Source organism: Centroberyx gerrardi, chromosome 9 (genome assembly GCF_048128805.1).
Source record: "Centroberyx gerrardi isolate f3 chromosome 9, fCenGer3.hap1.cur.20231027, whole genome shotgun sequence".
Taxonomy (NCBI): domain Eukaryota; kingdom Metazoa; phylum Chordata; class Actinopteri; order Beryciformes; family Berycidae; genus Centroberyx; species Centroberyx gerrardi.
The window spans coordinates 1221032-1277462 of record NC_136005.1 but is presented as its reverse complement, the minus strand read 5'-3'; the positions used below and the strand labels follow the sequence as shown (position 1 = coordinate 1277462).

Below are 56431 nucleotides of genomic sequence, written 5' to 3'. Positions count from 1 at the left end.
ATTACATCCGTTCTCACCAATCAAGATGGCTGAACGTGTTGCTGAGCCACGACAACAAAAAGTGAAAACTGATTCTCGTTATGATGATGTCTTGTAAAAAGATATCATCACAAAAAAATTATTTGATTTGAATAATAAAAACATTTTGAATATATGAAAAGTACATTGTAAGTGAAAGAAGAATCCAAAATTGATCTTTTTTGTCCACTTAAAACATTTTTCAACATTTTTTTTTTTTTTTTTGCTTCCAACCTTATTTAAATTTTTTTTGTTCACTTTCAAACTACAGATACAGAAGTAACTCCACACTCTGCACTGGAGAGGAAACCAGATGAAACACATTAGCAGCCATGTGTTTGTGAGCTGATTGATCGGTGAGCGGTTCACATTCGGAGGCAGATTGATTTTTTCCGGCCGCTGCCTGCTGGTCTGTTGCATAATAACCTGTCTGACTGCTGAACGGGACGAAGAACTGTTTGTTATTCTGTTTGCTGCAGAGAAGATAAGAATAAAATACCGATGCAGCATCATGGAGGTTAAAAAGAATAAACAGAACAGACCTGAAGTGAACAGATCATAGTGGAGATGATGGTTCTGCAGTGGGAGCTAGCTAACAGCCTGGTTAGCTCGCTGCTTCTTACTGAAGCTCCGGTCAGATTTGCTTTGTTTTGCTCAGCAGATGAATCTCACCAGGCGGCAAAAACCTTAAAACATCCGTTCAGTTTCACAACTAAGGGAATGTTTCTGTGAGTTGGATTGATTGTTCTGACCCGGTGCAACAAACTGTCTGACCTGCAGAGACTGAACCAACGTTTTGGTTTTTGTCTCCCGTGATGAATCAGTGGAGGCACAATATCTCAAACACCACTGATCAGATTTTAACAAAGACTATCGGGGAATGAACATGTCGTTGTCCCATTCCCACATTTTCAAATGACATTGATTTGCCTGAGGGGGGCGCTACAACGTTTGGGCTGGGGGGGGGGGGGGACTGCGTTATCTGTCCATCACACAAAATCTCACATCCCACTGATCTGAGTTTGACTAAACTTGGGGAAATGATGCATCTCACTGCTGCTTATGACTCTGATTGGTTCAAGAAGAAACTACAGCTCAAAACAAGGAGACGTGTTTGTTACTGATTGTCGAGACAGGATGGATTGACATTTTACCCACTGCCTTTGTTAATCCAGTGGACGAGAGGATGAGAGTGAAATACTGGAAGCTTCATCGATGCCTGATAAATCAAAAGGACTTGAGCACAGATGCTGAAAATGGATTTCAGGATTCTGGTTGGCTGTGGAGAGAAGATGAGAGAGAAACACTGGAACCAAAGTCAAGAGTACAAAGACTGCGTTTAGAGTTTTAAGACGTCTCCGATTGGTGGGAGCTCGCTAAGGCTTGTGGGTAGTGTAGTATTTAACATGGAAGTCAGGAATAAAACAGCAGCACAGCATGTCGATCTGACACAAGTTTAAACTTTGTAGTGAATAATCAGATATGGAATCATGAATGGGAAATTTCCTCGTGTGTTTGGTCCAGACTGCCGATGTGGTCTGAGTGAATCGAGGACCTTCACCTGTTTTTCACGACGCAGCGTTTCTGCACAAAGAGCCAGAACATCGTCCTTTACCAGCTCTGTTTGGCCTTACCCATAATTCCCCAGGAGTCGCCGCCTGGTAATGAATGACAGCAGTGACATTTGCCGCACTGACATTGCCCCCCCTCCGCCACCCCCACCCACACCCCTCCCCCACCCACCCCATCTCCTCTGCCTTTACTCTCTCTCCCTCTGATCTCGCTGTCGTAGCGCAGAAACCCTTCAGATGTCTGGAGGAGAGAACCTACTCCCCCCCCCCCCCCCCCCCCCCCCCCCACACACACACACACACACACCCACACACACGACACACACCACACACCATTACAGCTGCTCCTGGAGGAGGAGGGGAGAGTGTAGGGGAGTGGGGGGATTTCTTATTGACAAAAAGAAATCACATTGTGGAGCTTTTTTTTTTTTTTTTTTTTTTACAGAATATTGCAATGTTGACATGGATCTGCACACAAATTCCTTTTCAGTGTGTTTGTGTGTGTGTGTGTGTTTGTGTGTGTGTGTTTAATTTCCTCTGACATGCTTTGTTGATTTAAAGAAGCTTCCTCTCAGCCTCTTCTTCATATCTGCAAAATGCTGCAGTCAAGGTCACAGTTTGGATTTTAGTTTCCATTAAACTGCAGTCTGTCCAACAAAGAGTTTACAGTTCAGGAGAGACGGTCTGCTGAGAAAAAAGAAACAGGAACCTGCCTGACCGGCCTGATTTTTAAATCACAGGCCCTAAATATGTTTTATGTCACTGATGAATTGTGCAAAATGACACTAATGTAGAGAAGGGAACAGAGGAAGTGTAGGATCTATGTGTAGGATCTATGTTCATCAGGATGTGTTCATGTTCATTCTGTTGAAACACAAAACCTTTCCTTCAGAAGTGAAGTGACTCTCTCTCTCTCTCTCTCTCTCCTCCTGACACACTTCCCTCCCTCCCGCCTGAGGAAACAAAGCTCGTACATTTTTACACGCCGCGTCCCGAAAAAGAAAGAACCGACAGATATAAACACGTTAGACTTTTCTAATCGCTGTTTGTTTTCCCGCTGAAGCGCAGCAGGCGTCTCGGCTCTGAAACAGAAAAGCTCATTTGCCTCCGAGAGCAGAAACAGGAAAACACGATCAGATATTTACATTTCCACAGCGTTTCACATCAGAGAGACGCGGCAGACAGCAGCAGCCGAACACCGAGCCGCTGATGTGGATCTGTCTCCGTCTCTCTGCTGCTCCTCATCACGCTCAAGTCAGATTCATTTCCTGCTTCAGCCGGCGCCCCCTACAGGCTGACACATGCCTCACGCATCCTTTCACTTATTTTTTATACTTTCGAAAAAAGACATTTTCCATCCTCTATTTACATGTCTGAGCTTTTAGAAGGGCTGACTGCATGTAGCAGGTTCAGTTTTACTTTGAGGCTGGAAAAATGTGTTTATGTTGGTAATGTTTATAATAATTTAATTAAAACTGACCTGTATAAGCTACACAAAGAGTGTTTCTGGGTGTATGGCCAAACAGATTCTGCACTGGAGCTTTAATGTGCAGCGAACAGAGTTATAGCTACACAAGAGACAGAAACAATTCTGCAGACGTCATAAAAAAGGGAAAACAAGTGGAAAATGTAATCCACTATGAAGCCAGTTCCAGTGTTGAGAGCAGACAGGCTGAACAGCCAGAGGCCGAACTAGAGAACATGTTACCTAACAGACTGAGCAGGGAGCATTCAGACCCGACCGAGCGAAAACATCCATCAAAAACCGAGCTGAAGTGGATTTGACAGATGATTAGACGCCCTGTGTGCCATCTGCTGCCAAGGCCGAGCGGCGGCCATCTTGTTTCCTCCTGAGCGTCCGGGTCCGGCCGGGCAGAGAGGACGGAAACTTCACTGCAGCTTCTCTGTGTTCAGTTTCTCTCACCTGTTCAAACCCAGTGACAGAAGATTTATTTTCTTTATTCCTGACATAAACAAAGATAGTCTGCACTCTGTTTCTTCTTATTTCATTTTTCAATTCAGTTTTTTGCACTAAGGGTTTTTGTCTTTATTCCTGAAAAACAGACTGTTTGCAGCAGCGTGGTTTCTCTCTGACATGATGAGAGGCGACACTGTTCCAGTTTGACATTATTATTTGCTGTAGCCAACATGACGACATGAACCGCCATCGACCGGCCAGCAACACGCTTCTGCTTCGTTGGTGTCGGCGCGGCTCGGCACGACAGACCGCTCCGTAGCTTCTGTAACCCTGTTGACTCGTGTTGTCCTGTTCCTCCTGCAGGGGGCGCTGCAGCGTCTGAAGATGGCGAACGCCGTGGCTTCCTACGACCAGCTGGCCCACCAGGTGGAGGCGCTCCGCAAGGAGAACTCCCACCTGAGGAGGGAGCTGGAGGACAACTCCAACCACCTGTCCAAACTGGAGACCGAGACCTCCGACATGAAGGTCAGCGTCCTGATCCTTAATGTGATGTGTTTCCTGTTGAGGTGTGGGGGCGGGGCTTAACGCAGGGAGGGGTCATTCAGAAGTATGAACCAATGGGAGATCAGTTAGGGAGAGAAAGGCAGTTTGATTTGACGGGAGGGGGGGAGGGGCGGGACTGTTCAAATATCTGTGATGTTTTATTGAGTTTATTATTTGGTGCAGCATGATGTCACTGTTAAAGATACTCTGTTTTCAGCAAAGTAATGGGATTTTGATATAATATTTGGGTTTTGAGGGCATTTAATATTAAACAGGTGTATGTTATGACATGGAAAATTAGAAAGATATTTAATCTAAGGGCAAAATGAAATTCACAGACTCTTTTACTGGAACAGTTTTCTCCCAGTTTGGTTCCCAGTTCCCACTTGGAACCAAGGAGGTTCTATATGGACCCTGTTGTTGTTGTTGTTGTTGTTGTGGAATAAGGGGAAAAACTCTCTAGGTTGTTTGTATCTCATTAAAACACTCGTTGGGGGCGGGGCTTAAGCCAAAACACCGGAACAGAACCTATAAATATAAATGAAAATGTGCAAAACAAAGTCTGGATGGCAGCTTGAACAGGAAGAGGAGAACAGAGCTGAAGGATGAAGAACATTTTCATCAGGAGCGTCCGGGCGGTCGGTTCTCTGCCTTCGGCTTCCTCCTGACCCAGATAGAGGAGCGCGGCTCCGTCGATCCTGCCTCAATCCATCACTTCCCTCGCTGTCTCTTCTAATGAGGAAGAGGAAGAGGAGGAAGAGGAGGAAGAGGAGGTCAGCCAGCCAGTCAGTCAGTACCAAACTCGTCTCTTCAGTGAAATCCCACCACAGCAGGCTTGTTATCGTATTTTTCTTCATATAGTTTTCAACTTTTATTTCAGTATCAGTTTAGTTGTAGTTAGTTTTCAAGGTCGCTGTCTATTCACTTCAAATTCAAAATGTAAAATGATCCTTTCTCTGCAGAGTGGATATCAGTTTTCTCTGACAGAACATTTCCAGTATTTGAATTTCAAAGTAAGCCAGTTTTCTGAACTGACTGTACTGAGAGTGAATCAGACTCCTGTAACAAGTTATCTGGACAGATTTACATACATGATCCATACAGAAATTAATGAAATACATTTTCCTTGTTGAGTTTCATCCCATCCCTTCAATCACACAATAATGATTAACACAGTGAAAGTCTGATTACATCTCCACAAGTCACCAGTCACAGCCCCAACTTCCAGTTTATTAATCTGCTCAGTCTTTTAGTTTCCTCAGAATAAATCATCTTGGTGAGTCTTAATCACAGAAACTGTGGGTTTGCCTGCAGGAACAGGATCCTCTGCAGCAGCTTCAGTCCGCTGCAGGTCTGGACTCAGTTTCCTTAAAGTCTTCACTCACTTCCTCACCGATCAAACTGATTTCTGAAGAGATACAGAGAAAAATGTTGCTGTTGTTGCTGAGCGTGTGGTCGGTTCAGCCTTCAGAACAGCAGAGAGACTCAGTTTGATTCTGATGTTCAGTTTGAATTGAGGCGTTCTCATCGTCTCCGGGCTAACGCTGCTCAGTTTCAGGCGGATGATGTCAGATTTACTTGTTGTCATGGCAACGCTGACAAATTCTGATCGGAGCATTCAAATACAAGTCGCATGTAGGTCGCATGGCTCAGGATCTGATCTGGTAGCTCAGATCCATGTGATCCAGATGGGAAATGAAAACATGCGACTCCATGCAGCTTCTTGCTGTTAGAGGCTGTCTTGTGTCTTTTGTTTCCTTGTGTTTTATTTTGTTGCAGACTGTATTCCATCTTTTTGTTTGCGATTGATTATTGATCAGTTAGGTCTAGGTAGGCTCGCTCTCTGTGAAGTTCTTTGAGACAGACCGTGATGAAGAGCCGCAGGAAGGAACCGGACCTGAACACATCCGATCTGAGTCACATGGAGGAAAAATAAGAGCTGGAACCTTTCAGCTGCAGAGCGGAGCCTCGGTGTGACAGCTCTCTGTGGCTTTAACTCCTCCTCACATTATACAGACACTGTGTTGCAGTGGTGTGTGTGTAGATGTTTGACTGATCTCAGGTCAGGAGGCAGTGTGGACGGGTTTTGACCCGACGGCCTGCGTCAGTCTGCTGACAGGCTGCAGGTCGGGACGGGGTGTGAAGACGCTGCAGCTGCCTGAGATAAAAACATTCACCTCTGCTTCACCTTGGGCTCATTTCACTGTGCTGCAAAATGACTTTTTGGTCTAAAATCTACATAAAGTTCTATTTTCAATGAAAACAGAGTGGAAGTTGAAGAAATTTATGTGAAAGAATGAAATTCCCATAATAGAAAAAAGTAAAGTATTCACCCCCTTTGTCTCACTGGGGAAACATTTCAAACAAATGTTATTTATTTTTTATATTTACGTAAAAAGGAGACAATTTTAATTCAATTATCTGAATTTCCACTCTGATTCTGTAGATTTTAGAGCAAAAATCTCAAATTAATCTAGTTGGAACTAATTTTATACAAAAAAAAGTACAAAAAGAGATAGATAGATAGATAGATAGATAGATAGATAGATACTCATTTCTGACAGTGTAGTAAAAATGGAAAACTAAAACCTCCACCTTATATGACAAAAAACATATAAGCTGCATAAAACACATTCATGCACACACACAGATGCATAATCACATGCACACAGACACATGCATATAGACACACACACACACACACACACTATCACACACGTGTCCAGATGCTGTGTGCAGCTGGATTATCCGCCGGCTTCATCCTGAGCTCAGCGGCTCTCAGCAGAAGAGACGAAGAGACGGACAGCAGGAAATAAAACAGAAACACGTAGAGGAACAGCGACACGATGAGTTCAAGGACTGTAGGAAAGGAGTTCAAACTGTAGGAAATCGTATTCTCCAGGTGAGTGTGGACAGTTTGGTGGATTCATGTTAGTGTTCAGACTGACAGGAGGAAAGGATTCAGCTTCAGTCAGACGAACATGACGGGGAACAGGGAGCAGAACAGGGAATCCATTTAATCCTGCAGCAGAGCTTCAGTGTGACATGAACACATCCAGGGTTAAAATGACGTGGAACTAAGTGAGGAGGAAGCTTGTTTCCATCCAGCCTGGGAAAATAAAATCTGAAACAGGACAGAAAACACACAGCGTTGGAAACAGCTGGAGATCTCAGATGTTCATTCATGTTCATTTCTGTTGACAATGCAACACAAAACCTGAGGAGAACTGGACTGCAGGAGACTGATGTCCATCTAACCTGTTTTACATTGAAGAAAGTTTTTTTCTGTGGCCATGACAAAGCAATCTCATTACTGTCCATTAAGTTCATAACACATCACAATCTGCTCTGGCTCTGTTATGGGTTTGGTGCAGTATCTCAGATCTAATGTTTGTTATTATTTATTATCATTTTATAGGATACAGCAAAGAGAATATAAATCAGAATATAGCAAAATGTTCTGTTTTGGGGTAATCCTCAAGTTCCTTTTTTTTTTTTTTTATCCAGTCTCCATCTTTGTCCCTCAGCCTCACTGTGGTGTTTCTGCACTGCTCTTCCCACAGATCACCTGTCAATCAAACAGTGTGGGCGGAGCTTGGATTTCCTGTTGATGCAGTTTGAGTTTCTCTTCTCTTTGTCTGTTCAGACATGTTGGCTATCAAACAACAAACCAGAAACATAGGAGGTCTGGTGGAGGAGGAGTGGAGGAGGAGGAGCAGGAGGTTTCTCTCTCTCTCTCTCTCTCTCTCTCTCTCTCTGTGTAATTCTCCATGGTTGTTCCTCCTCTTCTTCCTGCAGGAGGTCCTGAAGCAGCTGCAGAGCAAACTGGAGCAGGAGGCCGGAACGCTGGCCTCGTCCGGCCGGAGCGACGTCCTGGACCAGCTCAAAGGTCTGAGCATGTGTGTGTGTATATACTGTATATGTGTGTGTGTGTGTGTGTGTGTGTGTGTGTGTGTGTATCTGGATGGAGACATCAGTGCAGGGTGACTGGCTCTGTCAGACCCTTTGGGACCGATCAGCATTACAACATGAATAGACTCAATCCAGCTAACGTGATTGGCCGGGCTGGGTCTGCCTCGTTATGCCTCAATCCAATTAAGAAGCCAATTAATGTCTCCAGTTGTCTAGATTGGAATTCAGCTGACTCCGACTCAATTAACAGTAGTCTGTTAGCAGTCCAGTCCTCCTGTCTGCAGCACAGCCTCCTCACTGATGATTACACTTCAGATTCTCCAGCAGTCTGCTTCCAGACTCCTGAATCGCGCCCCGCCCACTTTTAGATTTTGTCGCGCGTCAATGGCTTGTTCTCGCTCAGAGAAACATTTGAGCCAATCAGCTCCTTTGTGGGTGGTTTGAACCATTCATGCAACGGTTTTTCATTGGTGTTTCAGCAGAATAGATTTGTTGAAATCACCTCCTCAACCAACAGATTGTCTTTGCTAAAACAATATTTTAGTCCAAATGGACGACATTCTTCAGTTGGTAAATGTCTGCTAACCATGTAGAGGCTGACTGGCTGCAGCATCATGTGACTGAAGTGACGTCAGAGCGGCCGATACGTCGGTCACTAGTGATCGGTTCAGATACGTCGGTCACTAGTGATCGGTTCAGATACGTCGGTCACTAGTGATCGGTTCAGATACGTCGGTCACTAGTGATCGGTTCAGATACGTCGGTCACTAGTGATCGGTTCAGATACGTCCGTCACTAGTGATCGGTTCAGATACGTCGGTCACTAGTGATCGGTTCAGATACGTCGGTCACTAGTGATCGGTTCAGATACATCCGTCACTAGTGATCGGTTCAGATACGTCGGTCACCAGTGATCGGTTCAGATACGTCGGTCACTAGTGAACGGTTCAGATACGTCGGTCACTTTTCTCTCTACCCCACTATGTCCTGTCTGTCTGTCTCTCCTTTCAACTGTCAAATAAAAGCAGAAAAACGTCCAAAAAACGTTCTAAAGAAAAGTCAAACTTCTTCTTCGCCCCTGCAGAGTTGCACATGGATCTCACCAACTACTATGAGCTGAAGTACCAGCCTCACAACCTGCGGCTGCTGCCGGACAGCCTGTCCCACGGCGGGGGGGAGGGGGAGGAGCGCCTGGCCCTGCCCCCCCCCTCCTCCTCCTCCTCCTGCTGCTCGGTGGCGGGCCGGGCCCGGAGCCCGCTGCGCGCCTCGTCCCGTCAGAGCGCGGCGTCCGGAGAGGCCGCCGCCCTGCTGCCGCACCACTTCCTGGACGGAGCCCCGCCCAAAGCCGCCATGATCGGAGGAGACGGACGAATCAGCGAGCAGCATCTGGACGAGCTTTACAAGGAGAGGTGAGCTGCTTCAGATGATGCTTTCGGTTTTTCTTTTGTTTGAAGTGAGATCTTTTCCTTATGACACATTATTTTATCTCACCTGCAGAATACTACTGCTACTACTACTAATAATAATAATAATAGTCTTTTTTTATTCTTTTTCTTATTTATTATTGATATTATTATTATTATTATTGATAATAACAATACTACTACTACTACTACTAATAATAATAATAGTGATATCTAATGCCCTGTGTGTGTGTGTGTGTGTGTGTGTGCGTGTGTGTGTGTGTGTGTGTGTGTGTGTGTGTGTGTGTGTGTGTCCGGACGCAGGAGCCTCCTGCTGGGGGAGATCGACCGGGAGGAGAGGGAGCGCTGCTGGTATTACACCCAGCTGGAGGCGCTGTCCCAGAGACTGGCCCAGCTGCCCCGCATCGACACGGTGAGCACACACACACACACACACACACGCACACACACATCACAGAAATATGGTCCCACATTCATATTCAAAATGAACAGTTATATTGTCACCTTTGATGAGTAAAGGCATTGCTTTATTGAATTGTGTTGGAGTCAAGCTTAGATTCTGGCATCATTTGAATTTTTGAACATTCAGCAGATTGGTCAGTATTGTCTTGGTCTAAATTAATCCAAATCTGATGTTATAGTTTGTAGCATTATATAAAAAAAATCACCAGAAATGTATTTGGAAACAAATCGGAAAAGAAAACCCACCAGGGAGCATCAGGACCAGTGACTAATAATCTATCATACATACATCAGCCATTGATCCACTTTGTCCCCAGAAATGCGGTTGATGATGTCACCGCCCTACGCAACTATAAAGCCTGTATGAGCAGGTTTGGAGGTTTTGGTGGTAGATGACATCAGATGCAGGAGCTACGCTGTACCTTAGTGTCCAGTGGAGTGACGCCTCTGTCCTGAACTCCATCTTTGTCTGACCTTGGTGTTTTGTTGTAGTTCTCTCTGCAGATGGATCTGATCCGTCAGCAGCTGGAGTTCGAGGCCCAGCAGGTCCGATCCGTCATGGAGGAGCGCTTCGGTACCAGCGACGAGATGGTTCAGAGGACCCAGGTGAGACCACCGGAGACCGGCTCCTGGTTGGCTAGTCACAGACTCTGTTAGCCACGCCCACTTCTAAGAATGTTGACGGGAAGCAAAGATAGTCTCTGTTTATAGGATGAAAACTGAAGGAGGGTTTGACATGAGGAGAAGACAGTTTGGCCAAATACAACACTGATTAGACATTACCTGAAATATTAGATTAGATTAGATTAGACATCTTTATTAATCCCCAGTGGGGAAACTCAACTTAAAGGGGCAGTTCAGGTTTTTCAGAAGCCAATCCAAAGTCATATTATTCTAAATTAATCGAAAATCACATGCAGCACATTACAAACTGTTTCCTAGCTGTTTGGTAAAAGTTTACCATAGTTAAGGACTTAAATATAATATTTTAAAGATGTGGTCAGCCTCATTGCCTTGCACTAGTAATGATAATTTATTGTTAATAAATGCTAATTACTATTATTATGTCCTTGTGCCAGTGGTGTTGGATGGATGGGAAGGAGCCTCAGTTCATGATAAATCAGATCAGCTTTGTTAAAATCTGAACTATCTCTTTAAAATGTAAAATATGTTAACAATTTTTAAAAACATTTGTAAAAAATGTATAACTATTTGATTCTTTTAAATAAAACAGTTCTAAGTACAACTGCATAACCTACAAAACAAAGACAACTGCTGGTAGAATTAGAGCACATCTGGAGCCTTTGTCTGAGTAGTGTGTGTGTGTGTGTGTGTGTGTGTGTGTGTGTGTGCGTGCTGCAGATGCGTGTTGCTCGTCTGGAACAGCTGGAGAAGGAGCTGCAGGAGGTGCAGGAGGCCCGGGGCAGCCAGGACAACAGCCTGTGTCAGCTACAGGTCAGACACACACACACACACACACACACACACACACACACTGCACACATAAGCAGATGCATCAAATGGGTACAAATATATACACATGTGCATGCCAACAGGCACATACACACTCATGCAAACACACATCATAAATGCCTCCACACACATACTCACCTAATGTATGTAGACATAAACACACATATACACACACGTCACATATGCACACACACACACACACACACACACACACTCTCTCTGTGTATCAACACAAGACAGAGATAACATCAGACTGTAAATATGACTACAGACTACGCTGAGTGTTTATTAAAGTAGCTTTTTAAATATTTCATGCTGTGGATCAGTAAATCTGCCAAAGAGAAAAATATAAATCTAAAAACTTTATTAGGCAGTAAACCAGAAGAGAGTTGGGTGTGTAACTGCAATGTCCTGAGTTTGAATCCAGCATCGGACATTTTTGTTGATTTTATCCAATTAAGGCAAAAGTGTCAAAAAATAACCTTAATAAAAGAATACAAAAATTCGACGAACAAGATGATCAGGTACAAATTAAGGGCAAAGCTGAAAAGAGCCGATGTCTGAGGTGATCGAGTCCCAAGTTCAAGTTTTCAGTGAGTAAGTCGAGTCATCAATATTCAAGTCTGAGTCACAAGTCATCAAAATTGGGACTCAAGTCCTACAATTGGGATTCACTGCAGCAGGCGCTCCCAGTCCAGCTGCACCTGGCTCAGCGACACCGAGGCGTCCGAACCCCAGACCCAGAAACCGGGGTACAGCGGCTCGGTGAAGGCAGCGCTGAAGGTGTGGAGGAGCGTCATGGAGTCCGGACGGACGCTGTAGAAGGACAGAGACCCGGCCGCCCAGTCCAGATAAACGCCGACTCTGCGGGCCGAGGGACGCGGCGAGGAAGAGCCGAACCTCTTGTTGTCGTGGCAGGGAGTGTAGCTTCCCTCGCAGCACTCCAGAGTCCAGGACTTGCCGTTGTGTCCCAGCAGGCAGCCGCTGGCGTCTCCGTCCCTGGAGATGCTGTTGTAGGTGACGCCGACGTCCGCCCCCCCGCTCCACTCCACCTCCCAGTAAAACCTCTCCATCAGGCCTTCCCTGCACAGGACCTGAGGGCAGCCGTCGAACCGCTCCGGGTGTTCGGGGTACCGATGGTCCGACCAGACGCGGGTCGCCTTCCTGTTGTCGTCGGACAGAAGGAGCTCGGGGTTGGCGGTGTTCGGGTCCAGAGTTAAATAACAGGCGACTGAGGAGAGGAAGAAGAGACCGGGATAGACACAGACACGGGCCTCAAATTTAACTTAACCTAATCTCACACAAATACATGAAATGAACACGACTTGTTAACACCAAATTACATGCTGGATGGACGATGAGCTTGACTTCAATGCCAGAGACTGGAGTTCAATTCCCAGTTTGTATGAAGGAATTTTCTATCGGGAGTCAAATTTAAATTTTTCGTTAAAGTTTTTCTTATTTAACCGACCAAAGCCTTTCCCAAACCTTAACCGAGTTGTTTTAGTTGTCTAAAAGTCAATCTTTATCTGAAAATGTCGTGTCCAATTCATGTTTTTGTCACAGAATCCAGTTCATGGTGGAGGAATGTCATTTTCACATAATTCGTGTCCACAGCACATACATCTGTGTTTCAGAGTTTGTGCTCATTTCACCACTTTTTATGAAATCAGGTTGGTTTAACATGAGGCTCCTGGCATATCCAAACCTGAGTTTGTGTTTAAATGAATGAATGTAATGAAGCATTGTCTGTTTTCAGCCTTTCAAATACGCAAAAAGAATAAATTAATTTATTCTTTTCTCTGCTAAAGGTTTAGCCCCAAACCCCTCAAATATTTCAATACTTACTAAAATGTAGGCTTAAAATCTAAAGAAGTGGTGGAACAGACATAAGCATCATTCAGAATAGTTTTGATTAAAGATTGAATCAAATCCATGTCAACTTACAGTTTTTCAAGGCCCACAGTTCTCCTCCTGGCTGATCCCTGGAAGACCAGAACATGATCCGGTTAGACTGAAAACATGACATTTAACATTTCACATTTAAAGCTGCACTAGGCAGGATTTTAATATGAATATCAACACGTCTTCTCAGTCTAAACCAGGAAGCGTGTCTGCAGCAGCAATCAGCGATCGCTGTCCAGCAACCCCATCGCCCCAACCGTCACTCCTGCTCTCTGTTTTAGTTTTGCATACATCAGGGTTTGGTTTTTACGGTACTTAACGGTACGAGCCGTTAGACTCAACTTGGAGACAGTACAGTGTGTGTGAGCCAATCAAAACATTGTGTTGTTGTAATTCCCTGCTCGGCCACAAGAGACCTGCTCTCAACACTGATCACAGATTGGGGCTTTAATGAAAGTCAATAAAAATAGCCCAGAGCGCTTCTTGTGGCAACGTACAAAAGACTCACCTCATGATGTCTCCAATAGAGTCATTTTCCACGAAGAGACCGATTCCAGAGGCCAGACTCATTAAAGGGTTTTCATCTTCCTCCTCCTCCTCCTCTTCGTCTTCCTCCTCCGTCCTCAGCTCTCCTAACACTACGGAGGAATCATCACTCACGCTGCAGTCTTCACTTTCAGACGTCGAGGCAGCAGCCTTCTCTTCGTCTGTGGAGAAAAACTTAATGTGAATGCACTTAAGATTTATTACCGTAATAAACTATAAATGTATGGTACAAAGTGCTTCACATCAGCGTAAAAAGCAAGTATATTAAAAACAATGGATAAAACAGGGAATAAAACAAGTGAATCCCAATGAATATGAAATAATAGCAGAGAAGAAAGACCTGTTTCCAAGGCAAGGATCCTCTCCTCACTTTGCTGTGTTTCAGAGAAAGTTCTGGTCTCGGTTTTCTCCCCGGAGGACTTTATATCCAATTCACTGGCCGTTGGATTCACCGCAGACTCCATATCGTCGGTCATTTTCCCGGCGTTGACCGTCTCTCCATTCTCGTTTGAGCGGTCATCTGTCATCTTTTCCTTCCTCTTTTCTGAAAGACTCTTTTTAGATTCCTGCATCTTCTCTCCTCTGGTCTTTGAAAGTCTAGTCTGGTCTCTTCCAAACAGATCGTTCAGTTCGATCTCTGAACAGTCTCTTCTAGAGCGGCCTGTTCTCTCAGCTTTCTCCTCAGACAAGACTTTTATTTTGAAGTTGCCGGGGAAGTCTTCCTTTGAAGCAACGGCCTTGTTGTCTTTCTCTTTTGAAAGACCCATTCTGAAGACGCTGGTCAGGTCTTCCTTAAATTGACTCAAGTCCTCTTTGAGAAGGCTCAGCGTGTTTGTCGTCTTGAGTTCTCTCGCCGCTGCCTGACTCGTCTTGAGATCTGCGCTCTTCGTGTCTTTTTCCTTGGAGAAACCGACACTGAAGACACTGGTTAGGTCTTCCCTAAACTGACTTAAGTCCTCCTTGAAAAGACTTAGTGGGTTGGTTGTCTTATATTCTCTCTCCGTTGACTGACTGGATGAGTGGTCTGCGGTCTTCATGTCTTTATCCTTGAATACATTCATCAAGTCTTCCTTAAACTGACTCAAGTCCTCTTTGAGAAGACTCAGTGGGTTGGTCGTCTTGTTTTCTCTCTCCGTCGACTGACTTGTCTTAAGGTCTTTCATCCTGAGGTCTTCCTCTGTTTGCAGGTCTGTGATGAATCCGCCGGTCAAGTCATCCTGCTGCAGACGCATTGCAGAGTCGAGCTCTGTCTGACCTCCGCCGGTCACGTCATCCTGAGAAAGACTCATGTCCGTCTTTGTCTTTCTTCCTGCAGAGACTTGTTTCAGCAGCAGTGAATGTTTGGTCTTTATCTTTGGAAAGTCTTGTTTTAAAGGTCGTTACATCCGGCTCACTGTTGGAGAGACTTCAGACCCTACCTGGATTTTAAGATAAATTTGGAACTAATTAGAATCAATTACGCGTGATGAACGTACATTGACAGATAAATCATTGGTATAAAACTAATACTTCTTTGTCTTGGCTTTTATTTCCTTCCCTATCACCCATAAACATTCAAGGGTCACAGGAATATTTGTTGTATCTCTTGTCAGGGTGTTGTGACCTCTGACCCTTTTGCCTGTAATAATGGTGATCTACGACTCGAAGCTTATTCGTCCATGTAGTACCTGACTCTGACTGAGACAGTGACCGAGCTGCAGCTGAGTAAAAATCTTCCTCGGCTACATTCCAGTTCTTTATCTCTGATCAGGTACTTCTTGAAGTACTTCAACGGTTAAAGACAACTCAGTATCTTTACAGGTATTTTACATAGTGTCAGCTATGAAGAACTATATCAGTCTGTTTAAAGTTTTGATTGGAGTTACGTTTTCAAATTTCATTATCTAGAATTTAACCTTTAAGAAGGGTTTCATTCCAAAACTTTATATCCATTTTGGGAAAAAAATGCTACCTGAAATTCATCAAGCAATACTTAATCTAATTAGACAATACAATCAAATGATTCTGTTCTAATAAAATTAATTATTTTATAACTAAATGTCTTCAGATGATTCCTAATGTGCTTAACTTTCATGCTAGCAGTCAATATGAGAGAGTGGCTGTGATTTCTTTTAAATATCATTTTAGAACGATTTAATTTGTAGTTTAAGAGACTAGAGGCTGTGAACATCCAGGCGATGAAGAACAATTATTCAAACTACAGTTGACTTGTATTGTCTGTACAACTGAAATTACACTGGCTGTCCAAAACATTTCAAAACAGACCTTATGATTCATCTGAAGCCTTCATAGTCATAGAATGATTGAATGAGCAGAATAATTTGAAACCAGGTTATGTCCTGTGAAGCCGCTCAAATCCCTCTAAATCCCTCCAGCCTGCACCCAGAACAACCAGAATATCTCAGTCAGTGACGGAGCAGAGTGTACTCACAGCTGACAGCCTCACTCTCCATTTGATTCTCTGATTCTTGCTTTTTAAATGGGAAATGAAGACGACCGAGACGGCGTCCGGCACGCTGTCAGGCAGCTGTGTGTCTGCTCTCAGTCTAATCTCTCCGTCAGAGGACAGATGACATTCTTTCATTCAGCTGCACACGTTTCACTTTCCTGGTTCGACCAGTTTGTCACCATTTCATCCTGACTGCACAGTAAAGACTAGTCTGGCATTTATACGACCGACCTGCAGTGTGGTTTGTAAAGTGTTTAGGTGGGTTCTTCTATTTATACATGCACTCATGATGTCCTCAAGGATGAGATGAGGAGGAAAATCCAAAGTGAGCACATTTTGCTGCTCCTTACTTCCTTAAGGGGCAGGTTTAGGATTTGGATTCAGGTTTAGGTTTAAAATTAGGATTAGAATTAGGTTTATGTTAGGATTAGGGAATTATTCACTCAAGGTCCTCACAAGTACAGTAATATCAGTAGTTTTATTACTAATATGGCTCAGTGCCGATGTTATAATGCAACCGTAAAACCACAATCACAATCCTTCCACTCTGGTTGCAGACTGGCACTTGCATACATTGTTGTTTAACCATTGAGTGTGTGTGTATATGAGTGTATTTGAGTAAATGAATGGTTTATCGAACACACACACACACACACACACTGCGGCTCAGGTGACACCTGGGGTCTGTTGTGTCGACCTACTGACCCAGAGTCAGCAGACTGTCTGACTGGCAGTCTGTTACAGTAAACTGTGAACACACATGATGCTTAGAAACAGAGAAAAATGAGGACAGTCTGATGCTCACCTTCCACAATAAATTACTGAACACAATAAAACGAGAAAAACAAGTCATCAGAATCAAAATCATTTTAATCACCAAGTACAATAAAAGTATAGGAATAATATCTGGTGACATATGTATCGCTCTACATAATATGTAACCCCGCCTCTGGCGGCCATCTTGGAGGTCTTCAGCTCTGTGAACAGCTGACTGTGTTTCTGTCTCAACAGAATTGAACAGACGGTTAATTTCTGTCTGTTTCTGACTGAACTGATCATTTCATCACTGATCACTTGTATCTGGTCAGCTAACATCACTGTCTTGTTGTTAACACATCTGATTAGCACACTAGCTAACGTATCTAGTAGCAGCTAGCGTTAGCGTGTTCACATTAACATCAGCGTGTTTGCCGACTAGTTAGCTAGCTAACAGTTTGTTCAGGTTAACTGAGCTGACTCTTCTCAAGCTACAACTCAGAGTGTTTTGGAGTAGAGACTAGGGCTAAAGACAAGACAGTTTACTGTGTCACAGGAACCAAATCCACCTTATCACACTATTCACTTTTACTGAGAACGTTACTGAATGGATCTACAGCCACACCACAACAAGCTGACTCAGCTGCTCTCTGCTTCTAGCTGCTTCTACAGATTTACACTTTATTAACTAACACACAGTTCTACAGATTTACACTTTATTAACTAACACACAGTTCTACAGATTTACACTTTATTAACTAACACAGTTCTACATGTTCCTCATCATGGAGAGAGACTGGTGACTATAAAGCCTCTATAGACAGCAGACTTTGCATATCAGTCTACATATAGACAGTCAACATGCAGTATTGTTTTGCTTGACTGGTTGCAGCTACAGAGTGAAGTCTAGTGAGTCTCCTGTATTGACGAGTATTAACCGAAATTTAGGCTATATGATTTATTTCGGCTGTAGCATTTTTTCCATTTTACTTCCACTGCAGTGTGATTCACTCTGATCTGTCAGTAGTTTTCCTGTCAGTCCTGTTCTTAGTCTCAGCTCAGTGTTTTTCAGCGCAGCACTGAATGTTTTATGGCTGCTTTGAAATAGTGAGGCTTTGCTAGCAAGGGGGGGGGGTAGAAGAGAAGATGACGGGGGGGGGGGGGGGGGGGGGGGTAGAAGAGAAGATGACGGGGGGGGATGCTGAAGAGAAGATGACTGACAGCAGCTGTGATGCTGTCAGTCTCTGAACAGCTTCACTACTGATCACTGAGAAACAGCAGAACTGAAAATACATATTCAGTGTTTTGCCTGTTAAATCGAAAGCTGCTGCCTCATTTAATATTCATAACAAACCCACCGATGAGAGGAGCGGAGCATTCGTGAATTTGGAACAGCTGAACTCTCTGTGCCATTCAACTTGTTCCAGAACTCAGTTTGAATTGTAATCAGTGTTTTTATATTGATGCAGCTCAAATCAGTCATTTGTGATTTCCTTGTGGGGGGGGGGGGCTTCCTACTTAATAGCCATAAATTATGAACCAGTTCGAATAAATCATTGTTAACATCTCCATTTTGCTCATTGATAATTTACCAGGTTGACCTCAGTTTGACCTTTGACCTGTAAAACCAATATCAAACAAAAACATCAACAATATCTCCCGGTTTTTGCAGATTTTGAAACACAAATCACATTTATTTAGGGTTAGGGTTAGGGTTAGGGTTTATTATTTTAAATTATTGATGTATTACATTGATTTTCATAAAATGTTGAATTTGTATTTGAATATTAATATATAGAACCAGCAGGTTTTCCAAAATGAAGCTCCGGCAAAACAAAAACGGCTTCCTAACTCAGTTTGACCCACATTTCCACCGCAGGTTAACCAAAGAACAGACAGACAGACAGGCAGAGAGACAGACAGACAGACAGAGAGACAGACAGACAGACAGACAGGCAGAGAGACAGACAGACAGACAGACAGACAGACAGACAGACAGGCAGAGAGACAGACAGACAGACAGACAGACAGACAGGCAGACAGACAGACAGGCAGAGAGACAGACAGACAGACAGACAGACAGACAGACAGACAGACAGGCAGAGAGACAGACAGACAGACAGACAGACAGGCAGAGAGACAGACAGACAGACAGACAGACAGACAGACAGACAGACAGACAGGCAGAGAGACAGACAGACAGACAGACAGACAGACAGGCAGACAGACAGACAGACAGACAGGCAGAGAGACAGACAGACAGACAGACAGACAGACAGACAGACAGACAGACAGACAGACAGGCAGAGAGACAGACAGACAGACAGACAGACAGACAGGCAGACAGACAGACAGACAGACAGACAGACAGACAGACAGACAGACAGGCAGAGAGACAGACAGACAGACAGACAGACAGACAGACAGGCAGAGAGACAGACAGACAGACAGACAGACAGACAGGCAGACAGACAGACAGACAGACAGGCAGAGAGACAGACAGACAGACAGACAGACAGACAGACAGACAGACAGACACAGATACTTTTACATTTATCCCTGGTGGAAAGTTAGGGCATATAAACATAGCAAAGTAAATTAAATTAAATTAAATTAAATTAAATTAAATTAAATTAAATTAAACGTTAACGCTTTATTTTCCCGGTCTGCAATTTCCTAATAATTTCCTAGAAAGGAACTGTTAACTTCTTAGGAAGTTTCCTGGAAAGAACAAGAAGTTCTGTTCTGATTACAGGGAAAGTTTCCAAGACAGAACCATGACATGATGTAGTAGTTATATACAAAATTAGAAATGACCTAAAAATGTATTAAGAATTCAACAAATAACAATATTAGAATTATATGAATAATGACTTTTGATAATTGACCTCTGCCTATTATTTTTCCAGTAAATAGTTTATAGCTGCAGTTCTTTCCAGGAAATGTTCAGAATCTGATGGACTCTCCAGACTGAGACAGTTTCTACAGAGCTGCTGCTTCTCTTCATGGTTCTTTCCAGGAAAATTCCCAAGAAATGAACAGTTCCTTTCTAGGAAATTATTAGGAAATTGTGGACCCAGAAAATAAAGTGTTATCACAGACAAATCAAAAAAAAGAACCAAGTGTGATTTTTAAAAAGGTCTTTAAATGCTGCTCGTTTGGAGCATTTCATTTATTCTCAAAGGGTTCTTTACAGTGCCATACAGGTTCTATGCAGAACCATTTGTGCACGGTGCTATAGAGAACCTTTCTAAAAGTGTTCTACTATGGTACAACCCTAAAGAACCATTCCCTGGTGCTATACAGAACCCTTTCTGTTCAGTCTATATTCTACACTCCTCCTCCGTCTCTCTCTCCATCCCAGCTCCGGCTTGTTACTATGCAGAGAAACCAGGGCTTCACCCCACACTAAGCTCTGCTCTGATTGGCTGTTGCCAGGCTGCAGGCTTGGCACAGTGTGAGTGTATCTGAGATAAAGAGAGCAGAGCGGCGTTCTCCGTTCTCCGTTCTCCGCTCCGCTTCCCTCTGAGAATAACAATGAGCTGCTGATCCAGACGCTGTGCTGAAGAGAGACATCGTCTCTGGATTAACACATCAGAGGCGGAGGTGTGGTGGGACAGACAGGAAACTATGAGCTCAGCGGGTGGGCAACCAACAATATTAACAAAAATCTGTTATATTTTCAGAAATGTGTTAGCCTATATTTTCTGTAAAAACCCTAAAAGGTTTCCTCTGCCAGTAAAAAGGAGGTGAAGTGATGTTAGTGGGTTTACCCTCCTCTACGTCCTGCTAGTGTCGTCCATTTTGTATCACACACAGTCTTCATGCTGCATTTAATGGAGGAATGTTGGATTTGATCCACAGTGGATGCTGCCTGTCTGTCTGCCTGTCTGTCTGTGTGCCTGTCTGTCTGTCTGTCTGTCTGTCTGTCTGTCTGTCTGTCTGTCACACTGGAGTAACATCACATGTTTCTTTTGTTAGCAGGAAGATAAACATCTCACTGCTTACATGCTGCTATTCAGATGAGCATATGTCTGCACCCCCCACCTCCCCCCTCCCCCCTTTGTCTGCAAGACAGTCTTTGGCGTAAATGGGCACACACACACACACACACATACATGCACACACACACCCCGAGGGGTTGCCATGGTGATGGGATGGAAAGGGGGATGAAAGCTTTGATACATGACTCTCTGAGGATTTGAGATGCAGCCAGTTGGTTCGCTGAACCCGAGCGGCGCGGCCGGCGCTCGGTGCCGGAGCCTCCGGCCGACGGCGAGCCGCAGTGTGTCTTTGTAGGGCTGAGGATTAGCGGGCGGGCTGGGAAATCAGAGGTATTTATAGCTGCTAGCCGTCCATCGACAATAGCGTCTCTCTCTGGTCTTCGGCCGGCCGGCGCTGACCGCTACATACCTCGAGCAGCGGCCTGGAAACCTGAGAGAAAACATGTAGGTCACTCTTGTTTTCCTGCCTGCGGTGGAATCTGGTCTGGGACGAGGCAGACCACACCTCGTGCAGTAAAGGCATGGTGATGAAAAAATAGATAGACAAGCTTCTGTAAATATACACAAATATACACATACCCTCTGATCTTAAACACTCCTGGTTTATGGAGACCGGACTAATCACTCGTATCAATTAACTCCTGACCAATCACAAAGACCCGACACTGACCTGCAGGAGCTTTGAGAAATGATTAGTGCCGAGTGACAGATTCACGTTAAAATGGTGAAATAAAGAACCACAAGATACAATATTGCTCAATAAATAATTTTTAATAAAATCAAATAGCAATCTTCCCATCAGACTCCACACATTTGATATCATGTTTAATGTTTTTTTTCTTTTCAACCCAATAGTGTCTAATATTTACTAGTATAAAAAAAAATCGGCACAGATTTTGAAATAATTCGACAGGACTTGATGTTCATTTATAAAATCAGCAGAAATGTCAACGTCTTTTCAGTTCATCTCCACCTGTGCTGGAAGCTTGAATACATTTCATCAAGAGCTGGCAGCACAATCCTGATTATTAACACTGAAGCTTCAAAGCGATCATTAACCTCCCACTCAACATCTGACTCCACCTGACAGAAGAGGAATTATGAAGCCACTCGACCCCGACTGACACAAAGCACCGTGTCTACTTCTCTCTCTCTCTTCTTCTCTCTTTTTCCGCCTATCTCTGTCTTCTTCTCTCTCTCTCTGTCTTCTTCTTCTCTCTCTCTCTGTCTTCTTCTTCTCTCTCTCTCTGTCTTCTTCTTCTCTCTCTCTCTGTCTTCTCTCTTTCTCCGCCTATCTCTGTCTTCTTCTCTCTTTCTCCATCTCCCTGTTTTCTTCTCTCTCTGTCTCTGTCTTCTCTCTGTCTCTCTGTCTTCTTCTCTCTCTCTCTGTCTTCTCTCTTTCTCCGTCTATCTCTGTCTTCTTCTCTCTTTCTCCATCTCCCTGTTTTCTTCTCTCTCTGTCTCTGTCTTCTCTCTGTCTCTCTGTCTTCTTCTCTCTGTCTCTGTCTTCTCTCTTTCTCCATCTCTCTGTCTTCTTCTCTCTGTCTTCTCTCTCTGTCTCTGTCTTCTCCATCTCTCTGTCTTCTTCTCTCTGTCTTCTTCTCTCTTTCTCTGTCTTCTTCTCTTTCTCCATCTCTCTGTCTTCTCTCTCTCTCTGTCTTCTTCTTCTCTCTCTCTGTCTTCTCTCTTTCTCCGTCTATCTCTGTCTTCTTCTCTCTTTCTCCATCTCCCTGTTTTCTTCTCTCTCTGTCTCTGTCTTCTCTCTGTCTCTCTGTCTTTTTCTCTCTGTCTCTGTCTTCTCTCTTTCTCCATCTCTCTGTCTTCTCTCTCTGTCTCTCCGTTTGAATATTACAAACCGGGATGTTGGGGACGTGTTGTGTTGAGGAAGACTTGTTATCTCTGAATTTTAGATTTTTTTCCTTGTATTTATTGCTTTATTTTGTTTAGTTTTTTTGTATTTTTTTTGTTTTCTCTCTTCTATGATATAGGTCAATCACACTGTATAGTGTGACTAAATTATGAATAAATGTCTTTTTTAAATTCTCTCTCTCTCTCTCTCTCTCTCTCTCTCTCTCTCTCTCTCTGCAGATCTCCAGCGCTGAGAAACCCTCTGCTGGTGAAACTGAGAATGCATCTTCCTCTGCTGGAGGAGCGGAGCCTCCTGGAGACGGAGGCAGCAAGGTACAAAACCAATCCAGTTCAGTAAGGTGTGGTGCTCTCATACCTTAACATAAACAAGTCCAAATGTGATCTTTTTACATTATAACGGAGAACAAAGATCAAGCAAAAATGTTTTTTTTTTAAATCTTCTTGGAAAGCCGTATCTAAACCAATCATAATTTGGTGACCTACTTCTAATAATTTATCACACTGACCAAATATCTTGTCAATCCCTATGTATATTTTGTAATAATAATAATAATAATAATAATGATAATAATAATAATAATAATGCAAAGTATGCAAAAAGAGATGTGAAACTGTTAATTAGATGTTAATTATATTATTGTATGTACTGTAATTTTTTTTAATTCGTTTTTAATTACTTTTATTTTATCCACTTATTATTATTTAAATTTACTTATGACGTTATTGTGGCTTGTGAATAATTCTTGTTTGTTCTTTTCATGTTTGTGCTTGTTTGGTTCTGCTTGTATTGTAATAGCAAAACTTCACTGACAAAAATGATTGAATAACTGAACGCAGGTGGAGATGGTGTTCTGGCTGCTGTCCATGCTGGCCAACCGGGACAAAGAGGAGATGTCCCGGACCCTGCTGGCCATGTCCAGCTCCCAGGACAGCTGCATCGCCATGCGCAAGTCCGGCTGCGTTCCCCTGCTGGTGCAGATCCTCCACGAAGCTCCGGGGGCCGGGGAGGCGGCGGGGGGAACCGCGGGCTGCAGCCGGGAGGCCAAGTCCAGAGCCAGCGCCGCCCTGCACAACATCATCTACTCCCAGCAGGACGAAGGCCAGGCCAGGAGGGAGATGAGGGTGCTGCACATGCTGGAGCAGATCCGAACACACTGCGACAGCGGCTGGGACTGGATAGAGAGCCACACCGGGACGCCCTCACCTGGAGGAACCAGAACCACCGGTGAGTACAGTGCCCTCCGAGCCTGGGGGAACCAAAACCACCGGTGTAATAAAGTTCCCTCTAATTCTGGGGGAACCAAAACAGGGAGCATTGCTGGCGAGACAGCAAAGACCACAGACACTATGAAGTGAAGGGATTAATGTCTATTCTATTCTATTCTGTTCTCTCCAGACATTCCTGAGCCCGTTGACCCTCAGATCTGCCAGGCCATGTGTGCCGTCATGAAGCTTTCCTTTGAAGAGGAGTATCGACGTGCCATGAATGAATTAGGTTAGTGAGACGCTTCAACAAAATAAAACATTATGGTATGATTGTGTAGATTCATGCTGAGTCTTATACCTGCTGTGTGGTTTTCCAGGCGGTTTGCAGGTTGTGGCAGATCTGATCCATCTGGACCAGGAGATGTACGGCATGCAGAACGACCCCATCAACATGGCGCTACGCCGCTACGCAGGAATGGCGCTAACTAACCTCACCTTCGGGGACGTCGTCAACAAGGTACAGAATCAGTCCTGTGTGGATCAGCGGGTAAAGCAAGGCACTACCACTGCCGGGGTTGGGGGTTCCCTTCCCACTGCGGCCACCCATGCTAAAAATGAGCAGCGTCTCAGCATTAGGAGCCGGTGGGGCACAACCCAACAAATAGAATCTGTAGCTAGATCACAATTTATTAACACAAATATGATGCCTTTATTTTTTCTTTGAAAACATAGCCATTGTGTGTGTGCGAGCCAGTCTGTGTGTGTGTGTGTGTGTGTGTGTGTGTGTGTGTGAGAGATCAGTGGGGTCTGGGTCAGGCGGCCCCATGACACTGGTCTGGAGCCCAGTGCGCTCCAGAGGATCTCCTGTGTTAGCAAATGGGACCTGAGAGTGTCTCAGCCTTTAGTCCAGGAATCACTGCACCCACTACTGGTAAAAAATATCCAGTCATCTGAAAACTTTAACAGCGAGGAGACGTAACATGTATTTCTTCCTACTTCAGGGGGCCAGAAAACCTTCCCACTAGTTAATTACTAATGCCCAATTAGCCAAGAAGAGCTTCTTTGAAATACTACTAAGAAATTAATGTTATTGGTGGGTAACAACACATTATTGTAATTTAGTCAGTGTGTAGGGGTCGCTTTACCATTTTAGGCTCTATATGGATGGCGCGCTGGAAGTTTAGTACTGGTCTGGCAGTGGTCTCTGTTATTATCTGCATTGGTTTGTCTGCATTGCTGATGTGGAATTTATGTCATCATATGTAGATAACAGTACTGACCGATTTTGGTGATATACAGTTTTCTCCCTCTCTCTCTCTCTCTCCCTCTCTCTCTTTCGAGTCTATATTGATTCTCAAACAGCTACTGTTAAAAGGGAGGGGTGTGTGTGTGTGTGTGTGTGTGTGTGTGTGTGTGTGTGTGTGTGTGTGGTTATAGTCTCCTTTTCATGACAAAATTGCCTTTGCTAAAAATGTATGTACTCATGGAACTGTGAGCATCCATCAAATGTCTTATGTTAACAAATTAACCAAAAATGACAGTGGACTGTTCAGGTGTTTGACTTGCATCTGCCCTGTCTCCATGCAGGCCACTCTCTGTTCCAAGAAGAGCTGCCTGCAGGCCCTGGTGGCTCAGCTGGCCTCGGACAGCGAGGAACTGCACCAAGTCGTGTCCAGTATCCTGAGAAATTTGTCATGGCGGGCCGACATCAGCAGCAAGAGAGTCCTCAGAGACATCGGGAGTGTGTCTGCACTGATAACCTGCGCCCTTCAAGCCACAAAGGTAAGGGCAAACCCATATGGATTAAATGTAATACAGGCATGAAATGAGCTTGTATGAGCTAGTAATTGTGAGTCAATGTTATGTACTTGTGGCAAATGCTGACGTCACACGAACAAGAATACATTTTTTAAGATTTCTGACATGACACATGCATCTGTTGTGATTTTAGATTCTGAATTGATAAAAGAAGAGAAATCTGTTTTTTCTGCATTGGTGCTATGCAGTAAAATAGTTTTTCTAATTGGATGAGCATGGTGTTTTTTTCAGTCAGAGCTGAACATTTTCTGACATCCTGAAAATGCTGCTGCTTTCTAGGAATCCACCTTGAAGAGTCTGCTCAGCGCTCTGTGGAACCTGTCAGCTCACAGCATAGAAAACAAGGTGGCGATCTGTTCGGTGGACGGCGCTCTGGGCTTCCTGGTCAGCACACTGACCTACCGGTGTCAGACCAACTCACTGGCCATCATCGAGAGTGGAGGGGGAATCCTCCGCAACGTGTCCAGTCTGGTGGCCACACGAGAAGATTACAGGTAGTTTTCTTAGACACAAACACCAACTGTCAAGAAATAACTGATTATTATGTTATGTTATAATGTGATAATAATTATGATAGGATTGAATTATATTAGAATTATTTTCAGTTGGACACAGGTTTTTCTTATCATGATTGATGAAGAAAATAGTTCCATTCCAAAATGAGATATGCACCATTTTGAAAAAAAGTGGCACCAACTCTTAGGAAATTATTAATTAAACAAATGAACAAAATTAAAATAAAACATTGTACTTTTGAAGGATAGTATTTAAGTACATGGTTGACAAAATGCAAACACTTTTACAGTCTGGATCCTCACATTGACATTAAGTAATGAATACCCCCCCCCTAAAATGGATACCTAGCATTTTGTAAATTAACTCTTCAAATAAGTACATATACTTCATTTCAGTTGGACATGAGCAAGTTGTTAATGTTTCTTTCACATTATTTCTACACAGGCAAATCCTCAGGGACCATAACTGCCTCCAGACTCTGCTGCAGCACCTGCGCTCCCACAGCCTGACCATAGTGAGCAACGCCTGTGGGACTCTGTGGAACCTTTCTGCCCGAAGTCCAAAAGACCAGGAGCTGCTCTGGGATCTGGGAGCAGTTAGCATGCTGCGCAACCTCATCCACTCCAAGCACAAAATGATAGCCATGGGCAGCGCTGCAGCTTTAAGGAACCTCCTCACCAACCGACCCCTAAAATATAAGGACGCTGCCGTCATATCCCCCGGCTCCTGCATGCCCTCACTCTACATGAGGAAACAGAAGGCTCTGGAGGCGGAGCTAGATGCTAAGCACCTAGCAGAGACTTTTGATACCCTCGATAAACAGAGCCCCAAGCACCTGAGCCTCAACAAGCCACTGCGGCACATTGAGAGTCTGGCAAAGGATTATGCATCAGATTCTGGTTGCTTTGATGATGATGAGGCCCCCAATGTCTCCAGTAGCTTGGACACTGGGAGTTTCTCTATGCTGTCCATGTTTCTCACCAACTCTAACTTCCTCCAAAACCAGCCACGAAAGAAGGACAGCGAACCTGAGAGAGATGTAGAGCCGCCTCAGACGGTGGAGAAGAGACACGTACCTCCTGATGATGTAGTGTCTGCTGCAGCAGAGAAGTTAGCGAAAAAGATCACCAACACTGTGGCCAAAATCGACAGACTAGTGGAGGACATCACCATGCATACATCCTCAGAGGACAGTTTCAGCCTCAGCTCTGAGGACCACTTTGCAGACTGGCCTTACGGACTGGATGAGCTAAATGAAGCCCGGGCTAAGTCATGCTCCCCTTGCCGTCTCTCTGATACAAGCAGCTTGGCCCACAGAGAACGCCTTAGTAGAGCCCACGCCCTCTTACGCCTCAAAACTGCCCATACAAGCTTATCCACAGATAGTCTAAACAGCGGCAGCACTAGTGATGGCTACTGCGGTAGCAAAGACCAGATGCGACCCTCTACAAGAGCTGTAACCATGCAGCAAAAGCGACCCAACCAGCTTGATCTCAAGGTTGCTCATCAAGAGTATCTAAATGTTGGACCTGCTATCCTGAATGAAACTAGCCAGCTTGATATTCCAGAGAGAGATATTGTGGACAACAAAGAGGTGAAAGCTCTAGAGCTCAGTAGCATAGACAATGAAAAGAACCAGGATCCGCACCTACAAACACCAGTCAGCGCATCCACTAAAGTGTCCTCTGATGTCAGCATGGCTTCCATTAAACTGTCTCCTTCCTATCAACATGTCCCTCTCATTCAGAGTGTGGCCAAATTTGGTGTAGCAAAGACAGGTATCAATGTTCAGGCTGCCCAAGCAATGAGGAGGCAAGCCTGGGTCCCAACTGTAATGACTGGAGGGAGTATTACAAAATTTTCTCCAATGAGCTCCACCAGAAGCCCAACCATTGGGACGATGGAGACTGTCCAGAAATACTCGGTGGAGAACACTCCTATCTGCTTCTCTCGCTGCAGCTCACTGTCCTCCCTCTCCTCTGGTGATGGAGCGCTTGATGGTCAGAGTCAAAGTGAAAACGAGCTGGAGAGTGACTCATCACTGGAAATAATTGAAGTGGAAGATGGAGAAGTGGTGAAGAGAGCTGAGGAGGATGAGACCTTGGAAGACCTGAGTGACAGCCAGCTGCTGGTGACTGACTCAAAAAGCTTCCCAAGCAAAGAGACTGATCCAATTGAAATCCCCTGCCCTGCCAAAAGGGAAAAAGTGTTCCTCAGGGGAGCGTCACCAGCCATACTTGAAGATAGATCACCATCCAGTTCCTCTGAAAACTATATCCATGAGACGCCCCTGGTAATGAGTCGCTGTAGCTCAGTCAGTTCACTGGGGAGCTTTGAGTCTCCCTCTATTGCCAGCTCAATCCAGAGTGATCCATGCAGTGAGATGATTGATGGAACAATTAGTCCCAGTGATCTTCCCGACAGTCCAGGGCAAACCATGCCTCCTAGCCGAAGTAAAACTCCATGTTGTATTGAGTCAAATGGACCAGAAACACAGAGTGCTGGAATAGCAGGTCAGTGGGAAAGCAGCCTGCGCAAGTTCATGGAGATTGCAGACTTCAAGGAGAGGTTCAACCTTCCTCCTGACCTGGACACTATGATCTACTTCACTGTGGAAAAGCCTACAGAGAACTTTTCTTGTGCCTCGAGCTTGAGTGCTCTACCTCTTCACGAGCACTACATACAGAAAGATGTGGAGCTTAAACTGACCCCCCTGCTCCAGCAAAATGACAGAAATCCTCCATTCCCTGATGAGGATGAGCATGGACTGGACCATGGGGAGAGATATAGTGAAGGAAACTCAGATGATGACATTGAAATCTTAAAAGAATGCATCAACTCAGCAATGCCCTCCAAGTTCAGAAAAGTAAGACCTTCCCTTATGACCACCATACCTTCCCATATTCTAAATTCCCAGATCCGAAAACCAATACATCTCCCAGTGTACATGATGCTCCCAAATGGCAGCACCCAAATGTCTTCAGGGAGGAAAATTGTCATGCCACAGAAGGAGTTCCAATTTGATGATTCATCATACACTGATTCTGCAGAAGGTACCCCTGTCAATTTCTCCAGCACAACATCACTAAGTGATGAAACACTTCAATATCCAGTGAAGGAGAGGGGTGCAAAAGACTGGAGAGTCAAAAGTATGAACAAACAGGAACTGCTTGATGATGAGGCAAAGAGGATTGAAGACCTGAGGATATTCTCACACTTCCACAAACCCAATAGGATGACATACCAACCTGACATACAAGTCTGTCAAATGAATCGAACAACCAAACATGTCATTCCCACTCAGAGAGTGCTGATGCAGAGCAAAGAAGTAGCTGATAGAGTGGCTAGTCAGAGAAACCGTGATCAATCTCCCAATCAACAAAAGCAGAGGCAAGGCCAAGGCCCAGTGAGGAAACTGGAACTGCCTGTCATAAAGCAAAACACAGAAGGTAACCTAAATCGGGGATCACTTAAAGGAAACATGGCTTTTCAACCAATGGGACATTCATCACCCAGCGAGGAAGACATCAATTGCTTCTATGATGACCAAAAAGAGAAAGAAGACGAGGTGATGAAACGAACAAGTAGAAAACAGATGAGGGAAGCAAGTAGAAATACTCTCTCCCGAAGCATGACAAATATTGGCAGGATTGACAATTCCCAAGCAAAGGCCAAAGGGTTTCAGAGGATAAAACAGAACCTAATAAAGGATGAATCCCTGGCATGTTACTCGCTCAGCTCCTCTCTTAGTTCTTTGAGTGACGCTGAGTTTGAGGATCATAAATCAAAAGCCCACCAAATATGGTCCAAAAACAGACACAACAAAACTAATATGTTGCAACAAACAAAGCCTATGACCATTCACAGCCAATATGAAGAGCAAAGCTCGCCAAGTTCAGTTAGCATGGATTCAGAGGATGACCTCCTTCAGAAATGCATAACATCTGCTATGCCCAAGCAGAGAAAGAAGCTTGCTGCCAGGAAGAAGAAAGCAGAGAAGAGTCAGAAACAAAAGAGTAACTTTCAAAAGGCCTCGGATGGGTGGAACATGGACCAGGAAATTGACAGTGATGATATGGCATCTGATAAAGACTCAGACCTCAACAGTGTTGAGTGGAGAGCCATACAGGAAGGTGCTAATTCTGTTGTCACTGGGCTACAGGCATCGAAGTCACAAGAGCCTTCCTCTGAAGAAACTGAGTCAGTGCTGTCATTCATGTCAACATCTAGCTTTACACCCAAAGAAAAGAAGTTTGCTAAAGACAAAAAGGCAAATAAACCCCTGGACTTTGCCCAGCGTAAACCAGTTCCAAATTTGCCGGTAGTTTTCAGAGGCAGAACAGTGATATATACACCTAAAAAAGAGACCACTCTCTCACAAAGGCCACCACCTCAAAAAGTATCAACCAAGACGGATGCTCCAAAGAACCCAAACCTTGCTCAACATAGATCAAAGAGCCTTCACCGATTAGGCCGACCGCAGGACATTGAATTGTCTTTGCCAAAGAGGAGCTCTACTCCACCTCCAAGGATACCAAAAAGCTCATCCTCTGGATCATCACAAAGCTCTACACCATCAAAACAGTCGCAGAAGAGGATAACATCCCCTACTCAAACAAATAAATCCACTCAGAAAAAGAATGCCACACCAGCTAGTAGCCCACCTGCTACTAGTCCACCCGAAAGAAAGGGACGCTCCCCTGTCATGAATCAATCTCAGAAATCCCCAGCACATAAAACTCAGAAGTCACCAGTCCGAATCCCATTTATCCAGAATTCAGCAAGGCAACCCAGGACTCTGTCACCGCTGGTAACCAACCAACCAACGAGCAGACAAAACAATCAGGTCAACGGGAAAAGGGTTCTTCCCGCCAATCGATTTGACTTGGTCAGAATGACCTCTGTCCATTCAAGCAGCAGTGAGTCTGATCGCAATGGATTCTTAAGACAACTGACTTTCATTAAGGAATCAAAGACTGTTCTGAGACGTGATGGCCCTGCACGCACCACGCCTGCATGTCAGCATGTATCCCCCCGCAGAGCATGTCCAGCTGCCTCTGCTGTCTTCCTCTGCTCATCTCGTTGTCAGGAACTTAAGGCGGCTGTGCAGGGCCCAAGGAGGATGCAAGGAAAGGGGCCAGGACAAGCACCCAGACGTGACCAGAGGCCAGACCCAGGCCTTCAGAAGCAGACTACAAACCTTGCTAGAGCAAGCTCCAGTGAACGGGACCTATCTGCAAGACGCCCTCCCAGAAGAACTAGTTCTGAAAGCCCCTGTAGGGTGGCTCAGAGAAATGGGCCTGGCAGAATGTCCGGAGCCAGGCAGCAGCAAGAGAAAGATACCTTTAAACGCCATGCCTCATCACCGAGCATCAACATACTGAGCCGAGTGACCAGCCGTTCTTCCCTCCGCTCTTCATCCTCTGACTCAAGTGGACGAGCAAAGAGCGAGGATGATACAAAGAAGAAAGGGCAGAGAGGTGGATCCCGGCTAAATGACAGAGTCACCTGGAGGAGGATTAGGGACGAGGACGTACCTCAGATCTTGAAAAACACTCTGCCAGCCACTGCGTTGCCTCTGGTGCCTTCTCCTGATGGGGAAAAGCCACCAAAGCCACCAGCTCTGCCAGGGAAACTGCCAACTATTCTACTTGCATCACGCAAGACAAGTGATGCGACAGTCCAGACAGAAGATTTTTTGAATAACAAGACCAACTCAAGCACCTCTCCAACAGTTGAGACGGCACCGGTCATCTCAGAGGAGGCGGCAAGGCTAGCCATCTTCAGAAAGATCAGCATCGCCTCTGGGAGTAACCTCCAAGATGGAGATTCTGACGGTTCCCTAAGGAGCCACAGCACCGTGTCCACAGGAACCTCTGATAGCTACATGGGTGGAGTTGTCCATTTCCGCCAGGGATCCCCCAGTAAGGCCGTCAGAGTCACTCCATTCAACTACATCCCCAGCCCTATGGCCTGCTGCCTGCAAGACACACAAAACCAAGCAACCACAATCAATGAGAAGTCAGGGGAAAAAACTGAGTCATAGAACGTTAGGTTGGTTCCTATAAAATATGGACAACTCTACTGTGTTCCTGAATGAAACTCAGCACTCAGGTGGACAAAGAGGGTGTGTCAGTCCTTTTACCTCGGGTATTGACCCTTTTTTTTCCTTCACTGCATTGGAGTTTTTTTCTCTGATAAAAAACCCTTCATCACAACTCATCTTATTCCATCTACTATTCATACAGGGTTGGATGTATGCATTGAGACAGATCTGACATGGACAGACTACCAATATATCCTTTAGAGAAGCACTTCAGAGAGTAATCTCACACAAAATGGAGGTGCATCTTTTTGTACTTTTTTGTATTTGTATATTAACCATTGCCTGGTAGAAATGTAGTGAAAACATACAGCAAAGACAATGAACTTGATTTCAGCACATAAATCACCATCAGTCTCCTTGACAGAATCAATAAAAAGAACAATATGCAAACTTTTGAATGATAACTCAGTTGGACTTTTACCTGAAGAGGTACCAACTGTGGCTGACTGTTGACCGACGATCAAAAAGGACACAATACACTGAGATGTAAAGTATTTTTTACATACATCAACGCTTTGGCCTTTGCCTCACCACTCACAACTAATTATGATATACTGTTAGCCTTTGTTGTTACACCACTGCTGCAGAAAATATTATAGCAAATACCGTCGTTCTCCAAGCTATCAGCTGTGCTGGGTAACTCCATGTACTCCTGTAACCAGTATTGTAAATACATGCAGATATACAAACTCCTCAAGCTTCCTGGTGGGCAAAAGAATCTTTGTGTTGCTCCTGACAGCATGCTTATATTCACTACCTGTATACACACCTGTTAACATTGTGGATGCTGGATAAAAATGACTTTATTCAGTGATAAAATACATTTTAAAGGCTGACAAAAACATTTCTAGTCATACCATCTGTATTCTAGTGCCACAAAGACCTATAATGTATCTGTCAATGTAGATGAACAAAGCAACTATTTCAGCGTATAAGCTGTACATGCCTCTGTTAATCAAACGCGATGACATTATATTTGTGTTTGCTACTAGAATCAGGTACTGTATGCTGTTAAGTATTTCCAAGCAGGAAAAAAGCTTTGATGATGATTGGGTGTTATGAGCCAAACAGTTGTTGGGTTCAACAGAAGTGTGTCCTCGCAGAAGTTATTCTCTGGAAGTCTTTATAAAATAATGTGTTAATATCTGCTTAACTGTCTTGCTGTAAAAGTAGTGATAGGTTGAAGAAGTCAAATATAAAGACAATGAATATTCTCTGTAGTTGTAACATCACTTGTCCATGTGTACTCAGAGATCGAAGACAGCGGTGTGCTGGACAGAATGAAAAATAATCTACAATTTGGTCGTGGATCCGTGACATTAAGGGGCTGTTTATTCTTTAAAAAACTTTTTCCATTTACTAATACCCTACTTCCAAAGCATGTTTTGAGTATGAATAAAACCCAAGTAGCTTTTGAATGCAAGGCTTTCAAAGTCCCGGTGGCCATTTTAACATATTAACAGCCCCTAAATGTGAAATTAGGGGCAAATGGGGATGTGTTGAACCAATGTGTTAAACCAGATTAACCCAGTGAAGCTGAACTGTGTAAAGTCCAATGTATGAGATGAATGAGGAATTCAGCTACATGTTAAAACCCCATTAGAAGGTCCAAGAAGCTAGTCCACCATCACTGTCAGCGGCCTTGTTTACGCCTGGCTGGAGAAATCATACGATATGCCAAGTGTTAACACTGTCATGCAATGGAAAGGCAGAAGTATTTTGGGGGATGTGATAAGAGCCTAGTGTCTTCTCTACAGCCGTAGCTCTTTGAACAGAACACAGGAAAACAATGTCCAGAAAAACTAAGATTGTCCCATAATGACTGTGTTTACATTCACAGTAATATTTCAAATATGAGCTTCATCCCGGCTAAAGTGTTAGTCTGGATCTGGTGTTTACATGGAACCATCAGTAACCAGTTTTTTCATTTACTTGTATATGGAGACTAATGTGATACACTGAATATTTGAATTTTGCGAATATCAAAAATGAAACAATGTGCTTGTAAACGCACTGAATCAGACAGACCCAATTATCAGTTATTAATAATGCAAACACATTGTTGCAGTGTTTTTACATGCGTTATGAAAAGTTGTTAAAAAACTAAAACAACTCGGTTCATGAGTGACCGCGGAAGGGAAACCATTCGTTTTATGGACATTATTTTTTTGGTGATGATTTCTACCACCTGATGAAGATGGGCTTTAAGTAAGAGGGAGGGCCAGTTTTTCCAGCAATCCATGTGTGAACAAGGCCGTAGAGACATATGGTGCCATGTGACATAGGCTAAGCAATGGAAGTGTATCATAATAAATGTTTTCATCAAATAAAAAGTGACGTGTTTCATTAAACTGTGTCAGCCTTTCTTCATACAGAAATAGTTGTGTAGTTTCAGTGCACTTTTACTTTAAAAATACTGTAGTTGAGAAGTGACTGATAACTGCAGACATGACATGAACAAAGAGCATTTTATTTCTATTCATTGCCAATTTAGGCAACACTTTACAATGGCCTTATTATAGTGTATTAACCTGTATATTAACCTATGGAACGTGTTGTAAGTACTAGGGCTGGGCGATATGGTTGAAATCAATATCACGATAATCATAAGGATTTTTTAAATATCAATATATATCACAATATGGCTCACATGTTAGGTGTGATGTGAAACAAAACTGAACTTTTCAAATAATATTCCTATCATACTTTATTTTTAAAGTCGTTTTTAAATAAAATTTGCTTGTTCTCATCAGTTCAGACAGCATAATTGCGTCATGATTTCCCCAAATCACCAGATCATCACCATATGATTCCACTGAAAGACCAAACCTAGTACTACACAGTAATATAGTATACTTACATTACTTTTACACAGTTACTACACTGGAATGAGGACACTGTAAAGAGTCGCCCTAATGTACTGTATGTAATTATGTGACGGCGGATGTTAATGACGTGGGTCTGCCGTGTGAAACTACAATGTTCCGGAGATGGACTACTAAAAGCATCTTAGATACTTCGCCCCGTGCGTTCTTACCGTGTTGTTTCATGCAGGCTATATAAACGTGGACAACCCGGTGAAAAATATTACTTCATCACCAAGGTTGGAATTGAAATAAAAAAGGAATATAGGCTACCAGTCACAAAAGTGAAACAACATGGCTGTCACATTGAGAATGGTTGCTCACGCTCACCCTCCTGTCCGCTCATATTTATCGACATGAATCCCAATTAGTATGATTGTATGAAAATTATTGTTAAATTCATGCAAGATAGGCATAACATGTTAGGCCTACAGATCTACTACTGTACATATCATCATTCTTAAGTTTCAAACATGTTGAATTAAAAACATCATCTGGCTAAAAACGTCTCATATCCCTTTTTCTAGAAAGACAGACTTCTGTGTTATGGTTAATATGCTGATTATGATCTGATTATAAGCCTATGCATATAATAGCTTAAGAACCACCACACAACTCAGTAAACACCTTGAAATGTTGACTTGATTGTGCTTTGAAGTTGTTATGGCTGATACAGGCCTTTATTAAGGTAAGGGTTTCAGCATCTGTGACTGAAGTCAAATTAATTAATGATATTCCTAAAGGCTGGCAATACAACAACGCTCAGAATGAAGAAATAACTAATGCAAACTGAGCATAGGTTACGTTACAACGTTAACTTCACTTTGATCATTTTACGACAGCAGCGTAAAGTTCATAGTTCGCCTCTATGGGTTTAACATGTTGTTGAAAGTTCAAAACATATAAGCATATTAGCAAGTTATGGCATAAGATGGAACATGCTTAATAAGCAACGGTAACTTGCTTGATGATCTGCGTCCCTTGTCGGTCATGATCGTTTGTTTTCGTGAACGGCCGAATGGTGCGTCGTTGCTGCCGCAAAGAATTGTGGGACGGCATTATCTCCTTTCCTTTCGTAAAGGATGGTCCAGTGTATCCTATGCTAAAGGAGCTAAGTAAGGAAGCATTGAAGCACCTTTCCTTAGCATGTAGAGAATTCAAACAGCTCTTATCATGGCTGCCACTTAGATACTTCCGGGTCATTTCATTCAGTTAGGAACCTTCCTAAGCAAAAAAGACTATTCGACCGCAGCCTCAGTGTAATTAGGAAGTGGTTTCTTAATTAGCAACATGGGTCACATACATGTACACATTTCACCAGAGGGGTCAGGGGTCAGAGGTCAGCGGCACTGGGCTCCAGCAGGCGGGGCTGTTTCCTCTTCGAGTCTCAGCTTCCTGGAAAGATAAGTGTCCGATCAAGCAGCCAATAGGAACCGGTGTGCGGTCAGAGCGCTCGACCTTTGACCTCCGCCACGTCTCGGTCCAGTTGCTCTCCCGCCGCCCGCAGCTCCTCCCTCTGACGCACCAGCTGACCTCTGACCTCCTGCAGCCGCTCGTTCAGCTCCAGGTAGCGGCGGCTCTGCTGGAACTTCAGCTCCACATCGCTGTCCGGGGAAACTCTGGACGAGTCTGAGGGGAAATAAATACCTTTATATTAGACTGTGTGATCCTCCGGGCTTTCACTAACCTGCTGAGTCTGCAGCCCTGTTCACACAGCACGAGTATTAATATGGACGACCTCAGGTAATTAATGAGAAAAACTAAAAAAAAACATTTTTTCCTGAAATGCATTCACACTGGAAAATCAAATTCCCTGATCTCCAGTGTCTCAAATAGAGTCGTATAAGGTCAAGACAGAGGTGTGACCAGAGTCAACTTTGCTCGAGTCACAAGTCAGTCTCAAGTCTTGAGGAATAAGTCTCAAGTCAAGTCTCAAGTCTGAATGTAGATTACCAAGTCAAGTCCAAATCAAGTCCATGTCATTAATGTCAAGTCTCAAGTCTAAATGTAGAACAGCAAGTCAAGTCAGAACAAATCAAGAGTCCAGTATCAAAGACAAGACTTGAGACTTGACTTGACTTGGGTTCTGGTGACTTGGGACTTGACTCTGACTTGTACTTTGATGACTTGAAAAGGTTTCTAAAGTCTTGACTTGAGATCTTGTGTTTGTGTAAATGACTTAGATTGAAAGTGATGAGATTTGTTCCAGCGGACGACTGAATTTAAATTCTGTTTTCTGAATTTGTATGGAATGATTGAATTTATTGAAGTTGAATCTGATTATAGAAATCAAACTCATGATGCTCTTACCAAGTTTTTATCCTATTAAAACCATATTGCATTGAAAAGTCCTAGATATTTAGTTTTCTTTAAGATATTAAATTGATACTGGACTCTTGATTTATTCTGACTTGACTTGCTGTTCTACATTTAGACTTGGGACTTGACTTGAGACTTGTGCCTCAAGACTTGAGACTGACTCGGGACTCAAGCAAAGTTGATTTGGTCACACCTCTGCTGAACCATTTTAACTGCAGCCACCCTGCCACTTGTCTGCGTCTTCACAGTAAGTCTGAGCATGCTCAGTCACCCTGGCCGGTGTGGTCCAGCAGGCTGAAGGCCGGGTCGCTGGGTGAAGCTCGGTTGATGTCCTCCAGGATCTGCTGCACGGTGGGGGGGTCCGGCCGGCTGGGCAGCACCGCCCGCTTCTTACTTTTAGAGCCCAAATTCATCCTGCTGAGGACGGAGCTCGGCCTTCTGCATCTGGAACAGATTCAGAGTGTTTGTATGTTTCATCCAGTTAAATTTAAGACTTTTTAAATACCAGGTAAAATTAAATATCAGGCCAAATAAACATGGAAATACAAAGCAACTGCAAACATATCAAGAATGTAGATCTGAATGACTGGGCTCATTTTTCTTAGCAGAAAAACAGCAGACCAAAAAGCTACATTTGAAGGCCTCTAAGGCTAGATTAAGCACTTGAAAATAGCTTGAGAACTGTTTCCTAAATAAAATTCCTACATACATAAGAAACTAGCCTAACATGAATAATTAATCAACTCTCTCCCAGAGCTAAAAAGCCAGATATCTAAGACTCAAACTATGCTGTCATGAATGTAAAATCTGTTGCTGCAAAGAGAATAAATAGGAGGCTGATGAGCTTTGTTCTATAACGTTATCAGATCTGAAGCAGAAAATGTCCCCTTATAGCTCATTATCCACATTGATTTTGTCCCATTTACAAATCAGCATCCCTGAAGGCAACTTCATCCTTTTCTCGGCAAGTTGTCCTGTCAACCCAGCTAGCTTAGCCGAGCTGTCCGCAGCCTCTGATGTTAAATGGCTCACTAACATTAACTGTTGTCAACATACTATGCAATTTTACATCAGGCTTGTAGCGCTCATTTATTCAGGGTTTAGCCTTTAGCCGCGTTCTGACTCCTGCTAATAACATCTTCTGTGTCGGTGTCTGGTACGGAGAGAAAGTAACATAAAACTTCATTCATAAATCTGTCAATTTAATGCTGCCTTGCTTATCGGCGAATGTACACGTGTTAGAACATGGCTTAAGATCTTTAACGAATCAGTACGAACCACTCTTCAATTCGGCATATAACCAATACACCAAACAGTATCTATTTCAATAAAATTTCTACTTTTAGAATAGGTTCACCTCTTATTCCCACCGTCTTCTTCCACCAGCAAAATACCATGAGGCGGGCGATAGCAAACAGTGGAAACCAGTTATATAGGTGATATTTTATTACAATTAAGTGCAGCTTGGTGGATCATTTACATGCCGAACTGATCATAAGATTATACAGATTCATAAAATGTCTCGAGTTATGTTCTACCAGGTACCTGTGTTTGCCGATAAGCAATCCTACATTTAACTGCTAGATTTTTGAATGGAGTTTTGGAAAGTAGTTCTCTCCACACGGGATGGAACGATTAGCCATACTTGCTTGTTTCTGCTTACCAGTTTTCTGTCGTCTTGCTGGGAAAGCTGGGAGAGGCTTGGTTGTTACCCAGCATCTATTTTGTAAGTTAATTCAGACTAGGTGACACTAAATCTTCTAAAAATTGATAAATGATCCTTGTTGGCAACAACAACACGAAGCTGTCAGAGACGTACTGACACGTCACCACGTCTGACACGACACGTTGCCTTTACGTCAGCACGTGTATCACGTGACGAGAACTTTACACGTCACTCAGGCGGTGCCCTTGGTGCCCTCTAGTGGTTTTGTTCAGACTCACAAAGAAACATGGAGAAAACATTTCAGAAACTTCCTGAACAGAGTTTTGTAAACAGGAAGATGTTAAGCTGGAAAACTTAGTGGTTTTGCACTAAAGTCTACATCTGGGTATACAGATGTGGCAGCAAGCAGCTGCCCTGCTGAAGTGTCCTTGAGCAAGACACGACACGGTTCACTCGTTTCCTCTCCTCCTCCCATCTTCTCCTCGTTTCCCCCGTGACCTTTCACCGAGGAGACAAGGAGAAATCGTTACCAAATGGAATGCACCCACTGAATCCCTACCAGCTCCAGACCCTGACCTCTGACCTCCTTGTGGAGGACGGGAACAGAAAAGGCAGATTTCCCCTTAGGGGATCAGTAGAATATTATAAAAAAATAGATAAATAAAAAATACCACTTGCGAAATAACACAACAGTTCAGCTGTGGCTGGTAAGTTTGTCTAACCTACTGGCCTTGGATGATGATGATGATGATGATGATGATGATGATGATGATGACAATGATGATGATTTATTTTTTATGATTGAACTAAAAGAAGACATATTGAGATAACAAACTGTCACACACTTTTAATTTCTCCTTGACAGTAAAACAAACATGAAGTCTCCTGTTGATTTCTCAGCGCAGCAGATTCACACAGTCTGACTGCTGCTACACTACCAGAACTGCTGCTGATGCATCTTCTCTTCAACTAACCAAAACAATGACATTTATAAATTAAAGATAAATAAAGAAAAAAATATCTACTAATACTTAAAAAAAAAAAAAAAGAAGCAGACGGAACACATTCTCATTCCAACACAGTGAGTGAAACCGTCTGTGCAGCAGACTGACGGCTGCACCGGGAATTTAACCAGGCGATGATGAGAAAAATCAGAATTAACATGATACACAATCTGATAGAAACTCACAACCTGGAGGAATTATAATATCGTATATGACAACGCACCAGTGCAATTACAGTTTTTCTCAACTGATTAGACAAATTTCTTCACACTAAGATCCACACTCTGAAAACAGTGAACAGCCTTCAAAATCCTTTTCTCATTTCTCCAAACGCCACACAAACAAAACTCCATGCTTTCAAAATTATTCACACACCAGTCTAGATTTTAAAGTATTAAAGTATTATAATACCTCTTCATTGTTTTCACAAAAAATACAAAACTACATCACCCATAAATCCTCTGGCCTGACAGAATTAAAAGGGTTAATTAAGAATAAAGTCTTTAGTTACAACAGGAAACTTGTTTGTTTCTTTTGAAGCAAACTGTGATTCATCATGTTCATCAACACTTGAACCTCCGTACTGTCACACACAAACATGTCAGATATAACTTTATCAAACTTGACAAACCAATTGCATGTGAAACTGTGAAATATTACATACTAAAGTATTTCCAAAATTGTGAGGAAAATATGTTTTGCTGACTGTGAGGAAAATGTTTCATCAACAAATTATTGATAAAAAAAAAAGTTCAGATTAAAAGTGAGATTACACTACCAGCCAAAAGTTTGGACACATCACATTTTTCTTTTTGCTATTTTCCACATTTTAGAATAACAGTAAAGACTCAAAACTATGAAATAATACAAATGGAATTATGCAGCGACCAAAAAATTGTTAAACAAATTAAAACTATCTTATATTTTAGATTCTTTGCCTTGATGGAAAGGCAAAGGCTTTGGAAAGAAATTCATACATAGGATCAACTTCACTATTTATTACTAATTTCAAGCATTTAAGCAGAAGCCTTTAGATCAAAATGCTTTAAGAGAATGAAACACAGAACATTCAGTCAGGAGTCCAGACTGGTGACTGGTAGTGTATGTAAAAAGAAAACTTTCTGATAAATGTTTTATCATCAGTATTTCTGTGTATAAGGCTGAATATCTGATCTATTCAATAGATGACATACTGCATGTATGTCTGTATACTGTAGGTTTAATGTCAGTATTTGGTTTGTGTAAAGATCTGAACAGAAAGCTGCTCTTCAGTTTGCAGTGGAAGCAGGAGCCTCAGTTTGGAGAAATGAGTCGGATCAACTGAGAAAAACCAACGAGAAACCTGAAGTGTTACGGCCTGATATAAATATAGAACATCTCATATAAAAAAAATCTCTTGACAGAAGGTCTTCAGCTTCGGGAATGAGAAGTTCAGCTTCGGATCCATCATGATGAAGAGGAGGAACTTCACTCTGCTGCTCTTCCTCACTGCGGCTTCTCCTTATCAGCTATCTGCAGAACTGCAGAGGAGAGAGAACAGAGTCTGACACACTCTGTAACACACACTGACACACTGTAACACACTAACACACTCTGTAACACACTGACACACTCTGTAACACACACTGACACTCTGTAACACACTGACACACTCTGTAACACACACTGACACTGTAACACACTGTGACACTGTAACACACTGTAACACACTGACACTCTGTAACACACTGTAACACTCTGTAACACACTGACACACTCTGTAACACACACTGACACTCTGTAACACACTAACACACTCTGTAACACACACTGACACACTGTAACACACTAACACACTCTGTAACACACTGACACACTCTGTAACACACACTGACACTCTGTAACACACTGTGACACTGTAACACACTGTAACACACTGACACTCTGTAACACACTGTGACACTCTGTAACACTGTGACACTGTAACACACTGTAACACACTGACACTCTGTAACACACTGTGACACTGTAACACACTGTAACACACTGACACTCTGTAACACACTGTGACACTGTAACACACTGTAACACACTGACACTCTGTAACACACTGTGACACTGTAACACACTGTAACACACTGACACTCTGTAACACACTGTGACACTCTGTAACACTCTGTAACACACTGTGACACTCTGTAACACACTGTAACACTCTGTAACACTGTGACACTGTAACACACTGTAACACTCTGTAACACTGTGACACTCTGTAACACTGTAACACACTGTGACACTCTGTAACACACTGTAACACACTGTGACACACTGTAACACTCTGTAACACTCTGTAACACACTGTAACACTTTGTGACACTCTGTGACACTCTGTGACACTCTGTGACACACTGTGACACACTGTGACACACTGTGCCACTCTGTAACACTCTGTGACACACTGTAACACTCTGTGACACACTGTGACACACTGTGACACACTGTAACACACTGTGACACTCTGTGACACACTGTGACACTCTGTGACACACTGTGACACACTGTGACACACTGTGACACACTGTGACACTCTGTAACACACTGTGACACACTGTGACACACTGTGACACACTGTGACACACTGTAACACTCTGTGACACACTGTGACACACTGTGACACACTGTAACACACTGTGACACTCTGTGACACACTGTGACACTCTGTGACACTCTGTGACACACTGTAACACACTGTGACACTCTGTGACACACTGTGACACTCTGTAACACACTGTGACACACTGTGACACACTGTGACACTCTGTGACACACTGTGACACTCTGTAACACACTGTGACACTCTGTGACACACTGTGACACTCTGTGACACACTGTAACACACTGTGACACACTGTAACACTCTGTGACACACTGTAACACTCTGTAACACACTGTAACACACTGTGACACACTGTAACACACTGTGACACACTGTGACACTCTGTGACACACTGTGACACTCTGTAACACACTGTAACACTCTGTAACACACTGTAACACTCTGTGACACACTGTGACATACTGTGACACACTGTGACACTCTGTGACACACTGTGACACTCTGTGACACTCTGTGACACACTGTGACACACTGTGACACACTGTAACACACTGTAACACTCTGTGACACACTGTGACACTCTGTGACACACTGTAACACTCTGTAACACACTGTAACACTCTGTGACACACTGTAACATACTGTGACACACTGTAACACACTGTAACACTCTGTAACACACTGTGACACACTGTGACACACTGTAACACACTGTAACACTCTGTGACACACTGTAACACTCTGTGACACACTGTAACACACTGTAACACACTGTGACACTCTGTAACACACTGTGACACACTGTGACACACTGTAACACACTGTGACACTCTGTGACACTCTGTGACACTCTGTGACACACTGTGACACACTGTGACACACTGTAACACACTGTAACACTCTGTGACACACTGTGACATACTGTGACACACTGTAACACACTGTAACACTCTGTAACACACTGTAACACACTGTGACACACTGTAACACACTGTAACACTCTGTGACACTCTGTAACACTCTGTGACACACTGTAACACACTGTAACACACTGTGACACACTGTAACACTCTGTAACACTCTGTAACACACTGTGACACTCTGTAACACACTGTAACACTCTGTAACACACTGTGACACTCTGTAACACTCTGTAACACACTGTGACACTCTGTAACACTCTGTAACACACTGTAACACTCTGTAACACACTGTAACACTCTGTAACACACTGTAACACTCTGTAACACACTGTGACACTCTGTAACACACTGTTACAGTCACAGTGTTACAGTCACTGTCACAGTGTTACAGAGTAACACACTGTAACACACTGACACACACTGTAATACACTGACACAATGTAACACACTGACACACTCTGTAACACACTGTAACACACTGACACACACTGTAATACACTGACACAGTGTAACACACTGACACACACTCTGTAACACACTGTAACACACTGACACACACTGTAACACACTGACACAGTGTAACACACTGACACACACTGTAACACACTGACACAGTGTAACACACTGACACACACTGTAACACACTGACACACACTCTGTAACACACTGACACACTCTGTAACACACTGACACACTCTGTAACACACTGACACAGTGTAACACACTGACACAGTGTAACACACTGACACACACTGTAACACACTGACACACTCTGTAACACACTGACACAGTGTAACACACTGACACACACTGTAACACACTGACACAGTGTAACACACTGACACACACTCTGTAACACACTGACACACTCTGTAACACACTGACACAGTGTAACACACTGACACACACTGTAACACACTGACACACACTCTGTAACACACTGACACACACTGTAACACACACACTGACACACACTGCTAAGCAACCACTCAAAAACAAAAAAACACCAAAACGCACAAACAAGCAAGGCAGTGTGTGGCCAGTTGGGCCAGTGTTGCAGTGATGTGGCCAGTGTTAGCCGCTTGTCCCTCCAACCTGCAAACTGCCAAAAAAAACCCTGGGAATCAGGAGGTCTGGGTCTGGCTTTTAATGGAGACAAAACCCAACAAAACCACCAACTAACTGTCTGCTGTTCTAACGAGGAAACTGCACACACAGCTCCAGCTTCATACAGTCTTCTTAGTGTGTGTGTGTGTGTGTGTGTATGGGGGGGGGGGTTTCGACATGGCAGCTCGTCTCGGCTTTCCTCCCTGTTTTGAAGGAGAAGGGGCGGACCTTCCAGCAATCAGGGCTCCATCACCAAACAGCTAACACCTGTCACTGTGCAACATGACTGACAGGCAAAACCCAAAAACTGACTGACATGACTGACATGTCTCATCTGACAGAAAATGTGTTGACACTTTCACCACCAGAAAATAAAGTTATTGTCCACTTCCACAGAAAATGTAAAAGGTTTTTAGTGGAGCAATTTAATTTGGGCCGCTACAATAGTAGTAGGCCTGGTAGCAGTAGTAGTAGTAGTAGTAGTAGTAGTAGTGGTAGTAGTGGTAGTATTCTGGGTTTTAGTGTCCCATCATGGTCTAACTTCTGTTTAAGAGGAACAAAATTCTGGAGGAAACACTGAATATTTCTAATAACTTGACAAGAAAATGATCATGTTTAAATATATTGAATATCAGCACAAAATATCGACTATCAGCAGCTTCAATTAAAAAATATTGGTGTTGGCCTTCAAAAACCCAAAACAGCCTAAAGGAAAGGACATTAATGCCAGAGGAGCTATCTTTACATAGATTAAATTATAGATTTAAACTACAGATTTTAAGATGTAAATTCTAATCTACTGTCACATCTGTCACTTACCATTTGTGGTTTAGTCTACACTGAGCCCATCCTGACGTCCAGACATACAACAGACAGAGCGGGCAGTGAGAACAAAGACGACATGCACATGAAGACAGTATGAAGGAAATATCACCGCTGCTGCAGAAGACACAGAACTGCAAGCTCGGGCCTTTTATTTTTCTGACTTGAATTTAAAATTTGTCTTAGTCTTAGTCCTCTAACACCAGTTAAACCCTTTATATCATTTTAATATTACATAGGTGTCAATGAGAAAATCAGTATTCTTTTCTGCCTCTCTGAAGCTTACGTTTTGCAGAAATGTGTTTTTCATCCAGCAGCAGCGATGTGAAGGCAGAGAGCAGCAGCTTGGCAACAAAGTCAGTTCAGCTAAAGAATAAAAAGCTGTAGCTTTTGACTTTAAACTTCCCTTAATCATTTCTCTGACATGGGTCAATATTACATCTGAAAGCATGGCATCAAAAATAAGCTCAATGACAGCAGCTCTGTTTGGAGAGCTTTCAGGTGATGTCTCCCCCTCTAGCGGCCATATTGGAGGTCTTCAGCTCTGTGAACAGCTGACTGTTTCTAAATGGAATTTAACAGATGGTGTTCGATTCTGTTGAGACGTGAAAAGATCAGTTCAATCAAAAACTGATTGTGTTTCTGATCATTTCATCACTGATCCATCTGATTGATTTAGTGTTTAGATAATGTCAGCTTGTTAGCTAGCTAACCATAGCATCTGGTCAGCTAACATCACTGTCTTGTTGTTAACACATCTGATTAGCACACTAGCTAACGTATCTAGTAGCAGTTAGCGTTAGCATGTTCACATTAACATCAGTGTGTTTGCTGGCTAGGGTTAGGGTTAGGGTTTGTTCAGGTTAACTGAGCTGACTCTTCTCAAGCTACAACTCAGAGTGTTTTGGAGTAGAGACTAGGGCTAAAGACAAGACAGTTTACTGTGTCACAGTAACCAAATCCACCTTATCACACTATTCACTTTTACTGAGAACGTTACTGAATGGATCTACAGCCACACCACAACAAGCTGACTCAGCTGCTCTCTGCTTCTAGCTGCTTGTACAGATTTACACTTTATTAACTAACACACAGTTCTACAGATTTACACTTTATTAACTAACACACAGTTCTACAGATTTACACTTTATTAACTAACACACAGTTCTACAGATTTACACTTTATTAACTAACACAGTTCTACATGTTCCTCCATCATGGAGACATGGTGGTTGATTTGTCACGTGACTGTGAAGCCTAATGACTTGTTGGTCATGTTGGTTCTTTTTTATATTTTGAAAACCAACAAACAGATTTGCAAGAAAGATCTGTGATAAGTCTGGGAACTGAAACTGGAAGTGGTGCTCTGCTTCAAAGCAACAGGTACAGGTCTGACAGTATTAAGGATTAGTTCTCCTGGTTGGTGGGATGCAGACTGAGGATCCGGCTCCATCTGCCGCTCCGGACAAATCTGCAGCCCAGCAGAACGGAAAGCTGCTTTCCCATTAAGACCATTACAGACCGGTTACGTTTTGTTCCTGATAATCCCTCAGATCATATTCACTCTGCTGTACTGTTTTGGAAATGAGCTAATGTGTAAGCACGACACCAGCTGGCTCTGCTGTTCACTCACCACACCGGTTAACCTAGGAAGAGCTGGAACAGCAACGGGACAGCGAGGTTAGAAGCTCCTCACAACAACACTGCTGTCATATCCATCTCTAACCTGACGCTGCTAACAGATCCATTCATCATCTTCCTCATTATGCATATTTTACCATCAGGACACATTTGTGTTTTGGGGTGGAATACTTTATGGGACAAAGGTATAGTGACATGATATTAAACTGAATGTATATTTCTGATGATTCTGGACTGGTTTCACTGGGACTTGTTTTAAAGGGACTGGTCTTAGAGGGACTGGTTTTAGACGGACTGGTTTTAAAGGGACTGGTTTTAGAGGGACTGGTTTCACTGGGACTGGTTTTAGTGGGACTGGTTTTAGTGGGACTGGTTTTAAAGGGACTGGTTTTACTGGGACTGGTTTTAGAGGGACTGGTTTCACTGGGACTGGTTTTAGACGGACAGGTTTTAAAGGGACTGGTTTTAGAGGGACTGGTTTTAAAGGGACTGGTGTTAGAGGGACTGGTTTCACTGGGACTGGTTTTAGAGAGACTGGTTTTACTGGGACTAACTGGGAGGCGGATGGAACTGGTTTTACATACTGGTCGTTGCTCCTCTGGTTGAAGTGAAGCTGCTGGTGCGGTGCTGGGTAAACTTTTAGGAGCTTCAGCCTGAGAGACTGGAGGAACCGGAGGGGAGAAGAAGCTCTTATTCTTTACTAAAGTACTGAGGACTGAGGAGAGGAGAGGAGGAAGGAAGGAAGGAAGAGAGGAAGCAAGGAATGAAGGAAGATGAGAGGGAAGAGACGAGAGGAAGGGGAAATGGGAGGGAGGAAGGAAGGAAGGACGGAAGGGAGGAATGAAGGAAGATGAGAAGGAAGAGAGGAAGGAAGGAAGGAATAAAGGAGGGAAGCAGGGTAAGAAAGGAAGGAAGGAGGAAAGCAAGCAAGGAAGGAAGAAAGGAAGAAAGACATCCCGTCAGAATAGTCTGATGTAATTATAACAGCTGATAATGTAACTGGTGAAAATGTAAAAAGCCTGTTAATGTAACGTTTCTTCAGACTGATATTGTGATAATTCAAAAACATACACCTCTTACAATGTAATAATTACTGATCAGCTGATTGATATTACACTGATCAGTTATTCCATCATCTGGTGGTGTTTAGATTATGAGCAGAAGCTGAGCAGACAGAACAGAGCTGCAGCAGAATAATAAAAGCTTAAATAAAACATGAAATGAGACTTAAGTGAGACTGAAGCAGTGAAACAGCAACAGAGAAACTTCACATTGAACCAAGATGAAGACTGAGAGCTCAACATTACATTTAACATTTAGAGAACAATGACTTAAAATACCTGGACTAAATACCCTGTCCTGTATAACCACCCTGTACCTTATTTATTTATGTATTTAGTAGTTTATTTGATAGGGACAGTGCAGTAACATGATTACTCTTCACAATTTAAATATAAAAGATGTTGCACATGGAGTTTGTTGCTGCTAATTTCCAACCTCAGTCCCTAGTTGGGCTTTTAAATAGACTACAACTATCTAAAATGTCTTGTATAGGATAATAAAAGGTAATAAAAGGTTTATAACCACCTGTACAGGTTTATAACACCTATACTGGTTTAAAGCCACCTGGTTTATAACACCTATACTGGTTTATAACTACCTGGTTTATAACCACCTGTGCCGGTTTATAACCACCTGTGCTGGTTTATAACCACCTGTGCCGGTTTATAACCACCTGTGCTGGTTTATAACCACCTGTGCCGGTTTATAACTACCTGGTTTATAACCACCTGTGCTGGTTTATAACCACCTGTGCTGGTTTATAATACCTTTTCAACTGGTTTTAACTGGTCTTACCTTCCCTGGTGAGCGACTCGGCGGCGTTCATGGCCTTGCCGCTCAGGTCGCTCACCATGCCGTCCACCGTGGCTTCGTGGCGGAGGAAGACGGGCCGAACCACCCGGCTGTAGATGACCTGCGAGCCGTTCCACGACACCGGAGCCATGCACCACAGCAGGAACACACACTGCAACGCACAGGATCTTTTTTAAATATCAGTTATTGCACAACATTAAACACTTTGAGGAAACAACATTAAACCCTGTCTGCTCACCTTAGCAGCGTAGTAGAAGGGGAACCAGTAGAGGAAGATGTCGGAGAAGAACTCGCCCAGGCTGAAGACGCCGTACACCACCCAGTACGTCAGCCATTTTGTGTCATCTTCTTTGTTTAAGCTTTCAATGGCTTTGATTCTGCAGACAGAATGGAAACTGCAGACGTTAAAATTACATTCAAACTATTACCTACCAAACTGCAGCTTAAATCATTCATTGCGTTTGTTTTAATCTGCTTTGAGTGCCAGGTGGGTGGAGTTTAGGTAAGCTGTCCATCTCAGAAAAACGTAATCATCTTTCAGACACTTGACTGTGATCTAACCTTTATAACTGACAGTGTGAGCAGGTGGAGGTTCAGTGTGCTGCTCATGAGCACTACAACAGGCTGCTGGGGGATCGAACCTGCGACCTTCCAGTGACAGGACAGCTAACTGTTCCTCCTTTCCTCCTCTCATCTCCCTCTCTCCTCCTCTTGCCCCTCCCATCGCCATTTCACCTCCTTTCATTTCCTCATTTCCTCCTCACCCCTTTCCTTTCTTCCTCTCTTCACCTCCTCCTCTTCTTCTCCTCTCCTTTCCCTCCGCCTCTCCTCCCCTCCCCTCTACTTTATTCCTCCTCTCCTTTCCTCCTCCTCTTCTCTCCTTCTGTCTTGCACTTCTTTCCACTGTTGCTCCTCTCCTCTTTTCTTCCTCTCCTCTTCTCCTATTCTCCTTTCCTCATCTTTCTGCTTTGCTTTCCTCCTCTCTTCCCAGCCTTCCTCCCTCCTCTTTTTTCCTCCTCTTCCTTTCTCTCATGTCCGTCTCTCCTACATTGATTGATTGACAGGTGATCTGTGGGAAGTGCAGTGCAGAAACACCACAGTGAGGCTGAGGGAGGAAGATGAGGATGACGGTGAGGACAGACCTGCTGTCTCTGTGGAGGGAGATGAACGCCACAAACAGAAATACTCACGAAAAATATGCTGGATAGACAAAACCAATCAGGTTGCAGAGAAGAGCGGCACCATATCCGTACACCAGGTAGAGTCCTGTCAGCGACACGGCACCTGGGGGGGAGGGGGGGGGGAGTGTTCATCTTTTGTCAACCATACATCACTTAAAAAGTTTTACTTCATGCTATCAATCATCGTATGGAGATACCACTCTTATCACTCTTCCTGTGATAAGCAGCATGTATCATGTCATGAACCTGTTAGGAACTGATGAAACCCTGTTCCACCCCGCCGGTCCCACCCTGCCGGTTCCACCCTGCCGGTTCCACCCTGCCGGTCCCACCCTGCCGGTTCCACTCTGCCGGTCCCACCCTGCCGGTCCCGCCGGTCCAACCCTGCCGGTCCCGCCCTGCCGGTCCCGCCGGTCCCACCCCGCCGGTCCCACCCTGCCGGTTCCACCCTGCCGGTCCCACCCTGCCGGTCCCGCCGGTCCAACCCTGCCGGTCCCGCCGGTCCAACCCTGCCGGTCCCACCCTGCCGGTCCCGCCGGTCCCACCCTGCCGGTCCCGCCCTGCCGGTCCCGCCCTGCCGGTCCCACCGGTGGCTCCATCATCACAAACTCATGTTACACAGCCGAGCTTTGTTCAAACCCACAGAACTTTATTTTGAATTCTAATCCAGAGGCCTCATTACAGAAAAAAATCCTAAATTCTTTATTCTTTATTTTGCTATTACAGAAGCGAACCCTAAACTCATGCCTGTGTCCTTTCTGATCTCAGACCTGCCGCTTCACTTCAGTTCCTAACTATTTTTGTAAATTCTAAATCTCGATCAGCAATCGTTTGTTTTTGCCTGCAGCTACGGTTACAATGTGCATGAGACGGCGGCTCAACTTCAACCGCTCTTTTTCAACCGACATAATATCATTATACACTACATCACAACTAATATAGGTGAATGTGGGGAACATGGCCTCTCCACAGCAGGGCACAGCGCTTCACATAAACCTAATATGAGTTGTCGTGGCAACAGAAGTAGTCTGGCTGTCATTTCTGTCCGTAGTTTTTAAATTTAGGACTGGTTCAGTGCTATTCTAAAACAGGATTCCTAAAGGATGGCAAAAAAAAAATCTTAAATATCCTCCTAAACTGAGATAGGATAGGATTTCATAGTTAGGAAGTTTCTGTAATGATGATTCAGATCCCAAGTTCCCAGACACTAAACATGTCAGGCTGACTTACAGGGAAACGTGTAGAAAATGAAGCACAAAACACATCTGGATGTTTTCCATTTGCTGTAATGTTGCAGCATCTTGGTTTGAATATTTCACTCAGTATCAGCAGCTGGAGCTTCAGTGAAGCGTCGGAACGAACAGATACAGAATATAGAGGAGACGTTGATGTACAGTATGGAAAAATGTTTTTTATAACTTTGAAGCTACTTAAGGGGAAATCAGGGTGCGAGGGGTTAAAGGAACAATCCATGCTAAATCACTGTAACTCTGTTAAAAACAGCTTTGTTGTGTTTTTCTTCTTGGTGGATAACCGGCCAATCGTAGACGAGGTGACGTCACCTCCAGATGTTTCCAGTTTGATATGAGAAAATGTTTCAGGATGTAAAACATCAGCGGTAAACGTCAGGTTTTGGTGTCAGTCCCTCAGAATCAAAGAGCGAGGGCTTCTTTCTAGAGCCGCCATTTTGCACCAAGAGACGTTCAACAATCATACAGGGAGAAATCCATCGTAGAAGAGGAGAGAGACCAGTTTCTCCACCACAGGAGCAGGAGAGAGACCAGAATGCACTGCAGGAGCAGGAGAGAGACCAGAATGCACTGCAGGAGCAGGAGAGAGACCAGAATGCACTGCAGGAGCAGGAGAGAGACCAGAATGCACTGCAGCAGAGAGACAGGCTGGGTTTCAGTAATGAGCGACTCTCTCTGAAACTCTCTCTCTCTCTCTCTCTCTCTGAAACTCTCTCTCTCTCTGAAACTCTCTCTCTCTCTCTCTCTCTCTCTCTCTCTCTCTCTCTACCTACCTAAAAACCCACTGCTGGAAGCAACAAGTTCCCACATCTCCTCTGGGTAAATCACTAACTGCAGTAGAAGTAGACGAGGCAGGTTCAGGGGAAGTGGGTAATGACATCACTTCATCACTAAATAACTCCTGAGTGTGTTGAACATCGGACCGATCAGATCTGACAGTGAAGACGATCAGAGAGTTTTACCTTAAAAGAACTCAGCTGAGCTCATTTGCCTCGTGGTAAATGACTGACAGACAGTTAAAGGCATGCAAATATTCAAACAGTGACAGGCTTCAGCACACACAGCGGTTTGGAGACACACACACACACAGACACACACACACACACACACACACACACACACACACGTACCTCTGATCAGTTTAGGTGGCGCTGCGCACATCGAGCTGTCTGTCTGTCAGACGATCTGCAGGAACTTTACTGCAGAACGCAAATACTGGAGAACACTGTGCACCAGGCACCAGTGACATCACAGTCCGACTCTGTGTGTGTGTGTGTGTGTGTGTGTGTGTGTGTGTGTGTGTGTGCAGTGCTACTGATCCAGTGTGCCATGCCCAACACACTGGTATGAATAGACTGCTGTTCCTGCTCAGTAAATGTCCGCTGCTGAACGCTCCATTCAGCAAATTGACACTACTTTTCTTATTCTAAGTCTTTATTTGACTTTATTTATATAGCAGCTTTTAGAACCAAGGTTACGTGCTACCTAGAATTAAAAACACACGTCACATAGACAAAACCAGAATACCAGAAAAACATAACAGCAAAAATACACAAACAGCTTCAAGAAGCCGTTGAAAGCAAGGGAGTGAAAATAAGTCTTAAGACAACATGTGTCCGAAAAGCACACGTGTTTCGAATTCACATGTGGGTTTTCACATGTGAACATGTCAGGGAATAAATCTTTATAGTACACAGTATCACAGTAAGTAGCATCAAACTGATCTTTTAAGGGGAAAAAAGTATAAATTAATGTTTGTTTTTTACATTTTTGTTTCAATTGCCGGCTGTTTGTGTTATAATGATCGCTGTCCTTTTAATTTCCCATGATGCCTCAGAGAGGACGATCCCAGCTGGATGACAACATGAGCCATTAGATATAGAGAGAGGAGTACTACAGTATTACAGTACCACAGTAGTACAGTACTACAGTATAACGTTGCAGTATCACAGTACAGACTCCAGCCATGCAGAACACATAACCTCCTTAGCTGCCATTTGGCTTTGTGTTCACAGGCCGGATTAACTGGAGGAGGGGGGGGGGGGGGTTAATCACACTGTTTGCACACAACCTTGCACAAGTTTTTCCATTCTCATGTCACACTGAAGCCAAACAGCCAGGCACAAATATAAACTAAATCTGTTCAGAATGGAGCGCGGCTGCTTCAGTATCGGCTGAGCAGATCATCATCCACGCCATGATGAAATGTAACGGTGAAACATGACTCACCCACAGCGATGATCTTCTTCTTGATTCCAGTTTTCTCCTCCAGCTTCCCCAGAAAGTCCGTCACCACATTCTTCTCGTTTAGAAACTTCTCCGCTCGGTCTTTGATGGAGGTGAAGACGTCCGACAGGCCCATGGCTCCTACTGACATACTGAAACTACACACACACACACACACACACTGCTGACTGTAATCTTTCTGTCAGAGCCAATCCGCTTTAATGGAGAGAGGAGGAGGAGGAGGAGGGAGGAGGGGGGGAGGATGAAAGGAGAGGAGGAAGTAATGAGGAAAGGAGAAGAGAAGGAGATGAGAAGGAAGAAGGAAAGGGAGAAGGTAAGGAGGAAGAGCAAAAAAAGTGGAAGGGAAGAGAGGAGGAAAGATGAGGAGAAAGAAGAGGAAAGGAGAAGAGGAGAGAGGAAAAGAGAGGAAAGAAGTGGAGGACAGAAGGAGAGAAGAGGAGGAGGAGGAGAGGAGGAAAGATGAGGAGGAATAAAGTAGAGGAGAAGAGAGGAGAGGAGAGGAGGAGAGAGGAGAGGAGGAGAGGAGAGGAGGAGAGAGGAGAGGAGAGGAGGAGAGAGGAGAGGAGAGGAGAAGAGGAGAGGGGAGGAGAGGAGGAGAGAGGAGAGGAGAGGAGGAGAGGAGAGGAGAGGAGAGAAGAGAAGAGGAGAGGAGGAGAGAGGAGAGGAGGAGAGAGGAGAGGAGAGGAGGAGAGAGGAGAGGAGAGGAGAGGAGGAGAGAGGAGAGGAGAGGAGAGGAGAGGAGGAGAGGAGAGGAGAAGAGGAGAGGGGAGGAGAGGAGGAGAGAGGAGAGGAGGAGAGAAGAGGAGAGGGGAGAGGAGAGGAGAGAGGAGGAGAGGAGAGGAGAGGAGAGGAGAAGAAGAGAGGGGAGGAGAGGAGGAGAGAGGAGAGGAGAGGAGAGGAGAGGAGGAGAGAAGAGGAGAGGGGAGGAGGAGAGAGGAGAGGAGAGGAGGAGAGAGGAGAGGAGAGGAGGAGAGAGGAGAGGAGAGAAGAGAAGAGAAGAGGAGAGAGGAGAGGAGAGGAGAGGAGAGTCTTGTGTGTCAGTTTGTCTGGAGGGGGCGGGCTGTCGAGGATCATGGGAGGTGCAGAATACAACAAATAGGAGGAGAGATCAGTAATTCCCACAGGTAAAGGTAGCACGTGTCCATCAAAGATTGTCTATGTTGGAGAAGAGGAGTCACTCAATAGTAAAACATGGGCCCCTTCTTTCATTCTGTAAAAGTGGACGTCATCTAAGATAAGATAGCATTTTATTGATTGATGAATTCAGGATTTTATATTTATATATTTAATCTATAGACCTTTAACTTGTCCTATATTGCAGCTTTGTCAAATCCCTTGGCATCACTATGACGATGCAGAAGGTTCCCTTTCCGGAACCCACCAAGTGTCCCGTAGACTTCCTGGTAAAACCTCTTGCGGCAGCACTGGACGCCTCTCCTAGACCGCGGAGCACAGAAGCGTTACAGAGTCTAGCCTACATTTTCTGGGATTTTCAGGGATTCTCGTTTGCTGCATTTAAAAAGCATTTGATGTCATCTGCTAAATAAATAAATTTGGCCTATAACCTATATAACAAGTTATACCAGTGGCATCTCAATAAAGCCCATAAAAGCTAGCACCTTATAATGACTGTTTTGTTACCCTCTACTTAAGCACTTACTTAAGTACTCTATAAGCATAATTTAAATAAAAGAATGCAGCCGGAGTTCTGTTTATAACCCGTTTCTTCACTTAACGTACCTTTTTCTGCCCGTGAAACACAGCTGGTGAAATCGCAGCAAAACAGCACCAACAAAAGGTTGGTTATATCCTATATCAACTTTTTGATTCAGATTGTATTGCATCTTTGTAATATTGAGCAGTTTGCCTTTTCACAACCCTAACCTTAGGCCACCCGGAAAAACTATAGTTTGCACCGTTTAGCACTACACAATGTGCTGCTGTGTGGGTATTGTAGTTTTATTGTTGTTTCTCACATAGTGGATGTTGTGGAAAAAACAAATCTTTTGTCAGATTTGAGCCATCTTAAGGGAAGCAGGAGAATTTCAGAAAATATTGCATTTCAACCTTACTCACTGGCGCCCGCCATCAGTAACCCCACTCCCATGAAAGTGCAGCTCAAAAGCTTTCTAGAGAACAGAAAGCTTTTGAACAGGCTAGAGAGAGTCTGGCCTGTTCTGTACTACAGAACAGCTTTGAGACTCCAGCCTGGATAAAATCAAGTCTTTTGTTTTTTTTGCTTATTTAGTGGAAAAAAAATCCTTCAAGGTATTGATGTTTTCCCAAATAATAGTCATACTTTTGGATTTGGGCTAGTGTAGACCTAATTTTACCTACCAAATACATCTGGATTGTTGTCATAGGAGGGTTAGGGTTGGATAACATTGCTGTTTTTGAAGCTCTTTAGCCCCTCCCCCAAACCTCCTGCATGGTCAGGATT

The 56431-nt window shown here is 43.8% G+C and overlaps 4 protein-coding genes across 5 annotated transcripts; 1 reads left to right on the top strand and 3 right to left on the bottom strand.

The window, feature by feature from the left end:
- The first annotated feature begins 3891 nt into the window (after window positions 1–3891).
- Window positions 3892–32436, top strand: apc2 (APC regulator of WNT signaling pathway 2). The gene is made up of 13 exons (XM_071906626.2): window positions 3892–4032; window positions 7849–7939; window positions 9047–9371; window positions 9690–9798; window positions 10341–10454; window positions 11211–11303; window positions 23070–23183; window positions 23688–24075; window positions 24247–24345; window positions 24434–24573; window positions 25644–25838; window positions 26154–26368; window positions 26835–32436. The coding sequence occupies exons 1-13, from the start codon at window positions 3892–3894 to the stop codon at window positions 32434–32436; spliced, it is 7626 nt and encodes a 2541-aa protein (XP_071762727.2).
- Window positions 11608–16316, bottom strand: LOC139917501 (uncharacterized). 2 transcript variants are annotated; one of them, XM_078285710.1, is made up of 5 exons: window positions 16204–16316; window positions 14113–15190; window positions 13735–13933; window positions 13269–13306; window positions 11608–12552 (listed from the first exon to the last, which is right to left on the bottom strand). In XM_078285710.1, the coding sequence occupies exons 2-5, from the start codon at window positions 15059–15061 to the stop codon at window positions 11993–11995; spliced, it is 1746 nt and encodes a 581-aa protein (XP_078141836.1). In that variant the 5' UTR covers window positions 15062–15190; window positions 16204–16316; the 3' UTR covers window positions 11608–11992. The 2 variants fall into 2 exon arrangements, with proteins under 2 accessions (XP_078141836.1, XP_071762731.2); XM_071906630.2 differs by lacking the exon at window positions 16204–16316 and having other exon boundaries at window positions 14113–15338.
- Window positions 32437–36614: 4178 nt separating the features above from the next.
- c9h19orf25 (chromosome 9 C19orf25 homolog) lies at window positions 36615–39499 on the bottom strand. Its single transcript, XM_071906644.2, has 3 exons — window positions 39343–39499; window positions 37951–38123; window positions 36615–36989 (listed from the first exon to the last, which is right to left on the bottom strand). Exons 2-3 carry the CDS (start codon window positions 38090–38092, stop codon window positions 36805–36807), a joined length of 327 nt encoding a protein of 108 aa, XP_071762745.1. The 5' UTR covers window positions 38093–38123; window positions 39343–39499; the 3' UTR covers window positions 36615–36804.
- Window positions 39500–47438: 7939 nt separating this feature from the next.
- Window positions 47439–54106, bottom strand: reep6 (receptor accessory protein 6). The gene is made up of 6 exons (XM_071906636.2): window positions 53974–54106; window positions 50504–50597; window positions 49552–49690; window positions 49296–49464; window positions 48023–48153; window positions 47439–47453 (listed from the first exon to the last, which is right to left on the bottom strand). Exons 1-6 carry the CDS (start codon window positions 54104–54106, stop codon window positions 47439–47441), a joined length of 681 nt encoding a protein of 226 aa, XP_071762737.2.
- Window positions 54107–56431: the final 2325 nt, after the last annotated feature.

Excerpts from the sequence above, each read along its gene's own strand:
- c9h19orf25 (XM_071906644.2), bottom strand. The coding sequence starts at position 38,092 with ATGAATTTGGGCTCTAAAAGTAAGAAGCGGGCGGTGCTGCCCAGCCGG. Across the intron at positions 36,990-37,950 it reads GCTGGACCACACCGGCCAGG|ACTCGTCCAGAGTTTCCCCG; the intron begins GTGACTGAGCAT and ends ATTTCCCCTCAG.
- LOC139917501 (XM_078285710.1), bottom strand. The coding sequence starts at position 15,061 with ATGAGTCTTTCTCAGGATGACGTGACCGGCGGAGGTCAGACAGAGCTC. Across the intron at positions 13,307-13,734 it reads TCTATTGGAGACATCATGAG|GGATCAGCCAGGAGGAGAAC; the intron begins GTGAGTCTTTTG and ends CTGGTCTTCCAG. Across the intron at positions 12,553-13,268 it reads ACTGTGGGCCTTGAAAAACT|TCGCCTGTTATTTAACTCTG; the intron begins GTAAGTTGACAT and ends TCCTCTCCTCAG.
- reep6 (XM_071906636.2), bottom strand. The coding sequence starts at position 54,106 with ATGGGCCTGTCGGACGTCTTCACCTCCATCAAAGACCGAGCGGAGAAG. Across the intron at positions 49,691-50,503 it reads GTCTATCCAGCATATTTTTC|AATCAAAGCCATTGAAAGCT; the intron begins GTGAGTATTTCT and ends TTCTGTCTGCAG. Across the intron at positions 49,465-49,551 it reads CCTTCTACTACGCTGCTAAG|TGTGTGTTCCTGCTGTGGTG; the intron begins GTGAGCAGACAG and ends TGTGCGTTGCAG.
- apc2 (XM_071906626.2), top strand. The coding sequence starts at position 3,892 with ATGGCGAACGCCGTGGCTTCCTACGACCAGCTGGCCCACCAGGTGGAG. Across the intron at positions 10,455-11,210 it reads AGATGGTTCAGAGGACCCAG|ATGCGTGTTGCTCGTCTGGA; the intron begins GTGAGACCACCG and ends TGCGTGCTGCAG. Across the intron at positions 11,304-23,069 it reads ACAGCCTGTGTCAGCTACAG|ATCTCCAGCGCTGAGAAACC; the intron begins GTCAGACACACA and ends CTCTCTCTGCAG.